We start from the raw sequence: 72,089 nt of genomic DNA, 5'->3' as shown, positions 1-72,089 counted from the left end.
TTTCTAAATTTCTATCCAAAAGGCTTAATCCATTTTTGGGAAAGCTTATTTCACGACCCAATTCTCTTATAGGCCGTGATGGCGCCCAGCGTCGCCGCTAGGCAAGCCAATAATGAACTAACCACGTGATTTCCCTTTTTAATAGATTTCCAAGTAATTAAACTTTCCTTAATTTAACGGATTAGAAAACAATAGGTTTTAAATAAATAACACGAAAGCAACTAAGTGCAATCATAACCATAGAAATAATCCAAAACTACAAGTCTACTAGTGTGTGCCAAGACTTGGTGTCACAAGTGTATGAACAACTAGTAGAATATACAAAACTCTAACTATTGTTTGGACATAAAATAGACAGAACATAATGACAAAAGAGAGACTCTAGAGGTTGCGGAACGGCTCAGGAAGCAGCTCGCCACTAGGCCTCGGGATATCTAGGATGCGCAACGGTAGATATTAAAGTGATTATCATACCCCAATTGAAAGATTCCTAAAATTCATTCCCCGGACCCACGTGCCCAAATTTCAGAAAATTTTGAAGAAAGTTATTACCCATAACCTTATGAACTCAAATATATAATTTTTACTTAATTCCATAGCCATTTTCGTGATTAAATCTCATTTTTATCAAAACCTAGATTTTTCATCTAAACCCATGATTCTCATAATTTTACATGTTAAAATCTACCCAAAACCTATGTTTTAAACAAATATTGTGTATAAATTACTTACCTCAAAGTGCTAAGTGAAAACCCCTCTCAAGAAGCTCCAAAATCGTCCAAAAAGTGAGAGAATTGGGCTAGAAATGGCTCAAGTCCCGTAATAAATGAAGCTTTCTGCCTCCAGGACTTTCGCATCTGCAGTCAGTGGGCCGCATCTGTAGTACCGCATCTGTGGAGTTCCTCAGGCCCATCGATGGCCTCTTCTGCAGATGGGATCCCGCTTTTATGATTCCGCTTCTGCGGAGAGCGTGTCGCTCCTGCAGATTCCCCAATCGCACATGCGCCTTCGCAGGTGCGCACAATCACCCGCATATGCGGTCCATGGCCAAACGCTCCTAAGACGCTTCTGCGGCCAAAATCACGCACCTACGGGCATACCAAAATTGGTGCACCAACAACCCTTTTGAGTCTTAACTCAATCTGCGCATCGTCTGAATGGCATCCGGGCCCCTCTGAGGCCCTATCCAAACATACGAACAAGTTTGAAATTATAAAACGGACTCGCTCGCACCCTCGGAATGCGGAAAGCAACATTAAAACTAAGAATCGTAACCCAAAACCAAAAGGATCAACTTATGAACTTCAAATTCTTCCAACTTACTCCAAACGCGCCGAAACATACTTAAATTACTCGGAATGACATCAAGTTTTATGTGCAAGTCTTAAATCACCATACAAAACTATTTCTATTCTCAGAATCCCAATTGGACCTCGATAACACCAAATCCTACTTCAAACCAAATTTAAAGAACTTTAAAACTTTCAAGATGTCAACTGCAAATATTAAGCGCTGAAACGCTCCCGGTTCATCTAAAACCCAATCCTAACATACGCCCAAGTCCAAAATAATCATACGAACCTATTGGGACCGTCAAATCCCGATTCCGAGATCGTTTACTAAAAATGTTGACCAAAGTCAAACTTAGCCTTTTTTGCCAACCTTAACGAACCAAGTGTTCTGATTTCAACCTGAACCCTTCCAAATCCCGAACTAACCATCCCCACAAGTTATAAAATAGTAAAGTCACATACATGGAGTCTTATTTAGGGAAACGGGGATCTAAAAGGCAAAACGACTGATCGGGTCATTACAATTTATCTCTGAAAATCATAGTGGTTTTGTCAAAGGAAGGTTAATTACTGAAAATATCCTTCTTCTCAAGAAATTATTCAAGGCATCAATCATAAGAATAGAGGGGGTAACATGATCATAAAATTGGACATGGCTAAGGCTTACGACAGAATGTCATGGAACTTTCTCATTGTTGTTATGAGAAAATTTGGTTTCTCCGAAGAGTTGCTAGATATCATTTGGCGACTCATGTAAGATATTTGGTATTCTATTATTATTAATGGAACAAGAAAAGGCCTCTTTACTTCTGCTCAAGGGCTCAAACAAGGGGATCCTTTATCACCTTCTCTATTTATCATTGGATCTGAGGTCTTAACTAGACTTCTTAATAAACTGAATCATAATGAGAACTTTACTCCCTTCAGTATGGACATGAATGACCCCATTATAAATCATTTAGCTTATGCTGATGATATTGTGATATTCAGTAGAGGCAACAACAAGTCCATCAAACTCATCTAAAATCCGGTGAGGAGATATGAAAAAGCTTTTGAACATAAGATTAACAAAGACAAGAGCTTCTTTATTACTGCCCCTAATACATCTCCCGGTAGAATTAATAGAATGAGGCAAGCTTCTGGTTATATGGATACGAACTTTCCCTTCAATTATCTAGGATGTCCAATTTTTACCGGCATGAAAAAGACCAGCCATTTTGATGGTATGTTGGCTAAAGTTGTGAAGAAGTTGAACGGATGGAAGAGCAAAATTCTTTCTTATGGTGGTAAAATGGTTTTAATTAAAAATGTTCTACAATCTATGCCCACTTACATTCTTTAAGCTATGAACCCTCCTAAAGGAACATTTTATCTGATGGAAAAATATTTTGCTAACTTTCTTTGGGATTCCTCTAAAGGAAAAAATAAGTACCACTGGGTAGCCTAGAGTAAGCTTTGTTTACCTAAGGATAAAGGTGGTGTAGACATAAGGAGAATGGAAGATTTATCTGACACTCTAAGCCTCAAGAGATGGCGGAGGTTTAGAACACAACCATTATTATGGTCCAGTTTCCTCAGGAGTAAATATTGTAAAAGATCTTATCTGGTGGCTAAAGTTGCTGTCACGACCCAATTTCGCCTATAGGTCATGATGGCGCCCAACACTACAACTAGGCAAGTGAACTAGTGATTTAAACACATGTTCAACTCTTTAAAAATTAACCGAGAAATTAAACTCTTCTTACTTGCAAGAATTAAGACAATATGAAAAGATCTAGTAAATTAAAATAATCAAGTAAAAAAATATTTAAATCCAAAAATTCTACTAGTGTGTGCCAAGACCTGGTGTCACAAGTGTATGAGCATCAAGTAGATTATACAAAAATTTTAAATACTGTCTGAAATGAAATAGACATAATAAAATTTCAAGAAGAGGCACTAGTTGCTGCAGAACGGCTCAGAAAGACAGATCACCACTAAGCATCTGGATAATGTGGGTGCGCACCGATAGGTCCAACTATAGCACCTGTCTCAAGTCCTGAACAAAAGGTGCATCAAGTGTAGCATGAGTGCGTAAACAACATGTACCCAGTAAGTATCAAGCCTAATCTCGAAAAGGTAGTGACGAGAGGTCGACTTTGACACTCACTAAGGGTCAATAATAATAAATAAAATAGAAATAGAAATATTTAAATCAACATGATTTATAGAATTAACAATAATTTTTTTTAACCAACAGAAATAATTAAATTCCTTCAAATGCGACAATTTCCAATCTATTAATTAACTTCACAAACTATAAATAAAATATCAACGTATCGTGTAATTATTATTATTAGGCACGATTTATGCCGAGGTCGTACGACATACCATATTTACTAAATTCTGATAACAATTCGGCCCTCAAATCCTCAAATTTATCCAAGAGGGTTTTCAAACTTTTCTAACTTAATTTACCAATTAATTGATAAAAGCAGTTATTGATTCGGATAATTTAACCAATATTGAGTTAAGAACACTTACCCCATTGTTTTCTCTGAAAATCTCCCAAACATCGCCTCAATCCAAGCTCCAAATCGATAAAAATAGAAAATGGGACAAAGTCCCATTTTCAGAACTTAAACTCTCTCCCTAGTCATTTGCTCTACGCGATCGCGGACTTGTCCACGCGATCACGATGAAATATTCTCCCACTGCCTAAATTAACCCTACGCGATCGCGAAGCTCGAACTCACAGGCCTACGCGATAGCGAACTCATCCATGTAATCGCGAAGCACAAATGCGTGACCACCACTTCTGATCTACTTACTCTACGCGAACGCGACCTTCTTCACGTGTTCGTGAATAACAAACTCCCACAGCTATGCGATCGCGGCCCTCTTCACGCGATCGCGAAGAACAAAATCATTACTGCCTCAAACAAGTCTACGTGATTGCATAGAACAAAGTCACCTCTGCCCCAAATTAGCTTGCGCGATCACGGATGAACTTATGCGATCGCGTATAAGGAAACTAGAAGAAAAATACCAGCAGCTATGAGTTATCTCCCAAAGGCCAAAAATGATCTGTTAGCCATCCGAAACTCACCCGAGTCCCTCGGGACCTGAACAAAATACACCAACAAGTCCTAAAATATCATACGAACTTAGTCAAAACCTCAAAGCACATCAAATAATGCTAAAACCACGAATCATACTCCAATTCAAGCTTAATGAAATTTAAAATTTCTAACTTCCACATTCGATGCCGAAACCTATCAAATCAAGTCCGATTGATCTCAAATTTTGCACACCAGTCATAAATGACATAACGTGGCTATGAAAATTTTCAAAAATGGGTTCCGACTCCGATATCAAAAAGTTAACTCCCCCGTCAAACTTCCAAACTTAAATTCCTATTTTAGCCATTTCAAGCCTAATTTAACTATGAACTTTCAAATAAAATTTCGAACACGCTCCTAAGTCCAACATCACCATACAGAGATGTTGGAATCATCAAAATTCTATTCTGGGGTCATTTTCTAAAAATGTTGACTGAAGTCAAACTTAGCATTTTAAGACCAACTTAAGGAACCAAGTGTTTCGATTTCAACCTGAACACTTCCAAATTCCGAACCAACTATCCTCGTAAGTCATAAATTAATAAAAACATATACTGAAAGTTTTTATTTAGGAAAACTGGGTTCTAAAAGTCAAAATGACTGGTTGGGTCATTACAGTTGCAACCTCTACTGATTCACACGCTTGGAAGAGCCTTATAAAAATCAAGATCAAAGCTCAACCTGGCATTCACTGGAAGATTCAATCAAGCAACTCCAGCTTCTGGTGGGACAATTGGACAGGTAAAGGGGCCTTGGCTAAAATATACCAAGGCCCAGGTAAGTCTGCTAGGCTCACTGTTGATTACTTCATTGCCAATAATGATTGGGATTAGGTGAAGCTTAATAATGTGGTTTTTAATCAAACAACTCAATTCATTGCTGATATTTCCATTAGAAATCAAAGCAACCCTGATTTCCCTATCTAGAATGCTTCATATGATGGTTTTTTCTCTAACAATTCTGCTTGGCATTCTGTTAGAAATCATAGACAAAAAAAACTCTCTTCTCAAATATTTGGCATAATAGAGTTCCTTTTAAGATTTTCTTTTTAAATTGGAGACTCATTAATAAAAGACTTCCTTTTAACGATGTGATTAACAGGGTTGACACTAATATTATGCTTAGCTGTTTTTGTTGTCGGGTTGCAAAAAATGAGACTATGCAACATGTATTTATCGAAGGTGAGGCAACACAACATAGATGGGTTGTCATGGGCAATCCTCTTGGCATCCAACACTATATGCAACCAATAATTGCAGTCTTTAAGAAATGATAGGATAGGAAGCCTTCCAATATGGACGGTCCATAAAACAATGTTGCAAATCACTCCTCCTATGATTTACTGGGAATTATGAAAACAAAGGTGTGCTTGTAGATATGGAGATCAAAAAATATTCGATACAATAGGATGGTGTATCAATGCATCTGGAATATCAAGGTTATAATTTCAAAATCATTTCCCAGCTTGGAATCTATCAACCAGTGGCCTATCATTTGTGATACTGTTGAAAGGTTAAAACCTTTACAAAGTTGGAGGCAAGTTGTTTGGAATAAACCATTAAAACCTTTACAAAGTTGGAGGCAAGTTGTTTGGAATAAACCACAAGAAGGATGTGTAAAAGTTAACACTGATGGTAGTTTCTCCGGGGATAACGACAACGCTGGAATTGGTGGCATAGTTAGGGATAATAATGGGGATTTTATCATGGCATTTTCTATCTCTATCAAATGCAAAAGCAATAATATGGCAGAAGCTTTGGCAGCGGAGTTTGGAGTGAAATGGTGTAACCAACAAGGCTATACTAATTTCAGTTTGGAACTTGACTCCAAGGTGATAGCCAACTTGCTACAAGATAGCCATTACACCAATATGAAGTTCAAACAAGTCATAGACGGTATCGATACCTGTTCAACCTTGGTTCTCGATCAATATCCCTCTTGATTCTGTCAACAGGCCTGATAGGATAAACGGACCCGGAAAGAGCCCCCAGCTGGTCGTATTCGACTCTAATCTTCGATTTATACCGATTATGTACATCGGCCCAGGTAACAGCTGGGTATTCAATCAAGTTCTGCTTCAATTGCTGTGAAGCCACTAAGCTTCGTACATTTAGTCCTTGAGTGAAAGCTTGAACGGCCCAATCATTGGCGACCAGTGGTAGATACATTCGTTACATTTGGAACCGAGATACAAATTCTCTCAGCTTCTCGTTATCTTTCTGCCTTACCTTAAAGAGGTCCAACTTCCTAGTCTCGGCCTTAATGGCTCCGGCGTGTGCCTTTACAAAGGAATCTGCAAGCATAGCAAAAGAATCAATAGAGTTAGGTGGTAAATTGTGGTACCATATCATAGCTCCTTTTGACAGGGTCTCCCCGAATTTCTTCAGTAACACGGATTCGATCTCATCATCCTCTAGATCATTCCCTTTAATTGCACATGTGTAAGAGGTGACTTGCTTGTTTAGGTCGGTCGTCCCATTGTACATAGGAATCTTGGGCATACGGAATTTCTTAGGGATCAGTTTGGGAGCCGCTCGGGGAGAAAGGTTTCTGTACGAACTTTTTGGAATCCAAACCCTTCTATATTGGTGGTGCCCCCGGAATTTGATCAACCCTGGAGCTATAAGTTTCCACCTTCTTGTCGTTTGCTTCGATCTTCTTTTCCCTCGACTCAACTCGTTTTGTTAGTTCCTCAAGCATATTTATGATTGCGGGATCGGCCCCTATTCATTCCCGTTCGATTTCCTTGACACAAATTCGACCCTATGAACAACTTCCTGGGATGGCTCGGGCTCGATCCTGCTTGGTGCATGATTCTGGTTTTGGAGATGGGCTATCGCGGCTTGTTGAGCCTGTAACATCTCTAAGATCACCCGAAGGCCGATTCCGCCCTCTTCGCTGCCATGTGTGCTCTGAGCGGCCGATCGAACATCCCTACGGATGCTACTCTCGGGATCGACGGCCAAATTTGCATTGATGGCTACATGCGAGCTGACGTCAATTGGATCTACAGCCGAAACTCCATCGAGGCCAACTGGAGGTACGCCGTTCCCTAGTGCTATGTTGTCATTCTTGTCATGGTGACCGAAGTCATTGTCCACATGTACGAGTGCTGCTTGAGAGTTCGACATTTTAATCCTGGAATCAAAGATACTTACAAGAACAAGTGTAAAATAGTGTATGTTACGAAAGTTAGTACCAGACAATCACTATTATCCTTAGATCCACGATGGGCACCAAACTGTTTACCCTAAAAATAGATAACAATTGAATTTATACGCGATTTTAAGGATACGTGATATCTCTATTTTAAAAGGCGTTTCTGGGGAGAGCCCCGGGGCGATGGTCTGGGGCGAAAGTCTCAAGAGGCGTACGCCCCACAATTTGGGGCGTACTCCCGGGCGTTCGGGGCACAATTTTTTAGTAAGGAGTAAGCCCAAAGACTTTTTCAAATTAAAACAAATTTTGTTGAATTAGTCCTTCATATAATACCCAAATTCTCAAAAGTCAGTTTGGTAATTACTCAAAAGGTCTAAAAAGGAATTTAAAAGTATTAAATTTAACAGTAAAGATCTGTTTTATTGATTTAAGCCCTAATTCATGATTTTTTCAATATTTTATCTTGTCCGCTAGTCTGCTAATATCTCCCAAAAGTAACAAATATTTAATTTTTCTTACAAATACAAAGAAAACTACATTCTTCTTCATAGCAGCAAATTCAAAATTCAAATTGCAGGTTAATCATCCTTTTTGTTCCTCCATATAGAAAACTTTATTCTTTGACTCAAATTATTTGTGCTTGTAAGTAACGTATAATAGATTGTTTTGATTAGTTTTTTGTGGGGATGAAGCATACATATATATAGTTTTCTTCAATATTTATGCAATTTTACCTGTTTATAAATATTTACTGTCATTATATTATTTTATAAAATATTAAAAAATAAATACCTATGGGGCTTACGCCCCGCTGAGGCATATGTAAAACGCATCGCCTTACGCCCACGCCTTTTAAAACACTGCGTGATATAACTTGGCACAAATTAAGAAAATATATTAGTATTGGGATTAACTGTAAAAGAGATAAATGCAAACCAAACGAATCGAATAGCCTTGGCCCTCGAGTCTGATCACCCTTGAACCAAGAGAAGTTTCAACTGATATAAGAATAGAGTAGCGAGATAATGAAAGCTGGAAAAAAGACAGTGTATTGCTTTGTATTGCGTAAATGTGATATGTTTTACAAATGATCAGATCCCCTTTATATATTAGGGGAATCCTACTCTGGGTACAATTCTAAATGAAGTAAGAAATCTTATGATTGGCTAATTAATCGGCCTATCCTTGATACATGTCGAGATCTCCGCCGTGATCTACACTCGGTCGCGGACATTTCGTCTTTCTGTTATCTAACTCGGCAAGTTTCCTTCGATCTCGATTTTATTTGGTCCCGGAGGCTCGAGCTTTGGCGGTGTAACCTCGGATCTCGATTCGGTATGGGTTCGAGGTCGGACCTTAATCTATCATATTCCAGTCTCGATCAGTTCACGCAAGGGGAGGGCTCGGTTTTACCGTATACAATACCATTATTCTAAGATTTGGTGAGTGTGGATTTGGTTACTAGTCTGATCCGCATGTTATAAACATTTGATTTAACATAATATGCATTTAAAAAATAAACTGTTTTTTTTTTCCTTTTATCTTCCTAGCTATTTGAAACGATTTAATACATTGTTAATTAAGGCGGGATATTGTTAATTAAGACGGGATATAAAAAGAATTAAAACCCAGTGTGTGGCGTATCACGAAAAGGACCAAGTTACCACCATTTTCTGAAGTCACGTAAAGAATCTTCAACAGAAAATGCACCTCCCAATATATTGTAATTGTTTCATGGTGAATTTCTATTGTTCATCGTTGAAAATACATTGTTTTACGAGTAATCATCAATTGCTTAGATTAAATAATAGGCTGCCTGGGAAGAGGGAGCTTCCTAGATAACAAAACTAAAAATAAAAGGGGAAATACTATGCGGATTATAAAAATATATAAGGGATAATATACTTAATTCAAAAAAAATTATAACTTGGGGTGTTCAATTTATGGTTTTTGGTTGTGGTGTATAAAGAAAACCGATAAATCGTATCAAACCGATAATCTGAGTTAAATCGGGAAAAAAAATCCGATTGTGGTTTGTTATTGGGAAAAAAACCCGACCATAATTGGTTTGGTTTGATTTTAACTAAAAAAAAGTCAAACCGAAACCAAACCAACCCGAGTACATTTATACAATTTTAAAAAATATTTATTGTAAAGTAATTTAAATATTTTTTAATTTTTTTTTACAGTTTTATCTTTTAACGTATTATTTCAAGTTTGGACTTAACATTCTTGAATGTTAAATAAATTTTATAGCCCATAAATGTAGCTCAAACAAAGTTCGAATCAATACTAATGCTAACAAAAGAAATTCAATTCAATACTAGGAATGATGATAGTGTTGGATATCTATTTTTTTGTTTTACTTTGGTTTATAGTGAAAATGCATAATTTAGTTTATCTTTTTCTTTAGTGCTTAGTTATGTAATTAATAGTACTTATTAACTATACTTATTTTAGCACGACCTATATAGTATTTTAGATTATGTTAAGTTTTATTATGGCTTATTAATTAGAATATTTGCTTTATGAAATTTTATTATCTTTGTTATTGAATATTTTAGTATGATGCTATGACTTATCTCATGTTATTGTATTATTTTGTTGGAAAATACATTATATAATTGTATCTTACTAGGACTAAAGATATATTTGGAGCACAAGTTATATATTTTGTGCTATGATGACTTTACCGAAACCGAAAAACTCGAAAAAAATCGAGATTAAAAAACTCAACTTTGTTAGTTTGGTTTGATTTGGTTTAGTTTATAGATTCAAAAATCTGACATCATTGATTTGGTAATCGAAAAATTCAAACCAATCATATCTATGTACGCCCCTAATTTTTGGCTTGCTGTAACATGTTTTGGCTTAACACTGATTGCCCTTTTAGTGTTTAGTAAACATCAAAATAAGCCAAAAATATTTGAAAGTTAGGTAAAAGCTAACCCAAACATCCTCATTATCTTCCGTAGGACTTATATTTTAGGATATGTATCATTCTTTTAATACTAATATTTTTGGGAGATGAAGATTTCTTACTAAACTGAGTATTGTTTTTCCTTAGAATAAAGGTATATTCATGATGATTAGATTATCGAAAAAATAATAAATTTTATTTTCCTCCTTTACCCCCTTAACCTTTTAGTGTAGAAAAGCAATACCCTCTTACCTTATGAATAGGAAAAAGAACTCTCTTTGACCAAAAAATTAAGGGATTTTTTGGTTCCTATATAATATTTGAAATTTATTTACCAAAATTATTCTAATTTTGTATATTACCCGTCCTAAACAATGATTACTTATAAATTATATACATTCCACATCAAAAGACTCTCAATCCATTATTAATGCTTTAAATTAGGGGATTTAGTTATACCATTTTCCTTTTTTTCCCTCAATTTCCCTATTCTCTGACCCAAAATTTTGCATTCCTTTTAATTGCACGTTCCCTATTCAACTCCAACTAATCTTCGTCACGTTTCCCTATCCTCTATTTCCATAGTTGGCATATCAACTATTCCTTTTAATTGCAGAATTATTTTGCATTTCTAAGTTGCGAACATGGTTTTCCTTAAGGAATATAAATTATTTCTTTCATTGCAGAATCCTTGCTTTTCTTAATTGACTTATCTTCTTTTTCACCTAGTTCATCCCAGAAATTCGGAACAGATTTGTGCTATCCGCCATGTCCTTTTTCAAAGCTTCTGTAAATATTTTCAACTTTTGAAAAGTTAATTCCGGCTTCACCAAGCTCTGTTTTGATTGGAATTTTAGAGAGGAAGAAGCACATACCACAAACAGGACATATATATCAATGATCTCGAGATTAGTTGGAGTTGAAGTGTAAGTAGAATAGAGAAATGATAAAATTGTATGGTACAACAATATGCAAATTAAAAACTAAATTTTGTAAAAATTTAATACAAATTTGATACATCTACAACATCATAATAAGCTAAAAATAAATTTTATACAATTAATTATATAATATACAACTTATTTATAACTTATCTACAATTTTCATACATACTAAAAATAAATTTCATACAACTAATTATACAGTATACACTTATTTACAACTTTCATACATTATTTCTACCCAGTTAAATACAACTACAATATCATACAACTCAAATATAATTTTTATATAATATTTCTTTTGTATATTTTGTATCTGATTTGTATATATTTTGTGCGTGGTGTGTGCTTCTTCCTCTCTAAAATTCCAATCAAAACTTACTCTCTTAATATAATTTTGATACATATCAATAACTTTATGTAAAAAGATAGTATTGATAACTTAAATACAAATTTTATGCAACGATTCATATATCATACAACTATTTTTCAACTTTCATACAACATTCAAATAAAAAAATATATATAACTACAACATAATACAATTATACTATAATTTTGTAAGTATATTGTATGTCATGTCTTCTTCTTCTTCTTCTTCTTCTTCTTCTTCTTCTTCTTCTTCTTCTTCTTCTTCTTCTTCAATCTGAAATTCAGCTAAAATTAAGTCTCACGTTCATCAAAACCCAATCCAAATAAATAATAATTTTTAAAAACCCAAAATCGATTTCAAAGCTTTTTAATACCTGTCAATGGTGGAGAGCCAAGCACCTTAAAAATTTATTAATTGATAATTCAAATTTGAACACCAATTGTGCAACATGAAAGAAAATTGTTAAGTTAAAACGATTGAAATTCATTGATGAATTTCATTAAAACTATATACAACAAGAAAGCATAAAAAAACAGAGACCACCAAATGAAGAAAAATTGGGGGGGAAAATAGAGAAGGAGAGTAAAGAGACGAAGAGAGAGAGAGAGAGAGAGAGAGAGAGAGGAGAGAGAGAGAGAGAGAGAGAGAGAGAGAGAGAGGGACAAAGACAGAGACAGAGACAGAGAGAGAAAAAGAGAGCAAGTATAAAGGGATAAGAAAATATTTTATATTTCTTATTTAATTCCTAATATAAACGGATACTCATTTAAAACTTATTTGTATATAATTGATAAATTGTATATGACAATGTAATTAAATTGAAACTTGAGTAGGGAGGGTAATAAGATTTTAAATAGAGTATAGGAAGGTAAAAATCCCAAAAATTATAACGATCCAACTTGTCATTTTAAAAATTTACGCCTCGTTCAGTGACTTAAGGTCTCGAGCAACTTCGTAATAAGTATTGACCTGTGGGTGTGGTCGAGTTTGATTTTCGAAAGATTCCAAATTTAATTAAAAGAACAATTCTCATAATTTAAGGCTTACGTTGGAAAAGTTGACAAGATATTGACTTATATGTAAACGACCTCAAATTCAAATTCTGATAATTTCAATATCTTCGTATAGTGATTTTGGAATTAGGAGCGTGGCCGAAAAATTATTTGGAGGTCTGTAGTGGAATTAGGCTTGAAATGGCGAAAGTCAAATTTTTGGGAAGTTTGACCGGGGGATTGACTTTTTGATATCGGGATCGAAATTTAATTCTGAAAATTTTAATAGGTCCGTTATATCATTTATGATTTATGTGCAAAATTTGAGATCAATCGGACTTGATTTGATAGGTCCCGATGTAGTTTGTAGAAATTATAAGTTTTAAAGTTCATTAGGTTTGAATTGGGGTATGATTCATGATTTTAGCATTATTTGATGTGATTTGAGGTTTCGACTAAGTCCGTATTATATTTTAGGACATTTTGATATATTTGGTTGAGGTTCCGAGAGCCTCGTGTGAGTTTCGGATAGTTAATAGATCAATTTTTGGACTTGTTGTTTTGCTGAAACTTTCTGGTGCTCAGGTCTGGTTTTCTTCTACGCGATCGCATGAGAAGGTCCGCGATCACTTAGGCTTAAGTGGGCAGTGGAGATTTTACTCTATGCGATCGCGTGTAGGGAACCGCGATCGCGTAGCTTAAGAACATTGTGCATCGCGAACGCGTGGGCTAGGCCGTTTTCACGAAGAGGAATGAGGCAGAAGGCTGGGCCACGCGTTTGCTCTATGCGATCGCGTGTGGCTGTCCGCAATTGCGTAAGGATGGGGATCATGTGCTTCACGATCGCATAGGGTCCTTTCTGGGCAGCTTGCAATTTCACTTCGCGATCGTGAGACTTTGTCTGCGATCGCATAGAAGAAATCACTAGGCAGAATGTTTAAATTCTGAAAATGGGACTTCGTTCCATTTTCCATTTTTGACATAATGCAGCTCGGGAAGAGGCAATTTTTGGGAGATTTTCAGAGAAAACAACGGAGTAAGTGTTCTTAACTCAATATTGGTTAAATTACCCGAATCCATGGTTGTTTTTAATATTTAATGGGTGAATTAAGTCGGAAAGATTAGAAAACCCTTTTGGTTTAATTTGAAGATTTAAGGGTCGAATTGATGTCGGAATTAAGTAAAATTGGTATGGCTAGACTCGTGGTTGAATGGGCTTTCGAATTTTATAATTTTTGTCGGGTTCTGAGACGTGGGTCCCACGGGCGATTTTTGAGCTAATTTCGGATTTTTATTAGAAAATTAGTACTTTCTTACAGAATTAATTCCAATAAATTTTATTGACTGAATCGAATTATTTGTGGCTAGATTCGAGTTGTTTGGAGGTCAATTCAAGCAAGAAGGCGGTTATGGAATATTGGCATAACTTCAAAAAGGTAAGTATCTTGCCTAACCTTGAGTGGGGGAATTAACCCTTAGGCATTGAGTCTTATGTAAAAATTGTGTAATTGAAACCATGTGCGTGAGGTGACGAGTACGTACTTGGTTTATATGTGCAAATTATATTAGTTGAAATTCGTAGACGCCCTTAAATATTAAATTAGAAAATTGTTGTAACTTATTAAATCCCTTAATTGTCAGGCCTCATTCCTTGTTTGCCGAGGTTGTTTTTATATGATAATTTGGTGTGATTGCCACTTGACTTTTATGTGAACTCTGTGTTTGTTTGAGTTGCCATTTTTATGAAAAATACTTTCATTATTGATTTTACCTACAGATAATTTAAATGAAAAATTTAGTTAATAAGATGAATAAATCTATTATTTCTTGAAGTTGTGATTTAAAAGAGGTGTTGTTCCTTGATGAATTACTTTCGGTTCATGTTGTTAGAAATTTGGTATTGAGTTATAAAGGCCGTAAATCATACTGAGTCAAAGTGTTAAATTGTGAAATATTATTTTGTTGAGTTGTTCACTCCCGAATATTTGTTAAGATTTTTGTGCACATTATGGTCGAGCCATGGACTCCTTATTGTGAAAAATAATATATTGTTGATTCCTGTGGCAAGTTGTAATATTTGAGCACTTGATGTGCAATTTATGATATGTTGTAATAATTGAGCATTTGAGGTGCAATTTGTGATATGTTTTGGTATTTGAGCACTTGATGTGCAATTTATAATATGTTGTGATATTTGAGCACTTGAGGTGCAAGTTATGGTGTGCTGTGATAATTGGGCACTTGAGGTGCGAATTGTGATATTGATACGCATGCGGTGGTATAAGGTCTGGGTGTTGAAACGCATGCGATGAGATGAGGGGGGCTTGATATGCGTGGCTAGTAGAGAAACTACTAGAAGCCATGTGGTGTGATAAGGGTGGCTAAAACGCGAGATGCTATTTCGAAAAAAATAATTTCTTTAAAAAATTAAATGTGAAGGCTCCCGCCGTGATATAAGGAAATGAGATATTGAGAATTTATTTATGATTTAGGACTACGAGGCGGTACCTCGGGAGTGCCCTATTGATATTTCTTTATTTATGTTCTTGTCTTTGGGTAATTTTGTTTCATTAAATAAGTAAATTCTTGTCTTCTTCCGTGGTATACTAGTTGACTTTATTATTATATGTGTTGTGCTCCTAGTTATATTATGTTGATTTTGGCTTTTTACCACGTGACTCTTAAGAAGTATATTTCTGGTTTTACTTACTGATTTTTGATGATTGAGTTGATTTAAATAAAAAAAATTATTATGTTTTAAATTAAATAGTTTTACATCTAAATCAGTAATTATCTGATGCTTTAATTTAAGTACAATGTTATTTTCTTCTCCCAAATAATTTCTAAAATAAATTCATTTCTTTGTTGATTTCTTACTTGATTTAAAAATTATAAACTTACTTTATTGAAAATAAATTGATCATGCGGATCTTATATACTTTTATTATTGATACGTGAGTTGTCCGTGTGGTTGTGATATAAATATGGGCACGAGGTGCCGTGAAAAATATGAAAGTGGACTGAGACCCGTAATATTTATGATTGTGAAATGAGGTGTCACATGATGACTTTTACTTGAAAAATATATTTATTTGAAAGAAGTATATTCGCAAGATATTTATCTTAAAGAATAATATGTGAAGGACTTGATTAATTGATTGTACCTGTGTTCCTTATTCGTCTGAGCAATAATTATAATGTTGTTGTTGCCTTGATGTTATATCACTAGTTGATTTTGTTGTTATCATTGATAGTTATTTTCCAGTACTATTGTATATTGCTATATTGCACAGGTTAGTTGACTAGTGAGTGTCTTGATTGTACTTCGTTACTACTCCACTGAGGTTAGTCTTAATACTTACTGGGTACCGACTGTGGTATACTCATACAATACTTCTGCACATTTTTGTGCAGAGCCAGGTAATGTGGAGTCAGTTGACTGCTCGCCAGCAGTACGGATTTTGCTGTGGAGACTCAAGGTAAACCCGTTGTTGCATTTGCACGCTTTAGAGTCACCTTCTGATATTGTACTTGCACTGTTTTATCTCTATTTCAAAATATTTGTATTTGTAGATTTTCTAATAATTCAGTAGAACTTATGACTTGTACTACTTGTTTTGGGAATTATAAATTTTATGGATGTTTTCATTTCAAAGATTGTTAGATATTATTAAATTATCGTTGTTGTTAAATAAATGTTAGGCTTACCTAGTCCCTAAGATTAGGTGCCATCGCGATACCCAACGGAGGAAAAATTGGGTCGTGACAAAAATTAACCAACAAAATGAAAGAACCATCCCCAGAATTTACAAAAAGCCATAACTATCCCGGGAGGGAAAACTTTTAGGATTACAGGTGTGTTTGGTATGAAAGAAAATATTTTCCTAGTTTGGTTGGTGAGTAAAACACTTTTTCCAGAAAATATTTTCTAGTGTTTGGTTAGAGAGTATAAATATAATTAGGAAAATAATTTTTTATATTACTCTCTTCAATCCGACTTTCCCAAAATTTTCATGTGTTCCTGTACTCCCCCCTCCCCCGGACTCTTCTTCTTTAAGAATGTAACTATACTTTTCAAAATTCACACAAACCCAAATGAATTAATGTGTTGTTTTATTTTTTCACACAAGAAAATTTTAAAATTTAAGCTCGATAACTAAAAAGAAAAATACTTTATTTCGTTGAAAAAGAAAATATTCTTTCTGCAACATGAAAGGAAATTACTCATTTTGTTGAATAAAAGAAAATAGTTTTTCTACATTATGAAATTTGTTGAAATGAAAGAAAATATTTTTTTCTACATCATGAAAAGAAAGTATTCGTTTTGTTAAAATGAAAGAAAATATTTCTTTTGCATCAAAAAAATAAAATACTTAATTTGTTGAAATAAAAAAAAATACTTTTTCTACATCATGATTTCATGAATGTACGTGTTTTGTTGAAATAAAAGTATTTACTACATCATGACAGAAGCATCTTTTAAAAAAAAAAAAAATCCGTAAGTAATTTTATGTTAAGTTTTAGTTGAAGGAATGCTTTCATTTTGCTGGTTGACTAGAATTAATGTGTTTTAAATTGAAAATCTTGGTGCCATTGGAAATAAGAAGAGAGACTTCAGCAAGTATTATAAGTTGGAAATCTTACAGAAATGTCCGAAATAATCCCAACTTACCAACTTCTGGCCATTAATCATAAATTTATCAAAACTAATCAAACACATATAAAAATTGAAAACCCAAATAAATAAGGTTCTTTCTCTCCAAGAATCACACACAAAAATCTCCTTCCATTAAATAATAGACGGAAAGGAAAATTCATGGATGAGCTAGCAAATAAGGTGATGAAATACAAGAAAATATATATACAAAATTCCAACACATCTAAGCAAAAAAGGACATTTTTCAATGGGTATGGTTAAAATTCATTGAAAACAACAACAACAACAACAACAACAACAACAACAACAACAACATACCCAGTATTATCCCACACCGTAGGGTCTGAAGAGGGTAGTGTGTACGCAGACCTTACCCCTACCTTGAGGAGGTTGGAGGAAGGTTGGAGGAAGGTTAGAGGAAAGTTAGATGAGTCAATATACAAAATTGGAGGAAGGTTGGAGGTGATTTGGACTGATTTGGTATCAAAATTCGTAGTTAAAGTTGAGTTAAAAAATTCTTCTACGACACATGTATCGAACATATATCATACATATATTTCACACACATGTATACATGAATATACACGTGATACACATTTGATACAAATATGATACAAAATGTAATACATATATTATTTTTTCATGTTCATCTTCTATTTCGAATTTTCAATTCAAACCACCTCAAAACTCCACCAAATCATCCCAAAATTAAGATTCAAGTTCTTTAAGATGTACTCAATCTATTCTAATAACACACACTCAAAAGAAAGCAAATATTTGACCTTTTATTTTGTTACACATAGCTAATTGGCTATATTGGTAATATTTGACTAATATTAGTAATATTTTATGAATTGACCAATTTTTGTAATAAGCTACTTATAAATGGACATATCTGATAATTTTTCTTATAAGTTTAAAGAGATAGTAAGACAATAATGAAAATTAGCAGTCTCTCCAGTTTAAATGGACATATCTTTTGACAAGAGTGAGTTGCTCTAGTGGTGAGCACCCTCCACTTTCAATCAAGAGGTTTGTGAGTTCGAGTCACCCCAAGAGCAAGGTGGGGAGTTCTCGGAAGGAGGAAGCCGAGGGTCTATCGGAAACAGCCTCTCTATCCTAAAATATGGGTAAGGTCTGCGTACACATTACCCTTTATACTGGGCTGTTGTTGTTGTAGCAGTCTCTCCAATATAATTTCAAGGATGAGAGTTTTTCCAATTGTTATAGCCCGTCTAATTTTATCTAACATATAAATAAATATTCACATGAAAATGAAATTACTCATCAGGAACGCGTTTTGATTATTGAACAAAAAAAATTAATTATAATATTAATCCCAAAATACCTTCACGGAAATTTTCTCTCTGCAATTGCTGCTTAGAGATTGTCATGGCAAGAATCTGTTATTCATTAATCCAAAATAAGCCACATAGAAACGGTGGCCCAGAAAAAAAGGCTATTTCTGGCAAGTCGCTGTATTGGTCCAAACCTGGTTTGGCATCATTTTCAAACTTTTGACGAAAGTAATACGTAAGTATTTTCTTTTTTCCAAAAGCTTTGACGGAAATAAAAAGCTAACACCATTTGAGTTGACTCGGCGCTTCAAAGTACCTTCCAAGTGTTTTCATGTAAAGACTAAAGGAGTATCCTCCTTCTTCTTCTTCACCAAATTTCTGCAATAATTGCCACTGCTCTCTCTCTGTAAGCAATTCTGAAGCTTTTTCTTTGTTACTTTTGCTGTCAAATCCTCTTCTTCTCTAGGTAGTCTCAATTATGACTTCTTGTTTTCTGCTGGATGGCTATATATCTGAATTCTTCACAATTTGCATATATGATGCCACAAATTGTAAATTAGGAGGATTTTGGTAGTAACTAGCTAGCTAGCGTTTTGGATTCATTCACTTGTTCCTTCCTTTATGTTTACTTTGCTAATTCGACTGGGATTAGTTGACTTACAAAATCTATTGAATCTAAGAACTAGCTGTGCTCTATTATGTCTTGATTTTGTCAATGGCATATATCATCTGTGAAAGTTCACGAGAAACTCCGGTTTCTTGACTATTTTATGGTGTTTGTTGAAATTCAATAACAATGGCAAAAATAGACGAGCAGTACCAATAATAGTGACAAGTATAATGGTTGGTGATTTAACCTTACTACATACAGCATTTTCTACTGTTTATCACAATTACTCACCAAATATAGGAAGATATTAGATGCCAGAAAAAACTGATTTTTGTAAGTTATGATTATGCTCTCTCTATCTGATGGAATCTTGAGCGTTTTAGAACTATTGCCATTGATGCATCTAGCACTGTGAGGGAGTGTATCAGCTATCAATGCATAAATCATAAAGTTTGGGGTACAGCCCCGATACAATCATAACAATCCATAAAACAGATACAATCTAAGTTAGTCCATAGAGCGAGCAGAGTTCAATGCAAAATGACGATACTAGTAAAAGCAAAACACAGCTCAAGGGCTCCCAGCATCCCACGGATTAAAAAGTGTGGCTCACCAAGATAGCCATCTCAAAGCCAACAATGCTTCTGCTCTCACGCGGCGTTTCAACACCTGGATCTGTAGATGTAGAGGAGTGTTTCTATCGACTCAACAATTGATAAGTACATCCAAATTTAAGAGACAAGTTAAAGACTTCAGAAACTAACAATTGATACACAATCGCAGCATACAATTAAGTATATGGAAATATATATCACGTAGCTCCATCTATGCACATTAACCATTTCCGTATTCAAAATACACTAAGGTTACAAGCATTACTTACTTCTAACCTCTTTATTAGCCCAAACCTTGATAAACATCACTTTACTATGCAACAATGGCTATGCTAGAAAAAATAATCACAAATACTTGGTAAAGAAAAATAATCACAAATTGGCTAACTCATCAATAATCTAGCATCGCAATGCTTAAAATAGGGTTAGAAATACACTCCAAATCTGCAGTAGTCAAACTCCATTAATGTAATAAACCTATGTGAGATAACTCTTTCTAAGAATATAACTGATTTCTTACCTTGAATTCTTATGAGTAATTTTCCATCTTCTTGTGCCGAGGGTCTATCGGAAAAAGCCTCTCTACTCCTCCGGAGTAGGGGTAAGGTCTGCGTACATACTACCCTCCCCAGACCCCACTTGTGGAATTTCACTGGGTTGTTGTTGTTGTTGTTTATTCTTATGGAGAATCTTGATGGGATGTTAACCCCTTCGACCCCTCTCCTCAATTCGATGAGCTAGAGCTTATTTTATTGTTGCTTCTTCAACAAAAGCAATTCTCTTTCCTGTGGACCTTCCTCCATTAGAATCAAGGGCATCGGGTCTAGCTCCACTCTCTCCCTTTACTACTTAGCTGCCGCTCTGTGGTTTTTCTTGGATAAGGTAAAGTTTTATTAATGAAGGTAACAAGATGGTACAATTACACCAGACCAAAAACACTTACAGCTCTGTGGGTTAGTATCTTAACCTTTCCAACCGCTGTTGGAAAGCCGTGTCCAGAGACAAATCCTATTTTGGATAGTGTGAGTTAAACGTATTTTTCCCATCCTTAGGTCGTGCTAACATTGAGAAAATAGATGGGCTTTGTGGTTTATATAGTAGAGGGTTAGGAGACACTCGAAATGGTCAAGTACCTTCCTCCGGACGCTTTTGATGTGACGCATCAAGCTTTTCATAGAGTTTCTTGGCCAAAGTAGCCTCTGACGCATTGCATCAACATTTTCCATTGTGCCGTGTCAGGGGTTATCCCTCAGTGGTGTTCACCTTCATTGAAATGATCATAACTTTGTGCAGGAAAGTCCTAACGATGAATGGTTTGAACCGTTGGAAACTAGACTTCGAGGGTTACACGTTTTCTTCTTAAATTATTATCAATTCTTTATAGATTAAGACTTGTGCATCCTTCATGTTAAGGCATGTTTCACTTGTTAGCATAGGTACAAGCTTCCAACTCCTCTTGTTTCCAAAGTACTCTTAGCTTAATACAAATAACACCAACACATCAAGCACACATACTTTCTAATGCTGTATATATATAGTCAAGAATGGACGGAGTGTTACATAGGGACTCACACATTTTTCAAGATTAAATTTTAAACTAATTCATGTGCCTTGCATCATTTTTCCTTTTTCATGCTCTTTTTCAGCTGGGTATCAGTCAGCAGTCATTTTACTTGATTTCATATTTTTATCTTCTTAAAAGCCAAAGAAGAATGGAGACACATGTGGTAAGACTCATTTTTACAACTGTAATCATGAGTCTTGGATGCCTAGTACAATCAGATGCCTCTACACATCGGTATAAAAGTGGAGAGGAAGTCCCTCTCTATGCAAACAAGGTTGGCCCATTTTTTAATCCCAGGTAGATGCTTTAAACATTTCCATCACTATGTGTTTTTTTTCTTTTGACTTATGTCTTTCAAGAAATATCATCCATACTTCAGTTTGTATCAGGTAAATATAATTTCATTAATTGGTTTAGTTCACTTGCTAAAACAATCACTTCATCAGCACTTCCGCATCACGTAAAAACAAGGAAATTCCTGTCCCCTTCCCCAAAAATTCCACCATCCACCTAGTTTCTATTTGAAGGCACTTTCTTGATTGCACAATAAATATTAATTGATCTGGCTCCTACAATTGTTTTCTAATCGATTTTGTTAGTATAATATTTACTTTCTGCTTGAGGTGGATGGTTGACTCGAGCAGATTTTGAGTCTATTTTCTACCTGATTATAAATCTGCTAAAACCCTTGGAACTGGTCAGTGATAAAAAACGAGCACACTATAGTTTAATGAATCAGATTCTCTCTTTGTGAAAATCAGGCGGTCATCAAAGGCCTTAGACAAATGAAATATTTCTCTAATGTTTCTTACTGTTAATATTATTCATTTTTCCTATTGCAGTGAAACTTATGCTTATTTCGATCTTCCATTTTGTCGACCAGGTTTTCTTTTTCACTTTTGTTAAGTCCTTGATTGCCTATTATGCTGAATAAGAATCCTCTATTCTTATCGCACATCACAATTTTTTCTTTCGTTCCTTTCTTTTGTTTTTGTCAATCTTCTCTTAAGGTTTTCTAGTTAATCTTATTTGTTACCTATTGTTCTGAAACATTGGCAGATAATATGGAAAAGAAGAAAGAATCTTTGGGTGAATTGTTGAATGGAGATCGCCTTACATTTGCTCCATATAAGCTGGAGTTTTTAGCGGACAAAAAAGATGCCAAAGTTGTATGTAAGAAAAGGTTGACAAAGGAGGAAGTTGCACAATTCAGAACCGCTGTTGCACTGGATTACTACATCCAGATGTACTATGATGACTTGCCAATATGGGCCTTCATCGGGAAGATCGATAAGGAGGGAAGCTATGACCCTAATGAGTTCAAATATCACATTTATACGATGTTTCACTTTGAAATATTTTACCACAAGGACCGTGTTATTGAAATTAACCTTCGAGCCGATCCGTATGTTACAGCTAATGTAACAAATGATGAGGAAGTTGATGTAGAATTCCTGTACACAGTGATGTGGAAGGCAACTAACATCCCATTTGAAAAGAGAATGGACAAATACAAGATGTCTTCTTCTCTGCCCCATCACTTAGAAATTCACTGGTTCTCAATTATGAACTCATGTGTGACAATTTTCATCGTGATGTCATGTCTGGGAACAATTTACATGCGGGTCCTGAGGAGAGATATTTATAAGTAAGAAGATGTATCCTCCGTATTCTTTCACTATGATATAGTTTGATCTTAGTATCAGACTAAAAATACTCCTTTTTGCTCAATCTTGTGAAGGCTTGCGCAGGATGAGGAATTCACTGATAACCAAGAAGAAACTGGGTGGAAAAGCCTCCATGGTGATGTCTTCCGGTACCCAAAGTGCACCTATTTGCTTTCTTCAGCGCTTGGTTGTGGAACACAGCTGTTGGCAGTGTCAGTAATTTCTGAGATCATCTTGTTTTAAGTAGAAGCAGTATGAACTATTTGTGAAAATTATGTTCATTAGAGATTCTTTCTTGATCATGTTTCTGCAGAGTGGTGGCCATTCTAAGTTTAGGCGTGCTTGGTGTTTTTCAACCGTATGATCGAGGAGTTTTGCCCACTGCTTTGATCATAATATATGCAATAACTTCTGCAGTTGCTGGATTTTCCGCTGTATCTTTTTATCATCAGCTCGAAGGAAGCAACTGGGTATGAACTGCAGGATTGTGCCTACTTTAACTCTTCACTCAAATTGCGCGCTTAATAGAAGATTGTACATATAACCTTATTATCTTGTTTTTGGCATGGCAGCTAAGAACTCTATTGCTGACGGGAGGAATATTCTCTTGCCCCTTGTTCCTAACCTTTTTCTTCCTTAATACTGTTGCCATCAAATATGGATCAACTGCAGCACTTCCTTTGGGCACGATTGTGGTTATACTTCTCCTCTGGGTTTTGCTAGCGTTACCTTCACTTCTGTTAGGTGCATTATCTGGGAAGAGAATAAAGTCTGAGTTTCAAGCTCCTTGTCACACCACAAAGTGTCCTCGTGAGGTTCCACCACAGCGTTGGTACAGGAGTATCATAATGCAAATGGCATTGGCAGGAATTTTGCCTTCTGCTGTCATCTATATTGAGCTGTATTACATATTTGCAAGTGTTTGGGGTCACAGGATATACACAATATATAGCATTCTTTTTGTTGTATTTATCCTTCTCCTGATTACAACTGCCCTTGTCTCTGTTGCTATGACGTACTTCCAACTTGCCGCAGAAGATCATGAATGGTGGTGGAGGTACAGCCTTTCTCATCTGACTACTATGATGCTTTTCTTCTTGAATATTGCCTTCTTTTCATAAGGTGTAAATATCATGATCTCCTAATCCATAGCAGATTGATTTGCTTATGAAAAAGGAACTGATGGGAGGATTTCCACATCTTTGTCTCCCTGAAGTTTCTGCGTCTTCCTTTAGTTTGTTCTATTTCTATATTTGCGGTTTATGATCGTACACTGTCAGTGCTCTTTAATACCGTATGTGCAAATTCATAGTTCTAAGATAATTTTCTTCTTTATTCACATAGAAGCTCATTTGGTAAGGATCGAAAACTTTGCTTGAAAGGCTTCGTTTCGAGTCTTTTGTCAACACTCAGCAGTTCTCTTGGTGGGTGATCCATAAATCTGATATAAGTTCTCATTTAGGCTGTGGCATGCCACGACACTGGACTGCTGGTAATCTCCCCTCAAAACTTTTTCTGATAACCGAGAAACTCCCGAAGGTCGGTGGTGCACGGTTTGAAACTCGATGCATAGTGGCGTTTGTCTGTGGCAGGGTCCAAACCAATGACGTGCACCTCACTCAAGCATCACGTGTTGCGCTCTTACTACTAGACCAAAGCCCTGGGCCCCTCACTTAAACTTTTAATTACTAAAAAAGAATAAAAACTTGAAGAGACTCATGCTATTTTTTCTGTTATTGTATGGGCTCTTTAAAGCTGAGTACAGCTGATGTGATACTTAAAAAAAGTTTCAGGATTTTAGACCGATCATCAGCATGAATCTAATTTTCTGTTGAATAGTCATTTCTTCTTGCATATGAGTCTTTGGGGCTCATCCATCTGACTGTTGGATGAATGGTTGTCATTGATCTAATACTAAGGGGCTGCAGCCTGATAGTGCTATAGGAACATCGTAGGATGAGTTTCTCACGTGAAAGAGGGCTTGAGCTTAGGAGTGCTTAAAATATGTTCCTCTTCTTTCTCTCCCCTAAATTTTGTTTGCAGTGCTACTGCCCATGCAGTATGCACTAAAATTTTAATTTCTAATTTCTGTTTAAGGTCTCCATTCTAGTCCTTGTCTCTTGAAACAAAGGCAATAGCGAGCATTTGTCAGAATTTTAAGTGCCATAGTAGCGTAGGATTTAGTTTAGTTTGTGATTATTTCCAGCCTTACATCAAGAGGAGAGTTCCCTAATCTTCATTTGCTTGTATTTTTTTCCAAAATATAGCTACCGAGGTTTGAACCTCCAACCTCTCTTAGAGAATTGAGGGGCTTGACCAGCGTATGAGAAGCTCTTTGTCTTCATTTACTTCTTTACATTCTGAAGACTGTGAGTAGATTTTTCTAAGTAATCGAATATTGAATCCGCCCTGAATCTCTACCTTTCTGCTACCAGTTGTACAAGAGGTGCCGGAATCTTGGCCTACCTTATAGTGGTTATTGAGGATATCTAATTTGACCATCTTAGCGATTTAGCTTATTGGAGAGGGTCGACCTTGACCATCATATATTCTTTTATTCCTTTAACTACAAATTCAACTTGTCATTGGCTATTACTACTCTTTTTCCCTTTCCTCTCCCATGAGGTCTCTGCTATACACCACTGGGTCTAGGTATTCTGTTGAAGATTCTCCTGTTTATCATAAATTATTCCCGTAAGATGAAAGAAAAAGTGAGGGGTAAGAAAAAAGAAGGTAAAGATATAAGCACCTAGAGTGTTGCCTTAACTTTGCACTATAATAACTCCCTTCCAGTTCCATGAGGACAGCAATGCACTGAATAGTTTTGGTCTGTAGGCTGTACTTATCTTCATAGCTAGCATTTTCCAATGTAGAATTATCTTTGGACTTTGCTAGAGCATTGTCTTAGTCACCTAAAAATGCTTGAATGTCAGTAGTTAACGCTAATTGTTATGCATTTTGAAATACTTTGCTATGCCTTTAATGGCTGACTTATTGCTCACTTGAAACAGGTCTTTTCTTTGTGGTGGATCAACTGGCTTGTACTTATTTGGTTATTCCTTCTACTATTACTTTTCGCGGTCAGACATGAGTGGTTTCATGCAAACCTCATTCTTCTTCGGGTATATGGCTTGCGTTAGCTATGGCGTCTTTCTCATGCTAGGCACTATCGGTTTTCGTGCCTGTTTGCTATTTGTCCGTCTCCTGTATGGCAGTATCAAATGCGAATAGCTGGTTGCTTTCAAGAACATCCTTTGCTTGTTTGGAGAAAATATTCATGCCATATCTTTCGTAGCTAACAGTTCAGTTGGATTTCGAAGTCAAGAATCAAAATTTTTAATGTCATTACATTCTGGGATGTCGGCAAAGTTTAATAGGCTGTTCTGATTTAAGGACACAATGTACTTTAAATGTGAGAACAATAAGATGTTCTTATTCAAAGTTTAGCTCAATGAGGGCAACATAGTTTGTTTTACTCCTTGAACTGGGGCCTTTACTAGTTGCTAGCGTATAGTTTAGTACCCTTGTGTTGCCAGCATTCCCAATTTAGCATGGAGTTAATGGCATGTACTGATGGCTAAATATTCAGTTTGTTTACAGTTAATCTTTTTATAACAAATTCTTCGGTTCGGTGGTAGATTTCAAAGAGTCAGTTAACCGACAAAACAAAGTTTTGACATATTGCAGCACAGGTAAATTACATTTGTGCTTTATATTACTACTATCACCACAATTCCTGTAACACTTTCACTTTCTTGTTCTCTTTCTTTCGTTCCATTGCAGAAAAATTGATAGCCAAAGTTGAGGAAGAGATAAGTAACTTGAGGGATGTAAACAAAGATATGTCTCAACAAGTGGAGGATGCAGAGTAATAGGTTAAGCATTCAACAACGATGGCTTAATATAGGGGAGGCAATTTAATCCCAAACCCATTCAATCCGCCCAAGGTTGGGCGGCTCATTGACTCACCCATTGTTGAATTCAGTGCATCTTGACCTGACCCAACCCATCTATGCCCATCTAAAGTTGGCTGATTTTTAGCCAAAATTTATCCATAAGCAACTTTGTTAAAATATATTTAAAATAATTCTTTTTTGTTTGATATGTTATATATGATCGTAACAAAAGAAAAAAAAAAAAGAAGTCTTTATTTGGTAATTAAACAATTCATAAGAAAACAACACACATTAACTAAAGCTTGATAAGAGTTGGGCGAGTTGGGTTATGGTCCAAATTTTAGCTCATCTTTGACCCAACCCATCTCAATCCAAATAACTTTTGGACGGGTCATTGGCTTACTCATTTATTGACTCAACCGAATTTGACCTATCCAAAATCAGCTCTACCCGCCCATTTGACACCCATATGTCACGCCCTTAGTCGTTAACTAAGTACACGTGCGGCACTTGACAACTCGCTCACGATCTTGCACAACTTGCTCACGTTCTTGCTATGCCAAGCCAGTCTTACTATACTCAAGATCGCTAAGAGAATGGTAGAAAAAACATAAGATAATTGTTAAAGGAAGCTTTTTATTAGAGAGAACTTGAATTGTTTTCTTGGTTGTTGAGTTACAAATGAATGCCCCCTATTTATACTAATCACCTAAGGGCTAGTGTATAAATAATAATTGTTTCACAAGTCCTTCCATATTTACAAATAAGTACACCCTTTAGAATTTTCTACTTGACTAGAACATTCCAAGGCTTTCCAAAATAGTCTTCCTACCAAGTCCATAAATATCTAGAGCTTTCCCAAGAAAATTCTCCATAGTTCTAGAATATTTCACAATGAGCTAGTCCCTAACTTATGTAACCCTTCCATATGGCAAAAATATATGCCAAGTGGCACCTACGTGACATGATGATGTGGCGGGCCATGACATTCTCCCCCACCCAATTTTGTGCCACCCTCGGCACAAAGCATCGGCACGTACGTGTGCACCTCGCCTTGGCATCGCCAGAGATCTTTGTCCATTAGCCATGATGCTCTATAGAGTAGATTGCCTTCCCATGTCACAAGGTACTGGTCACCTTTCTTTTTGCCCCGTTTGTACTTTGGACGGCTAGCAATGATGACCTCGATCCTCCGCCCATCGGATGCCTCTCCTTGCTCTTGGCCTGAATCTCCTCATGACTCAACCAAGTCTAGCAGCTTCTGAAGCATCGGGTCCATGCTTCCACTCCCTATTTGGCTGCTCTCCGTGGTCACGGCCTTGCTAGAAAACTTAACCCCTCTTCTTGGTGCATCGTCCAAGTCTGATAGCGTGCCATCACTTTGTAACTCGCCATCCTCTTCAACTATTTCCGCCTAACTTTTCTTGCTGCTATCATGCTCCATTTGTATGGTGCCAAGATAGGCTTTGGATTCCCTTACTTTCGGCTTAGATTCTAAGCGCATCCCCCCAATACCGGCGGTCCCTCCTATGTCACCCTTGTGTGCTTGAGCAAAGTTCCCGATCATTGCTGCAAGACTCCAGATCTGGGCATTCACTTGCCCGATGTGATCCTATACAGAAGTAACACCCTCCCTTAGGCACGTACTCGCCACCTTTTCCGATCCCTTGCCCTTTCTCTTGGACCCCAGTCCATTATGGGATGGCCCTTTGCCATTACCCTTGTATACCTCGGCTATGCCTTTCTCGTTGTCCTTGTCATGATCTCCCCTACCTCTCTCAGCGTTGTCTTCTTTGGACTTGCCAGGCTCAATCTTGAAGTCAACGAGCGACTCAGCTACCCCTATGGCCTCGTCCATGTTGGCTACCTGATGTCTTCTTAACTCCTGCTTTACCCAATTTTGCAACCCATCCATGAAGTAGAAGAGGAATCTTCCTCGGACAATGGCATGATTTGCAGCATTAAGGTAGTGAACTCGCACACATACTCCAGAATTGTGGTTGTATGTCGGAGCTCCCTTAGCTTCCGCCTAGTCTCATACACCACATTCATCGGGTAGAATTATTTTTCAACTCCTTCTCGAACTGCTCCCACGTCTTAATTTTGCATAGCCTTTTTTCCCATGTTAGCACATTTTCGACGCTACCCTAGCGCGACAATTTCGGTCAAGTACATTGAGGCGTTGCGTACCTTAACAACGTCGTCATCCTCCTTGACTATCTCAAAGTACTTGTCCATCCTAAGTAAGCCGTCCACCTCGTGTGCGTCCCGTGCACCGCCATACTCCTTTTGCTTAAGGACCTTCACATTTGCCCTTTTTGCAAGTACCACGCCCTTGGTAATCCCGACCATGGTTCCCTACAAAGCTTCCTTCTGGCAATCTCTTGTATTTTTTTCTAACATTCTCTTAGTCATAACCTTTGCTATGATACCACGTTGTCACGCCCTTAGTCGTTAACTAAGTACACGTGCGGCACTTGACAACTCGCTCACGATCTTGCACAACTTGCTCACGTTCTTGCTCTGCCAAGTCAGCCTTACCACACTCAAGATCGCTAAGAGAATGGTAGAAAGAACACAAGAGAATTGTTAAATGAAGCTTTGTATTAGAGATAACTTGAATTGTTTTCTTGGTTGTTGAGTTATAAATGAATGTCCCATATTTGTACTAATCACCTAGGGGCTAGTGTGTAAATAATAATTATTCCACAAGTCCTTCCATATTTACAAATAAGTATACCCTCTAGAATGTTTTATATGACTAAGACATTCCAAGGCTTTCCAAAAGAGTCTTCCTACCAAGTCCATAAGTATCTAGAGCTTTCCCAAGAAAATTCTCCATAGTTCTAGAATATTCCACCATGAGCTAGTCCCTAACTTATGTAACCCTTCCATATGGCAAAAATATATGCCAAGTAGCACCTACGTGGCATGATAATATGGCGGTCTATGACACCTAACTCAATACTTGCCTAAGGGTTGAAATCCAAGATTATCACAACTCAATCCAAAAAAGAACGACGCAAGATGTTAGCAGGAAACTGTCTTTTGGAACTTTTCTAGAGAAGAAGAAGCAATCAACAATGGCTTCATCCAAATTTAACGGCATTTCTTAAAATACATTGAGTGGTTGCTGGACTAGCAACCAAAACTTTGCGAAAGATTAATGCTGAGACCTTTTCTTTAGTCTGAAAAATAAGTCCAATCTAACAACCTCACCGGGAGCACTGTCGATACAAGAATAAGGTCAACAAGGTCTAGGTGATCAACCTAACTGCAAGTATTATATATTTAATTGTTCAAGTTGTCTTATCGTAGTGTCGCACGAATCGACTCAATCATGCTAATATAGCATATTTACCCCACTTGCGGGACTTATTCTACAAACCTTGGCTTAGCTTTGGAATGTATTCCTACGCCGGCACATATAGTTCCATGGTATCGAATTCAACATTCGAACCAATATCGGTGATCTCCACTAACGGTGTTCAACGGGACGAGACGTCCCGGCCCGGCCCAACCTGTCAGATTTAAATGGGATGGGGTTTAGGGGGAAAGGGATAGGGGATGGGACGGGACTACCATTTGGTCCCAATGGCCCGGCCTAGTCCGGATAAGGACCGGTCTTGGCCCGACAGCACGTCAGTTATATTTTTTTTTCTTTTTAAAATCTAACCGATTTCCAACGGCTTCTTTCTTTCAAAAAGAGTCTTTGGCAACGGCCAAAACGGCCATTTCCCCCCTATCCTAAACTTTTAATTTAATCTTCAAGTTTATTTAATTATATTTTGGTCCTAATTTTAACTATAAATACCCTCCATCCTTATATTTTTTTTCAATCCTATCATTCTCTCGCTAATCTCTAACATTTTATCTCTTCTTCTCTATTTTCTCATAATCATCTACGTTTCAAATATTTGGGCAAATTTTGGGAGAAAGTTTTAAACTTTAAATTAATTCGTCAAGTATCTAAAGTAATTATCTAGATAATTTTATCAACTTTTAATATTTAATCACTGTGTCATCGTTCTCTCTCTTAATTTTTGTATTTAATTTTTGCTTATAATTTTGTTGGTTAATTTTTGTGTCTAATTTTCTTGTTTTAGTTATGGCTCCCAAAAATATATTAGGCACAATCAACCCATTTAAAAAAAGTATGGTGCTAATACTAATTCTTGTAGTAATCCTAATCCTCTTCCTAAAGTTAGAAAATATATAGAGGATATGACTCATGTTGATGAAACATTCATTAACCAACCCTCCGGATTTTATGATATTAATCCAAAAGAACCACTAGATCATGAAACTTTATAAAGACAACTTGGCAATGATTTTAATTTTAATGAGGAAGAAGAAAAAGATAAAGAAGAAAATGAGGAAGTTGATTTAGATAAAATACCCACTAGTCCTGTATCAGAAGCTCCAACTCAGACTCAATCTCGATCTGGAGCGGGACCTCACTTGTACCTCCTATTAGGGGTAAGATGAAGGCAGAACGTCGGAGAATATCACTTGTATAATTTTTTTTGATTTCGTTAAAGAAGCTTTATTGCTACTTGTAAAAAATATAAAACACAATTTTGCAAATGGGATGAGTGAAAAATTCGGTGGGACGGGGAATTTAAGCAGACACTTGAATACTAAACACAAAGTTTTATGGATAAAAACTCAAGTAGTTATCGAAAAAATACTAGATCCTAGCGCCGGTTTTGGCGCTCCTACTAAATTCGTTGAGGGTTCTAACTATCTCCAACAACAATTTAACTCTATACTGGTGGTACACTACGTCTCTATAACAAAGAAAGAGATCGCAAAAAGTTAGCAAAAATGGTCGTTATCTATGGCTTACTTTTTACTTTTTCTTCTCACCCTGCTTTTGTGCTTTATATACAAAAAACTTATAGTTTTGCTTTTTAAGGTTTTCCTAAAATATGAGTTAGAAATGATATTTTTAAATTTCAAAGTGACTATCTTCAGTATATACATTATGTATTTTATCACTTTGACCGTAAAATGTCTATCACTTCTGATATAGGTCATATTCCTAATGAAAATAATTATTTAACTGTTACATGCCATTGTGTTGATCATACCCGGAACATGAAAAATATATTGCAGGTTATAAATTTGTTGATTCAAAACACACTGGAGCATATATTGCGTCTACCGATTTAGAAATTCTTCAATTTTGTGGTCTTAAAAGTTTTAACTATCACATTAGATAATGCTTCTGCTAATACCAATACAACAAATATCTTAAAAGCTAGAATTTGCCCACTTAATGACTCAATTTTCTATGTTAGACGTGCATGCTATATTCTTAACTTGGTTGTAAAAGATGGTATTAATTTATTTTCTGATTCTTGTGCTAAATTACAATATATTTGTGCCTATATTTTTTCGTGCTAACAAAGAGAGTAGAATTCATGAATTTAAAGATTGATGTGTATATGATGAACTTCCATTTAAAAAAGTTCCAAAAGATGTTTGTACTAGGTGAAATTCTACTTACGAAATGCTAAAAGTTGCTTATGTCTATCGGTTGCCTATACAAATGGCTATTAACGCACATAATGCTAACCCTGCCGATCAAATTATTGAGTTTGATTGGGATAAAATTCGTGAGCTTACAAATTTTTTAGAAAAATATCTAGGGATCTTTACACAAATAGCCATTAAAATTGACTGTTTATTTTTCTAGCAAGTATACATATATTATACAATAACTATACACGATTATACACATATTATATATGGATTATACATATATTATATATCAGCCGGCTAATTTAAGTTTAAGCATATGGGTATGCAGCTATTTAAGTTAATTCATAACCCAAATAGTCATCCACCTAATCTCTCAAATTAAATATAGCTGGTGGATGTATAATATATGTATACTTCACGTGTAATATATGTATAACTGTGTATAATCAATGTATAATATATATATAAAGCGGCTAGAAAAAATAAACATTAAATCTGGACAGCTATTTGTACATGTATAATCAATGCATAACCTATGTATACCGGTTAGAAAAAGTAAATATTGAATCTGGCCGGCTATTTATAAATAGACGACCATATTCAATGTTTACTTTTTCTAGTACATAAATTATACTTGATTATATATATTTATACATATATTACACATGAATTATACATATATTATACGAAAAAGGGTCTGATCTGTCCCTCTACTATAATCAATAGTTTAAATAAGCCCTCAGTTATACTATTAGAGTAACAAAGCCCCTGCCGTTATACTATTAAACACAAATACCCTTATTTTAACAGATGGACCACGTGGCAACACCAAAATCATTCGGTTAAATATAGTATAGATCCGACCCAACCCATTACCCAACCCGACCCTAAAATACTAGACCCTTCACCCTTATTAGTGTGTGAACCCTAATATGTTCACTCATAACTGCATATGTCCCTCCCTCTCTTCCATAACTCAAATGCTATAACTTCTCATTCAAATTTCTTTGTTCTTCTTCGACCAACACATCTGATAGTCTTAGTTCGATGTCTAGTTCTAGTGTTACATCGAGAAAGAGGTGCTACTGTGGGGAGATTGCGAATAATTTCACTTCGACGACTACAAACAACCCCGGAAGGAGATTTTACAAATGTGTTAAACCTAAAGTAAGTGTGAATTTCGTTGGTGATTCATTACTCGTCGATGCATTTAAAGTTTTATTTTTTCTGCTCTTTAACATAGTTATTGATTGTATTTGTAAGAACGAGTCATGTGGATATTGAGAATGGCAAGACGAATCCCTCCCGAACAAAGCGTTGACAGTAATCAATGATTTCAATCTAAATTAGATGCTGCCAATGTCAAAATTAGGACGCTGAATATGTTGTTGGATGTGTGCAAGCTTGAAAGAGACAAATTGATGGAAAAGTTGATGTTTTGGAGGCTATAAATGATGTTGAAGTGAATAAAGCAAGGGAGATGGAAGTGAAAGTTATTCACATGAAGATGTTCATTATGGTTGTATTTGCACTGTTAGTCGGATGTGTTGTGGCATTGTTGATGAAATGAATTTTTCATTTTATGTAGTGCAGTAGGGTTTTGATGAAGTTAACTATTGTAAAATCCAGATTTTCATGAATGGAAAAAGTTGGTCATCTTGGTTGTAATCCAAATTTTCATGAATGCATTTTGTGTAGTGCACTATGGCATTTTGTGTAGTGCAGTATACCTTTCATTTTCGAATTTATTGTGTTGGTCAGCTTGGTTGTAATCACTAAATATAGTTTTTCATATGGCATGTTAATGCCCAATTTAACAGAATAGAATAATGTGGATTTTAACAGAAAAAACTGGGCAGTTATGGCTCTAATGCTAAAAAATTGGGCAATTCACTAACAGTAAAAATCTGGGCATCACTTTAATGCAGTAAATTCATTTTACATATCACCAATGCAGTAAAATCTGGATAGTTATCACCAATGCAGTAATTACATATCAGAAATACTGTCAATGCAGTAATTACATATCACCAAAAATAGTAAAGTTAGTAGGTGAAACTGATGATTGGATGTCTAACTATAATCCCAAAAACTAACACAACCAAAATCATACTATGACATCCAATTCAGTTACCAATACCGATATTAACAGAATATTAAACAGGAGACTGTGATTAAGTTTGCAGTAATTACATCCCAAAATAAACACAAAACTACATAAAAACAACTTGATCATTTTCCTTTTCTTATCTGCAGCTTCCCAATCTTCTGTTGCCTTTGTTTTTCTAACTGATTTGAAGTTGTAGCTGCTTTACCCTTCCACATCAAGCATGCTGGTGAATATGGAAGATCTGTGGGCTCACTAACACCAGTGTGATCACCAGTAAAGTTGATTGATCTTGTCCCAGCTGGTAAGTTTACTTGCTGCCTCAGTTGAAGTCTTATCTTGACTTCTGATATCACCATTGGCCTAACCACAACATTTTCATCATGTTCCATCTCTGAGAAATTTGGAACCATACTTGATTGACCATTTTCCTGACTTGATTGAGTCATTTGTGGTGCTGAACAATGTATTTCATCTTCTGTTTCAGAATCTAACAAAGTTCTTGTCCTTTTCAAAGGTTATTTTCCCTTGCTTAGCTGATTTCCCTTTGGTTGCTATTAAAAAACAAAGTTAGAAAACATAAATAGGTACAAGTTCAACATATATGCAAATTGTAGATTACCTGAGCACAAGTTCTTGCATTATGGTTTGGTTGTCCACATTTGTCACAAGTCATGACTCTACCTTTTCTGGACTGTGACCACACTCCTTGCCTTTTAACTGCCTCATCCTTCTGCCTATCCCTCTTAACTTTTGGCCAGCCAGCCAACTTCACCAACTCTGGGGGTTCCATTGCTTGTGATGGGTCAATTTTCCAAAATTTTTCTCCTCTAACAGGTTGAAGCTTATATCTATAAGTAAGTAAAAATGCCTCCTTAATGTACCACCAGTGCATCTCTGTCAAAGGGTCACCCCTGTTGTGAAGTATAACTCTAATAGCATGAGGGCATGGGATTCCTGTAAGGTCCCATGCCCTACAGGTGCACTTCTTTATGCTTAAGTTGACACAATGCTTGTCAGACCCTTCACTAACTTTATATCCTCCTTCTCCATTGGAATTAACTTTACACATTTGAGTAATCTCCATGAATTCATTGTATAGTTCTAGGCTCTTTGGACTAAACTCATTACTCCATGTACTAGCTTCAACTTCATGTTTTGTTATCATGTTCATAACTTTGAGTCTAATATCTTCCAACATCTTAATGATTGGCTTTTGCCTTGCTTCCAAAATCCATGAATTAAATGATTCAGTCAAATTGTTATCAACTGACTGATTCTTGCAAAATGTATCTAGATAAGCTCTACACCAAGACTGTGGTGGGTACTTCAATAAACTTTTTGTTGCATCCTTGTTCAACTCTCCTAGCTTGCTTAGTTGGTCTTTGAAGTCTTCTTCATAAGTGCACCATGAACATCACCAAAGCAGTTTTTTGCTTTCTCCAGTATTGTATGTCTTGCACCAGTTAGCCTCGATATGTCTAACACAAACCCTATGATGTGCTTGTGGTAGAACAGTTTTAATTGCCTCAATTAATCCCTATAACAAATTCAGAAAACATGCAGAAAGAAAAAATTCAGAAACAAAAACTGGACAGAAGCAGATGACAACAGAAAGAATAAAAATTCAGAAACAAAAACTGGATAGAAGTACCTTTTGCATGTCTGACATAGAGGTGATTCCTTCTCATTCCTTAAGGTCTAGAGATCCCTGAAGTAATTGTAGGAACCAGTTCCAAGAATGCTTTGTCTCCTTATCAACAACTGCTCATGCCAAAGGATAAAAATGATTTTGTGCATCCTGTCCAACAGCAACTAGCAATTGACCCTTCGCTTTCCCTTTTAAAAATATGCCATCTACACCAATAAATGGTCTTAACCCTAACTTGAAACCCATCTTCATAGCTTTGAAACAAACATACATCCTCAAGAATCTTCTTTTCCCATTTTCAAGTGCATTTTTTGAAATGTTAATCAGTACATCACTGCCTGGATTACTCTCCTCAATTCAATGGCATAAGCATCAAGTTTGTTGTACTCATCTGCAAAACTCCCATCTAAGGTCTCCAATATTATTCTTTTTGCCCTCTTGCACTTCTCATGACTCACATTTAACTCAAAAATCTTTTTCAAATCAAGTACCATCTCCCTTACCTTATACTTAGGATTATCCTGTAGCTTTCCCTTAAAGTAATATGTAATAGTATTGAAATCAACTGTACTATTATCATATGCAGTGCCATAATTATGTTATGACTCTAATGTCTTTATAGTAACCCTTGCATTACCATCTTTGGATATTAAACAAACAAAGGGATAACCCACAATGCATCTATACCTAACCCTCATTGGTTCACTCTTCCTCAATTTTAAGACTTTCTTGTTGGCTAGAGCATACAACTTCATTAACTTCCTAGCTTCTGGTATGTCCTTAAAGGCCATGCCTTTATATATCTCCTTGTAATCATTCAGATTCTCAGTTATGTCTTTTTTTTGTGTGTTTTGAGTAAATGTAATTCTTCAGAATCATATCCTTCAGAATCACATCCCTCAGAATCAGAACTAGAGTCAGATCCTAATTCACTCAAGCTATAGTCAGTACCAGCCTCATCCAAACAAGGATATGATTTACTATAATCAACAATACCGGGAATACACTCAATATGGGGGTCACATTCATCCACAACATATAGGTTCACTACATTATATTCATTAGAAAGCAAGGATATCAACTGTCTAATCCCCACATCCCCTTGAACCTTATACAATTTACTAGAAGGTCCAGCAACTATAAGTTGTTGAACCCCTACAAACCCTAGCTCAACTATGAATTCAGATTCTATATCTATATAAGAAATCAAGTCTGAATCATACCCTGACAAAGTGTGCAGTTTATTCTTTGTGTACACAACTTTAGGATGTGTAACCCATTCACCTTCATAATTGAATATTAAATCAACTAAGACCATCTCCAATAATCTAGTAAATATAGCAAATAACAATGGTTAGCAAACAGTAAAAGAACCAATATAAGCTGAAAGTAAAAATAGAGGAATAAATCTAGGCAGAAAATGACATGTGAGACAGAGAGTCTCATGAATAAAGAAATACAACATGTACAAAAGAATCCATAAAAAGTTCAGTTTATGGGCCACCCCTTCATAAAAAATTGATAAAGAGAGCAAAGATGCACTAAACCAAGGGTCCTACATTTAGGACCACCTTAGCTAATAAACAAATAAAAAGCACTAAATCTTAGTCAACATCACAGAAAACTAACACATTTTCCCAGTAAGACAAAAAACAAATCATAATCCACTTAAGAAACCACCTTTGAGAAAAAACTCTAAACCAGAAGACAATAAATCGACCTTGATATATACCCATACGAATTTATTAGCATAACTAAAGCATGCAACCACTACAAATCGGGACCACCTCAAAACTGAAACATGCAACAACTATAAGAAGACAAACTATAAAGTATATACATAAAAATGAAAGATAAAGCCTAGATATTGTCCAAACCGAAATCCTAGACCACAAAAATAAGAATAATATAACAAGCAATCAGCAAAATCGATCAACAAATACTAAAATCAAGCAAAAGAAAAGACTGACCTTTACACCAAGATCATATGAAATCGACAGTTTGGAGTCACCACTATCGCCGGTCTCTTAGAGCTTCTAGAGAGTGAAAAGAAAGAGGGAAATTGACCAAATGGTCTGTGACAGTCCATATTTTAGAGAAGGGTTGGGTCGGGTTGGGTAATGGGTTAGGTCGGATCTATACTAAATCTAACCGGATGATTTTGGTGCCCATCTATTAAAATAAGGGTATTTGTGTTTAATAGTATAACGCCAGGGGCTTTGTTGCTCTAATAGTATAACAGAGGGCTTATTTAAACTATTGATGATAGTAGAGGGGCATATCAGACCCTTTGTCGTATATTATATATCGGCCGACTATTTTTAATTTTAAGCGATTAGATGGGTGGCTATTTGACTTAATTCTTCAAAATTTTATTATGCTACACTATAATTTCTTGGTGTTATTATCCTGGTCATTCCAATAAGGTGATGCAAGTCACATTTGATCCAGAAAATACAAATAAGTTTGTCAGTGTATCTCTCAGAATTGTGAAGGTTAGGGTTTTTCCCTTATCTTCCTCATTCTCCACTGGGATAAACTTGTTCACAACATTAACATGACATGTTTGAAATGATCGTGCATGTTTTTTTAGATTGGAACCTCGGACTCCACTCAAGTTGACTCAAATTTGGATGGACATGATGGTGGAGTCACTTGTATTGACTATATCAATAAATGGTTCACAAGATCAAACTTTAAAGGTAACTTGTCACATCATATCCCATTGCCTGGGATCAAATTAGACATTGAGTTGAAATCCGAATTAGGTGTTATGTAATATGTGAATACCAAGGAGGTTAACTTTTATATTAGTTCATAGTTGCGTCATCATATGTTATATTTTTTTTTTCTATGTAGTTACAGTTTGCTACTTTATCATGTACTGGTTTGTTATTGGATGTAAGGAGGTAACTGTGATATTACATAACCGTCAAGAGCGACTAATAAAAATAGTGGATTAAAGATAAATTTAATAAGAGGCCTTAAACTTTTTAACTCAATACAAATATAGAAAAAGTTAATGTAGTCTTTCTTTTTCTTTATCTTTTTCTTTTTTACTTTTTGCTTATAGTATAATAGTCTTAAAAGATAAGTCTTTAACTTAAACATAGCAATATTATTATTATATCGTTAATGTTACTTCATGTTAGCCATGTATTTGCAATATATTACCTTGGATGTTGTTGTAATTTTTTTTTACTAATATAAAAATTTAAGTAGTTTAATTCAAAATTCTAAAATATTTTTTCTATTAAAAAGAAGACAATCCCCAAATTTATTTTGACTGAGGCATAGTTATTGTTAAAGAAAAAAAGACATTCTTTCTTTCTTTCTCTTGTGAAGGTTCCGTTTTTTTTTTTATTTTTCTAAAAGTTTCAATATTATCTAAGTAAACAAAATCTTAAAATTCACTATTATAATTTTTTGGAGTCTCAAAATATTGAGGCCTAAAGAAAAGGCTTTAATAGGCTCCCCTTGAGCCACTTCCTTTTCCTTATTTAAAATTCGGATCAAGAAACAATTTTATTCTATTTCAACGGATTGCTTTGTTATCTTACCGGATAGATGGACAACTTTAGTCAAAACAGCTGATCTTCGCGCAGACAAAAGAAGGGAAAGGGAAATGGACAGAAATACGAGGTGCCTGAAGATATTCTTGCAAGGGTCAAAACTCTCGAGGTTAGACATCTAAGCCTTGTATTTTTCAAAATTTTGATCAAGAAAGTGAGTTATTCAATTTCAATTAATAAAATTAGTGTCCTAAAGCCAAATTAATAACAAGCCTTAAACTTTTTAACTGAATACAAATATGAAAAAAGCTAATTTTCTTTTTCCTTTTCACTTTTTCTTTAAGTATAATAGTCTTAAAAGACAAGTGTTTAACTTCACATACTAATATTATAAATTATATCGTTACTGGTACTTCAAGTTAATAAGATATTAGCTATATATTTGCAATATATTACTATTGTTTACCCGAAAAACGGTATAGTTGAATTTGTTCGTGGTTTCTAGATAAGTGAATTAATTTGATCCAAAAAGTAATGAAATAACTGATGAAATATAAAATACTTAGCCTTAGAATGTAGATGAAACAACAGAGCTAATGAGTCCGGAAAGAAGGTTTTCGGGCACAACAATGATGAGATCAAAAGCGAGAGAATAAACTTGTATTAAAATGCTGTATAGAATATAATGTCAGTTAGCCAGAAAATTCATGCCTTACAATGATAATTGAGCTCTCTATTTACAGTTATGTCTAGGGAAAGAAGTCCTATGATCATGCCCTTCTTTAATGTCAATTATGAGGGTCATTGATGAAGATGTAATGTTAGACATAAATACCAAATTTCTTGTAGCATGCCATCATCCTTAATGCTACAAAATATTCTGTATTAAATATTACCGGGCGCAAAATATTTACTACTCCTTTTATGATCATTATCCCTTCCGGTGACAAGCAGAATAGCTATGTTCGGTGGCCATCTCCATCTTGTGTTCTATATGTCCTTCTTTTAAGCGGCCACGTGTCATGTCGTATTTTTCTCTATACAGATAATCCCCCTGCTTTCCGATAGCATAACTTTGTATTACCGGAAAGTTGGTAGAAATACTCTTTCGGCAGAAATTACTATAATTCCTTTTGAAGGCCAGTGATGGTTGATTAGACGCCTGCCTCTCCGCATTTAATGTTCGGACATGCGTCATTCTACGATTCAGCACAACTTTTGTCGATTATCGAGGTAATCATGGCCATGAATTTAGCCGCCAAAATTTTACTTATACGCATCATCCTCCTCTTATATACTTTATAATTTCTCAAACTTCTAACTTGCATCTTTGTTTCTCAATTTTCTCTGATCTTCTTCGAACCAGAAATTTTTCTACCTTCTATTCCAATGGCTTCTTCTTCAAAACGTGCTGTTCTTCAAAGGGCAAGAACAAAACTGAGGATTCTGTTCCTCTAATAGTGGGTTCCATCATCCCAAGAAGGCTTAGTATTTCGAAGGATCTTGAAGAGAAATTTACTACTGCTAACCCTCGTACATGGGCCGTTAGTAGATAACCTTCTTCCATTCGCCTTTCCAGTATTCCTGCTATGAAGGAGGACTGTCATTTCCCTGAGTTAAATATTATTGCTCCTGATTTATCGGAGAGAGTGACCCTTCCCAAAGAAGGTTTTATATATTTCTTCATGTATCCCTTTACTTTGGGTGCGTTTTCTTTTAGCGGAGAGCTTGATTCCGTAATCGCGATGTTTTGCCTTCACTACCAAGTGTGCTTGGCACAGGTAAGTCCTTTAGTGTTAAGGACGATTGCTTGCCTTCGGTGTTTGTACCAAGAAACTGGAGAGGAGCTAACCCTAGCTCATATGATGAATCTCTATTCCCCCAAAATCTCCCGAGAGGGAATGATAAACCTTTTCAAGTGTGACCACCATGCTTTACTACCTAGCATGGATGATGACAACAACCGTGGGTGGATGGAGCGGTTCGTTGCAGTTGCCACCAGTGACATTATTCCAACAACGACTTCATCTTTTCCAGTTGCTTGGAACCGCTCTCGTAAGTTCCCTTTAATAAATGTTTTCCTACTAAATATTCTTTCATGTTCATATGGATCCTTCAACCTTCGTTTATTACAGCAACTCGATGGATCCCACTGGTGATAGAAGGCTTGGTCCGGTGGGTTCAGAAGATCTTGGACATCACAACGCCCGAAACTCGTTTGTGGAAAGAGATGTCCCTTAAATACGGGTGGAAGGCCAAAATTCATGGTAACTTTAAAGTACCTTGTTTCCATTCATTGTATACGAAGAACTTGGTTTAATTCTTCTGACTTGTTCATGATATTAGGTCTACTTGCGGGCTCAGTTGATGTACCCGAGTAGGATGTTTTGGATGGCCCTGCTGATGCGGCGAGGCTTCTTCAGGAGGCACATACTCGAATAAGAGTCTCCGAGCCTGCTTCAGGCGCAAATGTTTCTTCACGGAATCCCCAGTCAGAGAACAAGCAACCAAAGAGAAGATGATCTTCTGCGATCGGGGAAAAGAATAAGAGGGCAAAGGTTGCTGCCCCCGAGTCATCTCCAGTAGAGATGATGATTGGTCCTCCTTCCGGGCCGGTCATAGACACTATGATGATGATGAAGCTAGTGATGAGAGAGCTTCTTCACATAGAAGGCGACGATCCTTATCATCTCAACAGGATGCTCAACCTGTTGAGACAGTCATACCAACCGAGGATGATGTCTCGGCACTTTGGGGAGAATTTGATTTAGTAGATAATGTCAACTCCCGTTCTCGAGCCCCAATTATTGTGCCCGGTACAGTGAGGCAGAGTACCGGGTCCTTGTCATCTTCGGTTGGCGAGCACCCAACATCCAGTGCTGCTTTTTACGCATCTGTTTCTCATTCTTCTACCCCATCAGCTTCATCCACTTTCTCCAACACCAGCAACTGCTACATCACTTCCATCTTCATCCACTTTTCCACCAGCAACATCATCTCCCTCGGCCGCACCTGACCATGAAGAAGGTATCTCTCCTCCAAAATCCCCAGTTCATGAAAAGTTAGGGCAAAATTATGTTGCCCCTTCTGAAGATCTACAAAGGATGGGGAGTTACCCTTTCGGTATCCACCGGGTGTAACTTAATTTCGAGGCCGGTAGAGCTTGCTAACTATCTGAAGCCTTTGGCTTCAGAGAAGGATTCGGAAAAGATTTAGACACTCTCGGGAAAGTGTCTGTTAAACAATGCTATGCATAACGCTGCAGCGGTACGTTTCTTTCTTCCTCTGTTATTTCCCTTACTTTTGAATGTGTTTGAGTTTTACCTCTTCTTGTTTTGCAGGCCAACTTTCTTGCTTCTGAAGGCCTTCAAAGGTTGATTCAGGAGAAGGAAGGACTTACTTCTGAACGGGATCAACTTTTGTTAGAACGGGACCAAACCATTCTCCGTCTCTCAGAACTAGAAACCAGAGCCGCCAAGGCCAACATTTTGGAAGCTCGTTTGCAGCAAAGCGAGCAAGAAGTGATAACCCTCAGCCAAGAAGTTGGCCCGTTGATGGTTATATTTGATGAAGCCAAGGCTAAATGGGCTGAAGTCTAGGACGCCATTCTTGCTACGACCGAGCGCGAGGCTGTCTCCGCTGAAAGAGTGATTAATTTGGAAGCAGCATTAAACTCCAAAAGTGAAGAGCTTGCTGGTGTGGTGGAGAAACATGCCCAGTTGGAAGAGTAGTACAGGAAAACTATCAATCATAATAGGCTCTATAGTTCAACTGTCTGTGAGCTCGATGTCAGTCTCAAATCTGTTAGGTCCGCCCGGAAAAACCTTTCCGCCGAAATTACTCGACTCAAAGAAGAACTCAAGCGCTGAGTGGCTTCCCTCATTGTTGAAAAAACTTAATCCATGTATAGCATGAGGAGAAAAACTTTGGAAGAGACCAAGACTGGTATCATTGACATTGATGCCGAAATTGCTAAGGCCCGAGAGCTTGAGTTGGCTGCAAAAAAATGGACTCCCGGCGCAGTCTGACGCTTCAGGTTTTTCTTATTCCGGTTTCGAGTTTTCAAAAACTGAAGAGGGATCGTAAGGTGATGATACTGAAGACCAAGCTGGGGAAAATGTTGAGCCATCAGTGGAACCAACTCTCGGGGATGCAGATACTTCTCTTCCTCCTGATTCCGGAGACGATGCAGCTTAGCGTTTTCTATCTTTTTCTATTTTGTACCTTCATCATTCTTACGCGCCCTTGTAAATAAAAACATATTTTTTGCTCAAGTATCGTTTGAGTCTTATTTTCGTTTTGAATATTCATGCAAGTCTTTAACTTTCATACTTGCTTACGTATTTTGCGCATGTTGTTCTATTCGCGCTTTATCATGTGTAACCTCGGATGCTTTTTCTTCGAAGCATTTTGGTTCCAAGAATTATCCCTTTTACATGAGGGTTTCAATAAGTATTTGCGCAAGATTATTTTTGCATCTTTTTCGTATACAGCTTCGGGTGTATTTTTCCCCGATCCATTATGGATTTCGGGCATTGATCCTTCCGGAACCAACCCTTTAACGTGAGGGTATTTATAAGATAGGGCCCTCTTATGTTTATGATGCTCTTGAAGAGGACGTCTCCTATTTATTACGGCACAATCATTTGAAGTACTTGTTTAACTTTCAAATGGTAAAATTAACTCATCGTTCAAACAAGAAACAAGATAAAAACAAAAGGATTTCATTTCATTTAATTCCTTCTATTTTCAAAAGTACATAAGCATTTTTGCTATGCAGAAAAGAGATTGCCATGACTTGTGGCTATAAAGAAATTGCCATGACTTGTGGCTATCTTGTACAACTTATTTCTACGGGGCTGGCTGCACAGTCCCCGGTCCCGATGATGTATTCTGTTCCGGATTTTTGTTCCCCGATTGACGTTGCACTCAATGTTGTCTGGCATTCAGTGTTGTCGTAACCTCATATCATTCCCCCCAGTGTTCGAATGTGAAGAATGTGAATTGGAACACTAGAAGCATTGTATCTTTGAAGATCCCACCAATGAATTGCTAGGTAATCGTTCACTCAGCAACATATCTTGTTTCCCATTAGGAACTCATGCTATCGAGCGAAAGAATACCTAACAATCCTCTAGTGATTTGTGCTCGTGAACGATCGGGTAATCTCTTTTCGGTAGAAAACTTAACTTACCGGTGGGAATTTGCTGTCCAAGCAAAGATTATTTAATCGTCCCCGAGTGAAAACTTGCTTGTTTGCCTTGTTATCAAAGGTCTTATCACCGCTTCGTAGTATGCTTTCTGTCACTGCCTCGTTAAGAACCTTGCCAGAAAAAACCCAATTAGGACAAAAGCTGAACGAAGGGAAAAAGAGTGCAACACATACTTTCTGTTTGACTATTATTCGTTAGAAGTAATATCTTTTGTGGTGAGCTACATTCCAGTTGTTGGGCAACTTGTCTCTATTATGGTTCTCCAACTCGTACAATCCTTTCTTAGTGATAGCTGAAACCCGGTAAGGGCCTTCCCATGTTGGGCCTAACTTGCCCGCGTTGAGTCCTCGGGTGTTTTGAGTTACCTTCCTTAAGACCAAGTCTCCTACTTTGAAATATCAAAGGTTTTCTCTTCGATTATAATATCGCTCCATTCTTTGCTTTTGAGCCGCCATTTTGACATGCGCCAAGTCCCTGTGTTCTTCGAGCAGCTCCAAGTTGATTAGCATTGCTTCGTTGTTCGATCCTCCGTTCGCCTCAAAATACCTTAAGGTTGGTTCCCCCACTTCCACCGGTATCAAAGCTTTTGCGCCGTATACAAAGGAAAAAGGGGTCTCTCCCGTGCTTGACTTGGCCGTTGTTCGTAAGGCCCATAGAACCCCAGGCAATTCTTCAGGCCAGCTGCCTTTTGCTGCTTCCAACCTTTTCTTGATGTTTTGAATAATCACTTTATTTGTTGACTCCACTTGACCATTTGCGCTCGGATTATAAGGTGAAGAGGTAATCCTCTTATCTTCAAGGAACTTTGTAACTTTTGCACCGATAAATTGCGACCCATTGTCGCATGCAATCTCTTTTGGTATTCCAAACCTGCAAATTATATTTTTCAACAGAAAGTCGACCATTTCGCGTTCTCCGATCTTCTGATAACGACCTGCTTCCACCTATTTAGAAAAATAGTCAGTCAAAATTAAAAGAAACCTTACCTTTCCAGGAGCCGGCGGCAGGGATCCGACGATGTCCATCCCCCATTTCATGAACGACCACGGGGACAGAACCGAATGCAAGGGTTCTGTCGGTTGATGTACTAGTGATGCGTAGCATTGGCACTTATCACATTTTTGTACGAAGTATTTCGCATCTTGTTCCATACGAGGCCAGTAATATCCTGCCTGAACTAATTTGAGCACCAAAGAATCTGCACCTGAGTGGTTGCCGCATATCCCTTCGTAGACTTCTCTCATGACATAGTTAGCTTATGATTCTCCTAAGCACCGGGCCAAAGGGCCTTGAAAGGATTTTCTGTACAATTGGCCTTTCTTGAAGCTATAACGTGCAGCTTTGGCGCGCAACGCTCTTGATGCTTTGGGATCTTCGGGCAACTTTCCATACTCGAGATAATCGATTATTTCTTTTCTCCAATCCCAGACCAAAATAGTCGAATTCACCCCATAGTAACCATCTGTGTCCAATGCTGAGTTCATCAGTTGTACTACTGTCCCTGATTCTGATCCTTGGATTTCTGTTGATGAGCCCAAATTTGCCAATGCATCTGCTTCCGCGTTATCTTCCCTCGGGATATGCATTATTGACCACTCCCGGAATCGTGCCAATAGAGTCTGAATCTTTACCACATATTGTTGCATACGTTCCTCTTTGGTATCAAAAATTCCTTAGACCTGATTTACCACCAGCTGCGAATCACATTTGATTTCGATGACTTCGGAGTCAAGCCCCTAGGCCAATTCGAGCCCTGCAATCAAAGCTTCGTACTCTGCTTCATTGTTAGTTAAAGGAATCATTTGGATGTCTTGCCTTAAGGTTTCCCCCGAAGGCATGATTAAGACTATTCAAAGCCCGGACCCTTTTACGTTTGAAGCTCTGTCCGTAAATAAGGTCCAAACCCCCGATGTTGATTCTGACACCATTATTGCCTCCTTGGCTGCTATAGACAATAGTCCCGGACTGAAATCGGCCACGAAATCATCCAAGACTTGCGACTTAATTGCAGTCCTCAATTTATATTCTATATCGAACTCGCTCATTTTGACGGCCCATTTGGCGAATCTACCCAAGAGCTCGGGTTTATAGAGGATATTCCTTAGAGGGAAAGTAGTCACCACAGCTATCGGGTTGCATTGGAAGTAGGGCCTCAGCTTTTGAGCAGCGACTACAAGAGCTAAGGCCATCTTTTCCAAATGTGGGTACCTAGTTTATGCTCCTGTTAAAATTTTACTAACATAATAAATGGGATATTGTGTACATTCGTCCTCCCGGACTAAAACTGCACTTACCGCAACTTCTAAAACAACGAGGTAGACTAGAAATGTTTCATCTTCTTTTGGTTTTGAGAGCAACGGAGGGCTTGACAAATATTTCTTCAACTCCTTCAAGGCTTGCTGACACTCCGGTGTCCATTCGAATTTGTTTTTCTTTTTGAGTAGTGCGAAGAAGCGATGACATTGTTTCGATGAACGGGAAATGAAGCTACTCAAAGTTTCCAATCTCCTTGTGAGACTTTGGACTTCTTTTACGTTAGAAAATTGATCCGGGATGTCCTCTATGGCCTTGATTTTGTCGGGATTTACCTCAATTCCCCTTTGAGAGACTAGGAACCCTAGGAACTTACCCGAATTGACCCCGAAAGCACATTTCTCGGGGTTAAGCTTCATATTATGCTTCCTCAGGATGTCGAATGTTTCTTGCAAATGCTTCAGGTGATCACCTGCGTTCAAAGACTTAACGAGCATATCGTCTATATATACTTCCATAGTTTTTCCTATTTGTTTTTTGAACATCTTATTCACGAGTCGTTGATAAGTGGCTCCGGCATTTTTTAGCTCGAAGGACATCACATTGTAATATTTGTTATAAACAAAGTCTTTTCTTGATCTTCTGGTTCATCTTGATTTGATTGTACCCAGAATAAGCATCGAGGAAACTCGTTAACTTGTTCCCGGTCGTGGCATCAATCATTTGATTAATATTTGGCAATGAGAATGAGTCTTTCGTGCACACCTTATTAAGATCCTTATAATCTACGCACATGCGAAATTTATTATTTTTCTTAGGAACTATTACTACATTGGCTAGCCAATCCGGATATCTTACCTCTCAGATTGAACCTATCTTAAGTAAACGGGTTACCTCTTCTTTGACGAATTTATTCCTTTCTTCGGCAGTAGTGCACTTTTTCTGCCTTACCAGAGGTGTGTTGGGATCCAAGATTAACTTGTGTATGACTATCTCCATCGGGATTCCTGTCATATCCTCGTGCGACCATGCAAAACAATCAGTGTTATTTTTAAGGAATTCAATAAAAGTAGGGTGTAATCCTGTTCCCAAATTGAAATTTTCTTTCTAGGAATTCTCCGAACAACACAACCTGCTCTAGTTCTTCTACCGTAGACTTCGTCGCAACCGTCTCTTCCACTACTTGAAAATATCTTGGTACCTGATATTGTTCCGACTCTTCTGTCCCTGGGTTATCTTCCTCTAGTTCGGGGGCAGGTGCCGGTTCCAGTAATTGCTATGACGCACGTTCCTTTCCTTTGCTTCTGGAAACCGAAATTTCATTCATCTCCCTTGCTGCTGGTTGATCACCCTTTATCTGTTTGATCCCCTCGGGTATCAAAAATGTTAATAATTGGTGATATGTTGAAGGTACGGCTTTCATCTCGTGCAGCCATGGTCTTCCCAAGATGATGTTATACCCCATGTCTCCACCTACCACTTTGAAGAGTGTTGTCTTCATTACTCCCTCAGCGTTCGTGAGCAGCAAAATTTTTCCCCGGGTTGTCATACTTGCGAGGTTAAATCCGGCGAGGAGTTTCGTTGCCAGGATAATGCTTCCGGAGAGTTGAGCTTGCTCCAGTACTCTCCATTGTATGATATTAGCTGAACTTCTTGCATCTACTAAAACACGTTTAATTTTAAAATCTAACACATTTAAAGAAATTACCAGTGCGTCATTATGCGGGAGTAGTAATTCGTCTACATCTTCATCCGTGAATGTGATATCGTCTCCCGGAGCCACTTACTATGGGTTATCAACACTTTTGTCTTCTTCGCTTCCGTAAAGGTGACCCCGTTAATTTCATTCCCTCTGAAGATCATGTTGATCATTTGGTGTGGAGGTTCTTCTCCTGCTTTCGAGGTTTTCGCATCGCCCCTCTTCCGACCATAATTGTTTTTAGCTCGATTACTCAAGAATTCTCTGAGGTGACCATTCTTTAACAGCGTTGCCACTTCTTCCCGGAGGTGTCAGCAGTCCCCAGTCAGATGGCCGTTAGTGCCATGGTATTCACACTATAAATTGGGGTCCCTCTGGCTGGGATCAGATTTTATAGGTCTTGGGAATCGTGCCTCTTTAATACTCCTCATGGCTGACACCAACTCTACGACACTAACATTGAAGTTATATTCTGATAACTTTGGATAAGAAGAATCTCGCTACCCTAAGATTTCTCTATCCTGCAGCGATCTGTAGTTCCGGCCACGATCGGTCCTTCTATCAACGGTGAACCTATCTGTTGTCCGGAAGTTCCTGACACGACCTTCTGTCCGCTCGTAGAGAAAAAACCGTCCCCTCGAAGTACGTCTAGCTGTGTTAATATCATCTTTCATTTTTTCTTTGTTCTTCTCCCATCCTTTGGTTGACGATGGAAATCTAACTTGATCGTCTTTGATCTTTATTTTCGACTCTCACCGATTGTGGACATCCGCCCAAGTCGTCGCTTGGAACTCGAGCAGACTTTCCTTCAACTTCTGGGAAGCGTCCGAGCTTCTAGGATTTAAACCTTTGGTGAATGTTTTAGCTGCCCATTCATCCGGGACTGCCGGTAACAACATCCTTTCCTTTTGGAACCGGGTGACAAACTCTCGTAATAACTTGAATTCTCCCTGCACGATCCTGAATATATCGGCCTTTCGGACATATACCTTCCTGGCACTGACATGAGCCTTGATGAAGTAATCCGCGAGCATCTCAAAGGAATCTATGGAATGCTCGGGCAATAATACATACCACGTTAAAGCTCCCCTTGTGAGAGTCTCACCAAATATTTTCAGCAATATAGACTCAATTTCGTGAGGAGCCAAATCATTTCCTTTTACCGATGTTGTGTAGGTGGTAATATGCTCCTGTGGATCTGAAGTTCAGTCATACTTCGGCACTTCGGGCATTTTGAACCGCTTCGGGATCAATTCCGGGGCTGCACTCGGCTTATACGGTAACTGAATATACTTCTTTAAGTTTGGGCCCTTTAATACTGGTGGCGTGCTCGGGATTTGATCCATGCAGGCGTTTACTTCTTCATGAACCGCAAGAGTTCATCCTTGAATGGATCTTTCTCGTTGTTGAGGCCGGATCTACTCCCCCCAGCCCCATCGGAGCCAACTTCGCCCCTAGGAGTGTTATTATCAACTCTCTGCGTCGTCTGATTTGCGGGGATATCAGGAGGAACTGGATCTTGCCTGTTTGCATTATTTGAGGCACCCGATAGCGCCTGCTTCAGTTCTGTCATAACCTGATCCTGCCGCGTGAGATGGCCTAGAATGACTGCATGTTGCTCTTGCAGGACCCTTATTGCATCCGCCACATGCCCCTCATCAGCATCATTAGGAGTTGCCTCCCGAACCTATCGAGGGTACCGCCTATCACGTTTCGATGTGGCGACGTTCCCCTCATTGCGAGTGTCACTGATTAAATCCTCGAAATGAGGTTGTTCCCCTTGAATTTTAGGGTTACGTGTGCCGTTAACAGTGTTATGTGCAATTTCTTTTGTGATTTTTGCTAAGACAAAATAATCAAATAAATTAGTAAAAAAGGAAAGGATTAATTTAACTACACGACTGTCTAGGCCCCACGGTGGGTGCCAAACTGTTTTTCCAAAAAATAGTACTGTTGAATTTGTTCGTGATTTCTAGACAAGTGAATTAATTTGATCCAAAAAGTAATAAAATAACTGATGAAATATAAAATACTTAGCCTTAAAATATAGATGAAACAACTGAGCTAATGAGTCCGGGAAGAAGGTTTCCGGACACAACAATGATGAGATCAAAAGCGAGAGAATAAACTTGTATTAAAATGCTGTATAGAATATAATGTCAGTTAGCCAGAAAATTCGTGCCTTACAATGATAATTGAGCTCTCTATTTACAGTTATGTCTAGGGAAAGAAGTCCTAGGATCATGCCCTTCTTTAATGTCAATTATGAGGGTCATTGATGAAGATGTAACGTTAGACATAAATGCCAAATTCCTTGTAGCATGCCATCATCCTTAATACTGCAAAATATTATGTATTAAATGTTACCGGGCGCAAAGCATTTACTACTCCATTTATGATCTTTATCCCTTCCGGTGACAAGCAGAATAGCTATGTTCGGTGGCCATCTCCATCTTGTATTCTACGTGTCCTTCCTTTAAGCGGCCACGTGTTATGTCGTATTTTTTCCTATATAACTGTGGATGTTGTAATTTTTTATTTTTTTTAATAATATGAAGATTTGAGCAGTTTAATTCAAAATTCTATTGTTAAAAAGAAGACAACCCCCAACTTTATTTTGATCGAAGCGTAGCTATTGCTAAAAAAGACAAGTCCTTCTCTCTCATATAGAGATTTCGTACTTTTTTTCTTTTCTTTTTTTTACAAATTTTAATATTATTTAAGCGTAAAAAATCATAAATTTACTATTATAATTTTTTTGGAGTCTTAAAATTATGAGGCCTAAGGTAAAAGCTTTATTAGCCTCCCCTTGAGTCACCCCTGCCTTTTTTTCCCTTCAAAATTCTAATCAAAAAAGAGTTTTATTCTATTTTAACGGATTGCTTTGTTATCTTATACTCCCTTCGTTTTAATTTATGTGAACCTGTTTGATTGGACAAGGAGTTTAAGAAAAAATAAAGATTTTTGTAATTTGTGGTCCTAAACAATTCAAAAAGGGGTCCAGAGTATTTGTGTAGTTATAAAAGCTTATCATTAATGGTAGAATTATAAGTTTAAGCAAAATTGTTTCCAAATTTAGAAATGGGTCATTCTTTTTGGAACGTACCAAAAAGGAAATAGGTTCACATAAACTGGAACGGAGACAACAACAACAACAACAACAACAACAATCCAGTATAATCCCACTAGTGAGGTTTGGGGAGGATAGTGTGTACGCAGATCTTACCCCTACCCTGGGGTAGAGAGGCTGTTTCCGATAGACCCTCGGCTGCCTCCCTCCAAAAACTCTCCACCTTGCTCTTGGGATGACTCGACTCACAAGCTCTTAATTGAAAGTGAAGGGTATTTACCACTAGAGCAACTCACTCTTATCTAAAACATTTAATCTTTGCGCAGACAAAAGACAAAAGAAGGGGAAAGGGACAGGAGTACGAGGTGCCCGAGGATATTCTTACAAAGGTCAAAACTCTCGAGGTTAGACATCTAAGCCTTTTATTTTTAAAAATTTTGATCAAGAAGTTAAAGTGAGTTATTTTAACACTGGATTGTTTTGTTTATCTTATAGGCTATGTGGAAGAAAGACAAAACAGCTGGTGCCCCAAAGAAAAAAGGGGAAAGAGAAAGGGGAACAAGGTGCCAGAAACTTCTTGAAGCTGAACTTATTTGAAATATGAAGTGAGTGGTCAATGAAAGATAGACAACTTGGTGCAATAGGTTAAATGAAACTAGATGTAGTTTAAATGATTTTCCTAAACTTACGAGGCATTTGACTGTTCAAATCTTGTATTTAACTTTTATGCCATATATACCTATACTATATTGCTTTTTCTTTTTCTTTCTACTATATAGAAGCGTCCTAAAGCATTGGCATTACTGCTTCATTTAGGTATCTATGATTTTGATAGCAAGGGTTAACCTCGAAGGCCTACGTCCATATGCTATATTAATTGAAAATAATTTTTTGGTTGTTCCTTTCTACTTGACTAAGTAGTATTCCACTGATGCTGTCAGCTATGATATACTCAATTTTTTCTTTAGTAGGTTTATCTACAACATCTGGTGGTGCCCTCGTAGACAACAGCTAAAACCAGTCATTTTCTATTAGATTATTGTTTATAATGTTGAAAGATGAATTTACCTTAATCGATCAAACCACTCCATGTGAGTGCAGGTATGTTGATTATATGGATTCTATGATAAGAGTTATCTGATGACACTTGGTATTTACTTACCTTTTGGTTTCATTGAAAAGCTCGAATCTTTAAATATGCGTACGTTTAAAGTTATAAGTTTATGGCAACATCTTGAACTCCTAATTACATCTTTAACTCATTCATGAAAAAGAAGAGAATTCGTTGAGAGGATATTTATGAGGAAGTCAATTGGGTGAGAAAACAGTTTAGTAAATTTAGGCTTTTAAGTTGAAATCAGAATTTCAAATAGGTCAAATTTTAAAGGCGAATAAGTCAGATATCTTTTTTTGTTAGACTACATAGTCTCATATATTCCTATACGAGTTGTGAGGAGCCCGTGCTATATATCCTATGAATGGTGGAAAATTATAATGTTCAAATACTTGCGGTTAAACTGAAATCAGTTTCAGTGTAGCACTCAAAATTGATCAAAATGAACAAGTTGTATTAGTCAAATCAAAGGATTACTACTACAATTACTTCTACACGTCAAAAGTTAACAAGAAAAAACAACATTAATATCGAATAAAATCTACACTTTTACCACCTAATAACAAAACATAACTATGTTGCAGTATTTTAACAATTGATTAAAATCAAAAAGTTTTATTAGTCAGATCAAACGATTACTACTGCAACTATCACGAATGAATTCACTTTTTTTGGTCCCATCTCTTCCCCTCGCGCCCCCTTACTCCAAAGAACGGAGAAAAGCTGGATTCATCACCAATAATTGGTTGGATCTCTATTCACTCCTTCTCAACAAGAACAAATACAAACATCAATATTCGCGGTATTGCTAAGGTATTAATCGACTTTCTTTCCGTCTTCTTTTCTGTCAGGGGTAGATGCCCTACATAATCTCTTTGCCTCTTTGATGGAGAAAATTTCTCTGCACAACATTACTTTCCAAGGTGACCAAGTAGGATACCTGCTAGAAACAGGGGCGGATCCACGGTATAAAATGTGGTTCACGTGAACCCGTGGTACTCGGGTTAAAGTATATATATGATGTACATAATTTGGCAAAACTACATATACATATTTAATGGAACCCAAGGTCAAAAGAGGTGAAGTTGTTCATTGGCTTTGGCGCCTTATTTCCACCAACCTAAGGTCAAGGGATCAAATCCCCCAACCAAAAGTTTTGTTTAATTTTTTTCTTAAATATTTCTTTTCTTTCTATTTCTACTAACGTAACTTTCCTTTTTATTCTTTAAATCACTAAAGCAATCAATTCCCATGAAACTTCCCAGTTTTCACACGCATGAAGTTTACTCGATTTTCTCATCCCGAAATGTTGCACCCGTCTTTTCAGAATCCTAGATCCGCCTCTGGTTAGAAATACTAATTGTTATAACATCAACAACATAATATAAGGTGCTTATGTAAAATATTGAACCAGATGCAAGATACTCACAATCTTTAGAGCGCTGACTTCATGAAGTAGGAATCCAGTTACATTTTGCCTAAGAAAACCAAAAATGAAGAGAATATGTATACAATGGTAGTAGAAAGGGTAGACTTTGTCTCAAAACTCTACTGAATATCAGGAGAAATACTCATATAGAGTAGGGCAAGTTCTGATTCATTTTAGTCAGCAAAGGTTCTTTATATCTGAGAGTTCCAATTTTGGGCCTTTTCTCAACATTATCAGCACAATCTTGTCCACTTATATATGCATCCTAAATAGGAAAAAGCAAAACAACAACAAAAACATACCCACTATTATCCCATACCGTAGGGTCTGGAGAGGGTAGTGTGTACACGTACCTTAACCTATCTTGTGAGGATAGAGAGGTTGTTTCAAATAGACCCTCGGCTCGGGAAAGCATGAGCACCACATTAATGAAAATATAAACAAGAAGAGAGTACCAAAAAGCCATATAAAAGTAGAATAAAAACAACAAGATAGTAAAGTGATCAACAATGAAAGAAAACAACGGTTACTCATAAAAATATATTACCAACAGAAAGCGAAACTGTGTGTCAATACTACTGCTATGAACACTCTAGAGTACCTACTCTACTACCCTAATCCTCGACTTTCATACCTTCTTATCAAGGGTCATGTCCTCGGTCAACTGAAGTTGCGCCATGTCTTGCCTAATCACCTCTCCTGGCCTCTTCTTTGGCCTACCTCTACCTCTCTGTAGGCCCTCCAATGTCAACCTCTCACATCTCCTCACCGGGGCGTCTGTGTTTACCAAACCACCTAAGCCGCTTTTCCAGCATCTTGTCCTCAATAGGGGTCACACCCACCTTGTCGCGAATAACCTCATTTCTTATCCTATCTAACCTAGTGTGCTTGCACATCCATCTCAACATCTTCATCTCTGCTACATTCATCTTCTGGACATGAGCGATCTTGACTGGATAACACTCAGCCCCAAATAACATCGTTAGCCTAACCACCACTCTGTAGAACATACCTTTAAGTTTTGGTGATACCTTCTTGTCACACAAAACACCATAAACGAGTCTCCATTTCATCCATCCCGCCCCAATACGATGTGTGACATAATCTCCCCATCCCCCTGAATAATAGAGCCAAGGTACTTAAAACTTACTCTCCTAGGGATGACCTGTGAGTCCAACCTCACATCTCATTCCCCTACTTGAGTCTCGCTACTGAACTTACACTCCAAGTATTATGTCTTAATCCTGCTCAACTTGAAAACTTTAGACTCCAGGGTCTGCCTCCATACCTCTAATTGCACGTTCACACTGTCTCGCGTCTCGTCAATCAATACAATATCATCTGCAAATAGCATGCACCACGACACCTCCCCTTGCATGTGGCGCGTCAATACGTCTATCGCCAGAGCAAACAAAAAAGGTCCAAGTGCCGAACCCTGATGCAACCCCATCATAACCGAAAAATGGTCTGAGTCCCCACCCACCGTCCTCACTCGGGTCTTTGCTCCATTATACATGTCTTTAATCAACCTAACGTAGGCAACATGTACACCTCTAGCATCCAAACATCTCTACAAAACCTCTCTCGGAACTTTATCGTACGCCTTTTCTAAGTCGATGAACACCATATGCAAGTCCTTCTTTCTCTCCATATACTGCTCCATCAATCTTCTAACAAGGTGGATGGTTTCTGTAGTTGAACGCCCCGGCATAAACCCGAACTGGTTTTCAAAAATAGACACACTCTTCCTCACCCTTTGCTCTACCACTCTCTCCAAACTTTCATAGTATGGCTAAACAGCTTGATACCCCGATAGTTATTGCAATTTTGGATATCACCCTTATTCTTTTATATAGGAACCATCGTTCTCTACCTCCACTCTTCGGGTATCTTATTCGTTCTAATAGTGACATTAAATAACCTAGTGATCCACTCCAAGCCTTCCTTGCCCGCACTCTTCCAAAACTCCATCGGAATTTCATCCAGCCCGGTTGCTTTTCCCCTGCTCATCTTACGCATAGCCCCCTCAACTTCATCAACTCTAATCCGTCTACAATACCCAAAGTTACAATGACTCCCGAAGAGTTCCAAATCACCCAGTACAATGTTCATGTGCCCCTCCTCGTTCGAGAGACTATGGAAGTAGGTCTGTCTCCGTCTTTGATGCACTTCACTTGGTCCAAGTCACGCGCCTACCTTTCTCGCGCCTTGGCGAACCTGAACAACCTCTTTCCCCACCTCGGCCCTTGAGTTCCTCGTACAAACGACTAAAAGTTGTAGTCTTGGCTGCCGTAACTACTAGCTTTGCCTCTTTATTAGCCAACTTATAATGCTCCCTATTCGCCATCTTCTCCTCCTCGTCTAGACTTTTCACTAGCTTCAGATAAGCTGCTTTCTTGGTTTCCACTTTTTCTTGGACATCTCCATTCCACCACCAGTCTCCGTTGTGACCACCAGAATAACCCTTTGAGACCCCTAATACCTCTCTTGCGGCTTCCCTAATGCACTGCGCAGCCGTGGTCTACATAGCGCTTGCGTCCCCACTACTCCTTCATGCCCCCATAGTCAACAGCTTGACCCTTAACTCCTGCGCCTTAGCTTCCGTCAAGGCTCCCCACTTGATCCTATGTTGGCTATACATCGCCATTCTCCTCCTCTTCCTCGTGATCTCAAGATCCATAACCAGGAGCCTATGAAGGGTCGAGAGGTTCTCACTCGGGATGACCTTGCAATCCGTGCAAAAACCTCTATCGGACTTCCTGCAGAGTAAATAATTAATCTGCGTCTCGGTCACCAAACTCCGAAAGGTGACTAAGTACTCCCTCTTCTTCGGGAAACTCGAGTTTGTTATCACCAAATCAAATGCTCCAGTAAAGTCCAACAGAGACGTTCCTCCTCCGTTTCTATCTCCAAAATCAAAGCCACCATGCACATCATCATAGCCCACAGACGTCGCTCCAATGTAGCTATTGAAATATCCTCCTATGAAAAGATGCTCAGTATGCGGGATACCATGCACCATCTCATCCAAATCCTCCCATAAGCGCTTATTGACTTCCTCATCCAAGCCTTTTTGGGGTGCGTACGCACTGATTATGTTCAAATTAAAACCTCCAACAACTACCTTAATAGTCATCAGCCTGTCATTCACCCTCCTAACCTCCACCACTAGTTCACGGAGGTCATTATCAACCAAGATACATACCCCATTCCTGCCCTCACCCTCCCAAAATACCATAGTTTGAACCTGTCCATATCATGCGCCTTATCTCCTACCCAACTAGTCTCTTGTACACAAGCTATATTAATCTTTCTTTTCTCGAGAATCATCGCTAACTCTACAAATTTTCTAGTCAAAATTCTTATGTTCCAAGACCCCACTCTTAGCCTTGTAGCTCTCTTGCCCTCTTATCCCTGCACCCTCTCCCCCGTGCTGACACCCCCGAGGACAAGACCTTACCCTACCATCGTTCACCAAAGCCACTATAATCTAGGAGTCACTACGCAAGCACTACCCCGAAATTAAGCGACAAAAATAAAATGAATTACCTAAATATAATCTACCACTAAAGGTCGCAAAATAGGTGAAGAAAAAGAATAAAGGAACTAACGGGAACTATAATCTACAATAAAGGTCAGAAAAACATGTGAAGAAATAAAATAAAGGAACTAAATGAAACTATATTCTACAACTAAAGAACAGAAAAATAGGTGAAGAAATACAATAAAAGAGCTAAAGTGGGCTATAATCTATAACTAAAGGTCAAAAAGAAAATGTGCAAAACTAGAACAGTAACTACTAGGGGATATATGAAATAAAGATTCAAAATAAAGAAGTAAATAGGTAGCTAACAATATAAATAAGTAGGCAAAGCTATCACTAATGCAATTAATTTGGCAGTGCTATGGCAAATACTAACTAAGGATTCAAGAACAAGATAGGCAGGCAAGGAGATACAATTTTGCTAAAATATCAAGACAAGAGAGGAACAATAGAACCTGAATTGCAGCCCTTGAAGTTAACGAAAATATGGCTGGTGGTGATGGTGCAAGTAGTACACAGAAGATAAACTATGAGAAGGTTGCCTGACAACCAATCAGAAAAGACCAAATAGAGAGGCTCTTGAGCACACGGTGAAATGAACAAAACCCTAGAAAATACGGCTCAAATACAAAGACCTAATGGATTCCACCAACCCAAAAATCAACGCGCTTTGAGGAGATTTCTCAAGAATTTACCACCCACAACTTCAACAAAATTGTCAATTCTGGCAACTTCAACTCCGAATTGTTCCTTAATTTGGATATAATCAGAACCAGATTAGAGCTAAGCAATTGTGTGCATTTGGAGGTTTTAGATTGTGGATTATTGTTGCTGGTGTTCGAAAATGGTGAGAGATAGAGCCAAGAAGGGTATACCAGAAGTAGTAGTTGTTATATAGGTAAATTAAATTTCTTTTATAAACAAGAAATTTTCGATGGTCAGTGGCGCACGGCTCGAACCTCATTAGATAATGTGCTTGTCCCTCTACCCTTTTTCCCTTAAAATTTGAGCTTTTATCTTCGGCAAGATTCGAACCCGTGGCGTACACCATTTGTTGCGCTCTTACTACAAAATCAAAGCCCTCGGGCTATGTTTAGATTTTGTGGATATTGAGAAACAGATTTGCAGATGAAAATGGTATCCGTTATTAGGTATTCCTTAGCTTCTTGGGGATATGGACTATTAGCATTAATACTTTGACTTACCACTCCATATTTCAGGAATACACCATGTAAATACTGTAATTTATGTTTTAGTTCTGTTAGAGTATTATCTTCTTCGCAAGCTACCAATGGATGAATTCCGATAGTAATGCACATACATTTACGCGATACCACTTAGTCACATACGGAGGTCAGGTCACAAAATGCATTATCATATTTTCTCTTTGGAGTAAAATAATGCAGCTTGAAGGTACCATTTGCTTTCACTTTTTTCAAGTGTGTCTTTTAACAATTGTGATTGCCTATCTTCAGCACCATTTAAAGTAACCTAGCAAGAAGAAAAATAAAATTAAAAGTTTACTGTAGAAAGCTCGACAGCAAAAGGCTAACCAACTTACCAGCCTTGTTAAATATAGGCATGATAAAAGCAGTTTTCTTGAAGATCCATTTTTATTTTCTCGAAAACCAAATTCCAATCCAACAAGAAAAAATGAAGCAAGACAAAGAATCAGCTGGGGGAGAGGCTGAAACAGAATCCAGGAAATGAGGTAGCTATGGTACACAATAGGTCATAAGCCATTTCTGCACTCATAATTGTAGCAGTTTACAAACATCTTCATTCTTCTATATTTATCCATTTCGCAAATTCACATTAATGTTCAACGTTGACTAAAAAGTTAATATCCTGAATTTGAATATGAGGGAATTCCTGGCTGTATGTATAATGCCAAGTGAAAATATAAAAGCCAAATAACGTCAAAGAAGACAGTCGAAAGTGCTTATAGAACCCTGCTAACTGCCATGGTAGGAGGCATCACAACCCCCTTTTCATCCGAAATTACTTGTAACATTATCAAATCTAACACAATCCAAAATTTGGCAAAGTTAATATGACTATCAAATATGAGGCGAGCTCAGATTTCAGAAGTTATCTGATATATTGGTGTTGAAACTCTTAACTGTTGTATTGAAAGTATTATTCAATAACCTTATACTAGTTTGACGGATAAGCGACAAAGAAGTTGAAAGTGCATACTATTCACATGACAAGGAATCGCATTTGCAAATACTATCAGTTAGTGGAAACCATATGTCTGTTCGATAATGCAATCAATTAGTGGTCGAGTAAAGATACCAAAGCAACAAAATAGAAAGAAAAAATGCAGTTAATTTATAATTCTCAGAGACACCAATAATGCTAACAGGCACAGAAAGCCAATTAAATAGATAAAAGAAACAAGTGGTTTACCTCATACAATTCTGTATCCACAACTATAATATCTAAGCTTCCATGAGCAAAGTTGAATTGTTTAAGGTAGTGATTCATCCCTCATCTTTTGAGAGCTCGAGTAGAGTACCTACAAGTTGAGGATGGCTGAAGGGAACCCGCAAAGACAATTCATTTCAAATGATGAAATCTAGATCTAAAAGGGGAAAAGTTAGTCCAAGAGAACAAACTATTTATTCATAGAGGAGCATACAATAGAATCTTTGTAGAACTAAAATGGCGAGTAGCCTGCCAAGGAAGGGGTCGATGGAGGTGTAAGATATCATTTCGTCAAATTGTAATTGCCAATTTAAGATGGATACTTTTTTGTCAGATAAAGTTGTGAACATGTATTTCTGTAGTAAGTTAACAAGCCAAACATCTTTTGCACAATAAGAGAAATTAACAAGACATGCCTCCTAATATAAGTTCTTGCATATTTAAACAACTTGGTTCACCAAAAGCTAAATTTCATCTCCTAATACTTTCTATCTTGCTTCTAATATTTTCCATTTGCACTTTGAGAACCAAAGTTTAGAGTGCTCTAAGCCAAAATGAAGGTACAAATATACAAGCACATCATATAAGTGAATGCAATATCATATTCAATCAGTAAAAGACCAAAAAACTAATTCTTGTATGCATGTCTTATTCATTTGCCAAAAAAGTTTGCACTTTCAAGATGGTTCACACCATCTGGAGACAAACTTTAAAGAAACAATTTTGGAAGAAGAACACCTTATGATTAAGCAAACTTTGAAGCGGCCAGAACTAACGAGTACTCGTGCTGGTCAACCCTCCTCATGTTATTCCGTTGTTTTCGACATCCCTGATGAATTCTGCTGTCCAATTTCACTCGACTTGATGAGGGACCCTGTGATAGTAACATCATGTCATACTTATAATCGAAATTCAATCGCTCAATGGATAAATGTGGCTCTCATTCCCAACTATGAACTAAAAAGTCTAATCCATCAATGGTGCCAAGAGAACAACATCCTAACAACAGAACCTACATTATCTCCTTCAGATTCAGAAGGTAGCAGCAGCAGTAAGATTAAGAAATGTGACAAGGCGATTGACTACATTTCTGCTACTAAAGCTTCCACAGATGCTGTGAAAATGACAGCAAAGTTTTTAGTTGGAAAACTGGCAACAGGATCTCCGGATATACAGAGACAGGCAACGTATGAGCTAAGATTGCTCATAAAAACTGGAATGGACAATCGCAGAATCATAGCTGAGTCTGGAGCTATTCCATTTCTGATGACTCTTCTTGGTTCCCGTGATACAAGAATTCGGGAGAATGCAGTCACATTATTCCTCAACCATTCAATACATGAGAATAACAAGATCCTGATTATGTTTGTTGGTGTTATCGATAGCTTAATTGAAATTCTTTAATGTGGGAAAACAATAGAAGCAAGAGAAAATGAAACAACATCAATATTCAGCTTGTCTGTAATCGACGAATACAAAGTAATCATAGGGGCACTTACAAGCATCTCCTTGCAAACTATTCTTCTTTTTCGGTCTCATTGTTAATTTCGTAAGCACATATAAGCATATTAGGAGCTGATAAATCTGCTGCTACGATCACGTCATCTAATGCAGTTACACGACCATACCAATCTTCTATATTTTAAAAGTTAAATTTCTTTCTTCGCAATGACCAGACCAATCTATCATGTGATAATAATTTTCTTCCAGGTAACATATATCCCAATGCTAACCGAAATTAAATAAAATAAATTTGTCGTAGCCTACACAAAGAAAACTCGACCGTTTCAACATTTTAGCAGCCAGAGTCTCAAACCTTTCCAACCTCACCAACTCCCAATTCATTTCCGGCCACCCCCTTTAAGTCAGCATCTATCTCCAACAATTCCGCGACATAGAGTCTATTTCCCTTTTTCCGATGTGCCTGTCTTTATTCTCTTTACTTCTCTTCGTTTATCCAATTTCCCAAACCTTAATCCAAATCAAACTCCGAAGAATCCAATAAAATATGTCAAGCAATTGGTTATCGCTTTTTAAATATTAAAACAAAAAAAATGCACCTCATCCTGAATTCATTTATAGTATCGAATTGCCATGAATCCTATGTCAGCTTTAACTAACAACTTAATTCATATATATTGTTCGTTATATGTCAGTTAATAAGCCAATTAGAGCCATAAATTTATCAAGATGAAACAGAAAGCTAACTAAAAGAACCAAGTCGAACTTGTCATCAGAGTAGCACACAACAACGAACATGACGTTCCAACAAAAGCAAGTATCATCTCTCAACAAAACTCGTAATTTTACATTTCAGCAGCGCCAACACAGAGAACAACAGGAGTAAGATAAATAAATCACCCAGCAACCGTAAAAAGAAAATCAAACTGCGCAAAATAGAGTGAGGAAGAGGATGAGCAGTTTGTGAGTCTAATTGCGTTGGCAACCACGTTTTACAAGACCTAGACTCGTCGCTCTTTGAAGATACATATCCAGCACTGACTCCAATCCTATGAGAATGAACTCAAATCAAATTACATAGCTTTAATTCCAAACTTAAACGGAAAAACAAAGAGGGAACGACAGACACAAGGGAAGATTCAAGAATTGCATACCACGTGTTTGACAAAGCAATGTACACCCCAACACCTGATAGATGCGGCAAATAGCCAATCACAAATGGTCATCTTCTCCAGTATTGCTTTGTTGTGAAGAGATATAGTGGAAGCAACTTCGTCTTGGGTTCAAATCAACCACACCTCTCGAATACCAAAAAAACCCAGGAACAAAATCAACAGCCCACAGTATGCAGTTTTAATTCCAAACTTAGGGAGAAAACGAAGTGAAATTGAGAGATCTATACCTAAAGAATTTAAAGAGAGAAAGAGAGAGACCACGAGGTGAGATGATAAACTGAAGACCGTGTTGGCGCTTACGTGTTGAACAAAAGGGATGTACACCACAACAATTTTGAGCAACTTAGAGGGAAGATTTCCGAAAATAACCCTGAAGCAGGGATGAAAAATTCCAAAAATAACCCTGAAGCAGGACGACGAAGAGCACCTCAACTCCCGCTTCTAAATAAGTAGAATGTTATCAATTGTGAAGCTTCAACAACATTGCTGACCGTTATTTAAGCCATCTCCTATTGGCTACTACCATGTAGCATCCCATTAACTTCTTCTGCGATTTGTTCTCCCTTAGCTGATACATTGACACATCATATGACTTTTAAATTTTGGTGCATGTCTTCTTATAGTTTCGTTATTCAAGGAAGATTTTCTTGGAGATGCAGTTTGATTGTCTGAAATCCAATTTCCCGCCCCCTTTTTTGTTTTCCTGTGCATTTTTAGAAGTGTCAATTTGAGCCCAAACCCATTTAATTAGCGCAACTAGTCCAATCTTGGGCCGATCATTGATCTACTCATTTGTTAAATTCAGCACATCTTGATCCAACTCATCTCAGCTCATCTAAAGTCTGCTGATTTTTAGTCCAAATTGATCCATGAATAACTTTGCTAAAATATCTTTAAAATAATTCTTTTTTATTTGATATGTTATATATGACCATAACAAAAAAAAATAATTTATTTGATAATTAAACAATTCATAAGAAAACAACACACATTAATTAAAACTTGATAAGAGTTGGGCGGGTTAAGCTATGACCCAAAGTTTAGCCCATCTTGACCTATCTCATCTCAGCCCAAGTAATTTTTGTATGGATCACTGACTCGCTGATCGCGCCCAACTCTAGTCCTAAAAAGGATAAGCGATCGCTGCAAATATAATCTGGTCTAAGAGTCGAGAATCGAATCCCACAGAAAACTAAGGTTTAACTACAACTGTTGACTATTACTAAGAAGACAAGTTCGAACAATTCCTAAATTATAAATATTAAGATTCTTATATCTAATTAACTAACAAATTAAAGTAGTAGATTAACAACTAAAGATACAACGGGTTGGAGAAAGGATTAAGGAGGTCTAGAGTTACGATTTTCCCAATTGTCAGAATCCTTCCCGCTACGTCTTCTATTATTTCGCCTAAGTATTCTCTACCGATCGTGAGTAATTTGGGTGTCGTAATTCTCTCTCGTGCAACTACCACAATTTACTAGACATATTCTCTCGAAATACGCTAGATGGCACTAATTCACAGGTCACTACGATCGCACCAAGGTTTCGTTATCTCTAATCACGCTTTTAAACGCTCCGTATTGATCTCTCACATACATTAGGAGTGATGTTGTTCAACAACTACCTAAATATGTATCCTCTCTCAAGCAATACACACTAAATTGGCACAGTCAATTGATGGCCATTCAATCAACAGCAGTAAACACGTAGTTGAACAAATAGAGAAATATAACGGTTCAATTATATAAAAACATAACAAGAATTTATCTTACAAAAGGTTCCATAAAAACACTAGATAACAAATTAGCTATTCATAATAGTATGCAAAACTACAATACTAGAATTCCTAACCAACAATGAAAATAGGAAGAAGAAAGTGAAAAACTCATAGAAGAATTTTCCTCCTTCTTCTAGCCGCCCCCTCTAAAAAATAACTTTAAGAGGTATTTATAAGGTAGGGTTAACGTGTCCATGTCCAAAACTAAGGAGGAAATAAAATTGACTTAGATAGCATTGTCGGCACGAGGCACTGTCTGGGGCACCAATATTTCTGCGCGAGGCACTGTCTGGGGTACCAATATTTCTGCGTGAGGCACTGTCTATGGCGACAATGTTTCTGTGCGAGGCACTATATGGGGCGTCAATGACAGTACCCTGGACAATGCCTTGCACTGTCTATGGCCATGACTTTTCATTGCCTTGCACGTTTTCTTTTATTACTCCATTTTGTAGCTTTGAGGTACCATTTCGTGTAACCTTTCTCCATTTCATGTCCAAGCATTCCTACACGTGAAATAAGCTCTATTAAGCGTAATTATCGCATAAATTAGCATCTAAACAACAAGAAAGTAGGGTAAATAATGTCAAAATATATGAAATTATATCACGACATCATCACCCCACACTTAAATATTGCTCGCCCTCGAGTCAACCAACCAAACACTTCTTCTTCAAAGACACAACAAGCCAAACATTTACAATATACTACACTTATGATCATGGCTGATAGCAACAATTAAGCTCTAGCATATGCTGTCAAAATACACTTCTCGTACTTATGCCCAATTTCAAAACATCTAACATAGGAACAACATGATTATAACAATCCTAGCCTCGAAAACTATCTCAATGTCACAATGCACCCGAGGCTTGAATACTTAATCTAATAGAGAAGTCTAATAATATTACCTATCATTTGTGAAACTATTTGCCCTCACAATAAAATAAAAGAGTAAGCAGTCCTCACATCCAAATCACATGATCGAATATATTTTAAGGGCTCACACATGAAGAAACATCACTCACTCTCTCGAAGAAGTCACATGCAAGCAAAATGTACCATAGGCTTGGCTATTATGTAAGCATCTACTAATGTAGGCTCGATCGGTCCGAAATCAACTAGGACTTATTATGTTTGTAATGTGGGCTAAGGGACGGGTATGATATATTGGTATATAGTGGCTAACCCTAATAAGTACTTTAACACATCATGTATTCAACTTTAAGCGCAAAATTCCTTCAATCCGCTTCAATCATCACAAGATAGCTCACCCCAGAATATTTTTTCTTTTTTCTTTATGCACTGCTTCAGATCACATCCACTAGCAAAAATAAGAAACCTTTATTTATTCATTATTTTTTCCTTCTTCTTCTTTTTTTTACTTTTACCTTGCCGATAGTGGATTTTTATTTAAAGCACAGGTGCACATTTCTTCCTTCTATTAGTTCCACTCAAAAGTTACCCAAGTTTCCTCATTACTTCTTTCTAGCGCTCTCTTTACAATTCAAGTGCTTTAAAATGTATAAGGATCAAAATGATTCAATTAAAAACGAAAGGGAATAGGCATGTAATTTGAATGCCAAAAGAAAAGCTTATAGGCTCAAAAAGGTAACTAGGGATGATTTTATTTGTGATAGACAATAAAACTCAAAAAGATCAAAGAAAGCCTAACATTATTTTTCAAACTGAGCAACACCTAGGATTTCGATTCAATTCACATTCCGGGCAAGTTCTAGACCCAAATGTAATAACATGGACTATGCAAATAACTCACCTCACACATGGCACATGACTCCCTAAGGATGGTTTCATTCGGACTCTCAATCAAATAAATATTCATAAAGCCAAGAGATATATTAAGCATAAAGCACAAAGTGAACACAAGTCAAGCAACGGAGACATAGGAGTTATACCACATGCTATTCATTTTTACCAAGGCATCATCATATATTTAAAATCAAGGGATGGTAAAACACATGCCAGAACCTAAGTATGCAACCATCAAGCAAGTCAAAAGGTGTGAATCATATTATTTCTTCTCCTTTATTTCATACATACTACTCTAAAAATAAAAAAAATAAAAATTATTACCCGGTTCAAGTTACATCCCATGGAAAAGAACCGAGGCACGAAGAAAAACCACGGGGGAATATTACTACCTAGGAAGAATAAAAAGACATATTTTGTATTTTTCTATTTTCTAATTTTTTGTTTAGACTTTAATCCCTCAAGAAAACTGTCTAGGAAATCCATCGTTGGGAAAAGTCCAATTCTTTTTTTTCTAAAAAAAAATTATCAATTAAACTAACACAACTAAAATTGCATAGAAAATACCCAGACAACCCCCCCCCCCCCACACACACACACACACACTCTTAAAATTGTGCATTGTCCTCAATTCACAATATAAATAATAAGAGGGTAAAAGAAACTCACTAGTAGGCCAAAGGCCGAAGCATTAACAGCTCATGGGGTACTCAGACTTCTCAAGGGTATTTTTCTTTGTGCGGGAACCCCACACTTAGTTCTAACCATATGGCTTGTTGTTGCATTCTTCCAACAGATATGCTTCCCATGCTCCTAAAAAATCAAAAATGATACTACAAAAATAATACAATAAGAAAATAATTTTAAAAAACTAAAAATAAAAGAAAGCACTAAAGTTGGATTGCCTCTCAACAAAGCGCCTGATTTAACATCGCGGCACGACGTGAACTACTTTCTGCCTCCACCTCGAGCTTATGATTTGAACTATAGGGGTGGTGAAACAAATCTAATTGGCCCAAGCAACCATTATACTATTCTACACTTCTTGGCTTTTAGATGAGGTATGTAGTCCTATCTTTCTAGCAAGAAAATTTCCAGAATGTAGGCATCTTGTTTCTCATTCCTTGACTCCTCAATCTGCTCGGATTACTCTATTTCCATACCATCATCCAAACACAATGTGAAAAATATTTGGAGTGAGGACCAATGCGCTCAAACACATGAATTTCAGGACTTTCAACATCCTTAACATCAATGTCCTTGGCTGACTCTAGTCTCACGTCTTCAACATCGACATCCTCAAATAGTAGTTGGCTAGGTTGTCGATGTTCTACTCTAACCTCCTCAACATCGACATCCTCAAATAGTAGTTGGCTAGGCTCTTCTTGGCTACTATCCCCAATACTGGCTTGTTGAGCTTTTAAAAGCTTCGACCACTTGACTCACTTGAGCCTCCAAGTTGCGAATAGTTGCATTTTGCCTTTCTATCTGCAGTTATTTCTCTTTATTTTGTTCCAGAAGACACTTTAACATATCATTGATCTCCTTCAGGTCCGCATCCCCGGGATTTTTGTTCCTATTAACTTCACAAGAAAAAGCAGAACCATCATATTAAGGGGTTGGGAGAGGATAAGAAATATAAGCACAACCATGAAAGTGAACATCTTGACCACCACACATTTCATACATAAGATTGAGTTGGTGCACATATTCACCAGCTGAGGTACTTTTTCTAACTCCGTTCGAGGATGAACGTTTGTTTTAGAGGTGGAGAATGTGATGACCCAAAATGTCATCTCTAAATTTAATAAATAATTCTGTGTTCTAAGACCTCGAAAAGCACTAACTATCATTACTCGACTTGCGTGCGCAGTCCGTAAAATTTTTCGAAAAGTTTTTATATGAAAAATAGATTAAAATGTGAATTAGAGCTTTAAAACTCAACTGAGTTGACTTTGGTCAACATTTTTAGCAAACAGACTCGGATCAGTGTTTTGACAGTTTCGGTAGGTTTGTATCGTGATTTGGGACTTGGGTGTATGCCCGGAATCAAATTCCGAGGTCCCTAGCCCGAGATATGGAATTTTGATGAAAAATTAGAGATTTTAAAAGCTTAAGTCAAATAGTGACCGAATGTCGAATTATGTGCAAACGACCCCAAAATAGAATTTTGATGATTCCAACAGCTCCGTATGGTGATTTTGGACTTAGGAGCGTGATCGGAATTTTATTTGGGAGTCCGTAGTGAAATTAGGCTTGAAATGGCTAAAATAGGAATTTAAGTTTGGAAGTTTGACCAGGGAGTTGGCTTTTCGATAATGGGGTCGGAATCTAGTTCTGAAAATTTTCACAGCTCCGTTATGTCATTTATGACTTGTGTGCAAAATGTGAGGTCAATCGGACTTGATTTGATAGGCTTCGTCATCGAATGTAGAAAGGATTAAGGAGGTCTAGAGTTACGATTTTCCCAATTGTCAGAATCCTTCCCGCTACGTCTTCTATTATTTCGCCTAAGTATTCTCTACCGATCGTGAGTAATTTGGATGTCGTAATTCTCTCTCGTGCAACTACCACAATTTACTAGACATATTCTCTCGAAATACGCTAGATGGCACTAATTCACAGGTCACTACGATCGCACCAAGGTTTCGTTATCTCTAATCACGCTTTTAAACGCTCCGTATTGATCTCTCACATACATTAGGAGTGATGTTGTTCAACAACTACCTAAATATGTATCCTCTCTCAAGCAATACACACTAAATTGGCACAGTCAATTGATGGCCATTCAATCAACAGCAGTAAACACGTAGTTGAACAAATAGAGAAATATAACGGTTCAATTATATAAAAACATAACAAGAATTTATCTTACAAAAGGTTCCATAAAAACACTAGATAACAAATTAGCTATTCATAATAGTATGCAAAACTACAATACTAGAATTCCTAACCAACAATGAAAATAGGAAGAAGAAAGTGAAAAACTCATAGAAGAATTTTCCTCCTTCTTCTAGCCGCCCCCTCTAAAAAATAACTTTAAGAGGTATTTATAAGGTAGGGTTAACGTGTCCACGTCCAAAACTAAGGAGGAAATAAAATTGGCTTAGATAGCATTGTCGGCACGAGGCACTGTCTGGGGCACCAATATTTCTGCACAAGGCACTGTCTGGGGTACCAATATTTCTGCGTGAGGCACTGTCTATGGCGACAATGTTTCTGCGCGAGGCACTATATGGGGCGTCAATGACAGTACCCTGGACAATGCCTTGCACTGTCTATGGCCATGACTTTTCATTGCCTTGCACGTTTTCTTTTATTGCTCTATTTTGTAGCTTTGAGGTACCATTTCGTGTAACCTTTCTCCATTTCATGTCCAAGCATTCTTACACGTGAAATAAGCTCTATTAAGCGTAATTATCGCATAAATTAGCATCTAAACAACAAGAAAGTAGGGTAAATAACGTCAAAATATATGGAATTATATCACGACATCATCACCCCACATTTAAATGTTGCTCGCCCTCGAGTCAACCAACCAAACACTCCTTCTTCAAAGACCCAACAAGCCACACATTTACAATATACTATACTTATGACCATGGCTGATAACAACAATTAAGCTCTAGCATATGCTGTCAAAATACACTTCTCGTACTTATGCCCAATTTCAAAACATCTAACATAGGAACAACATGATTATAACAATCCTAGCCTCGAAAACTAACTCAATGTCACAATGCACCCGAGGCTTGAATACTTAATCTAATAGAGAAGTCTAATAATATTACCTATCATTTGTGAAACTATTTGCCCTCACAATAAAACAAAAGAGTAAGCAGTCCTCACATCCAAATCACATGATCGAATATATTTTAAGGGCTCACACATGAAGAAACATCACTCACTCTCTCGAAGAAGTCACATGCAAGCAAAATGTACCATAGGCTTGGCTATTATGTAAGCATCTACTAATGTAGGCTCGATCGGTCCGAAATCAACTAGGACTTATTATGTTTGTAATGTGGGCTAAGGGGCGGGTATGATATATTGGTATATAGTGGCTAACCCTAATAAGTACTTTAACACATTATGTATTCAACTTTAAGCACAAAATTCCTTCAATCCGCTTCAATCATCACAAGATAGCTCACCCCAGAATATTTTTTCTTTTTCTTTATGCACTGCTTCAGATCACATCCACTAGCAAAAATAAGAAACCTTTATTTATTCATTATTCTTTCCTTCTTCTTCTTTTTTTTACTTTTACCTTGCCGATAGTGGATTTTTATTTAAAGCACAGGTGCACATTTCTTCCTTCTATTAGTTCCACTCAAAAGTTACCCAAGTTTCCTCATTACTTCTTTCTAGCGCTCTCTTTACAATTCAAGTGCTTTAAAAGGTATAAGAATCAAAATAATTCAATTAAAAACGAAAGGGAATAGGCATGTAATTTGAATGCCAAAAGAAAAGCTTATAGGCTCAAAAAGATAACTAGGGATGATTTTATTTGTGATAGACAACAAAACTCAAAAAGATCAAAGAAAGCCTAACATTATTTTTCAAACCGAGCAACACCTAGGATTTCGATTCAATTCATATTCCGGGTAAGTTCTAGACCCAAATGTAATAACATGGACTATGCAAATAACTCACCTCACACATGGCACATGACTCCCTAAGGATGGTTTCATTCGGACTCTCAATCAAACAAGTATTCATAAAGCTAAGAGATATATTAAGCATAAAGCACAAAGTGAACACAAGTCAAGCAACGGAGACATAGGAGTTATACCACATATTATTCATTTTTACCAAGGCATCATCATATATTTAAAATTAAGGGATGGTAAAACACATGCCAGAACCTAAGTATGCAACCATCAAGCAAGTCAAAATGTGTGAATCATATTATTTCTTCTCCTTTATTTCATACATACGACACTAAAAATAAAAAAAAATAAAAATTATTACCCGGTTCAAGTTACATCCCATGGAAAAGAACCGAGGCACGAAGAAAAATCACGGGGGATTATTACTACCTAGGAAGAATAAAAAGACATATTTTGTATTTTTCTATTTTCTAATTTTTTGTTTAGACTTTAATCCCTCAAGAAAACTGTCTAGGAAATTCATCGTTGGGAAAAGTCCAATTCTTTTTTTTCTAAAAAAAAATTATCAATTAAACTAACACAACTAAAATTGCATAGAAAATACCCAGACAACCCCCCCCCCCCCCTCACACACACACATAAAATTGTGCATTGTCCTCAATCCACAACATAAATAATAAGAGGGTAAAAGAAACTC

The 72,089-nt window shown here is 37.2% G+C and overlaps 2 protein-coding genes and 1 long non-coding RNA gene across 5 annotated transcripts; 2 read left to right on the top strand and 1 right to left on the bottom strand.

The window, feature by feature from the left end:
- The first annotated feature begins 18,931 nt into the window (after positions 1-18,931).
- On the top strand, positions 18,932-26,827 carry LOC104118485 (transmembrane 9 superfamily member 3-like). Of its 3 annotated transcripts, none has more exons than XM_009629721.4 (8): positions 18,932-19,139; positions 21,604-21,818; positions 22,364-22,404; positions 22,581-23,169; positions 23,263-23,400; positions 23,502-23,658; positions 23,761-24,245; positions 26,200-26,827. In XM_009629721.4, the coding sequence occupies exons 2-8, from the start codon at positions 21,670-21,672 to the stop codon at positions 26,417-26,419; spliced, it is 1,779 nt and encodes a 592-aa protein (XP_009628016.1). In that variant the 5' UTR covers positions 18,932-19,139; positions 21,604-21,669; the 3' UTR covers positions 26,420-26,827. The 3 variants fall into 3 exon arrangements, with proteins under 3 accessions (XP_009628016.1, XP_009628015.1, XP_018633876.1); XM_009629720.4 differs by having other exon boundaries at positions 18,936-19,139; positions 21,660-21,818; XM_018778360.3 differs by lacking the exon at positions 22,364-22,404 and having other exon boundaries at positions 18,936-19,139; positions 21,660-21,818.
- Positions 26,828-35,196: 8,369 nt separating this feature from the next.
- Positions 35,197-37,120, bottom strand: LOC138907954 (uncharacterized). Its single transcript, XM_070198581.1, has 5 exons — positions 36,956-37,120; positions 36,677-36,862; positions 36,167-36,218; positions 35,301-36,070; positions 35,197-35,232 (listed from the first exon to the last, which is right to left on the bottom strand). Exons 1-5 carry the CDS (start codon positions 37,118-37,120, stop codon positions 35,197-35,199), a joined length of 1,209 nt encoding a protein of 402 aa, XP_070054682.1.
- Positions 37,121-39,855: 2,735 nt separating this feature from the next.
- Positions 39,856-52,830, top strand: LOC138908758 (uncharacterized). The gene is made up of 3 exons (XR_011415162.1): positions 39,856-40,010; positions 52,410-52,480; positions 52,572-52,830. It is a non-coding gene; the product is annotated as an uncharacterized lncRNA (long non-coding RNA).
- The last annotated feature ends 19,259 nt before the right edge of the window (positions 52,831-72,089 follow it).

The sequence above is a fragment of the Nicotiana tomentosiformis genome, chromosome 3 (assembly GCF_000390325.3).
Source record: "Nicotiana tomentosiformis chromosome 3, ASM39032v3, whole genome shotgun sequence".
Lineage (NCBI taxonomy): Eukaryota > Viridiplantae > Streptophyta > Magnoliopsida > Solanales > Solanaceae > Nicotiana > Nicotiana tomentosiformis.
The sequence above is the reverse complement of the archived record's forward strand: the minus strand, read 5'-3'. Positions and strand labels throughout refer to the sequence as shown.

Bases quoted from the DNA above. Each gene is read 5' to 3' on its own strand.
- LOC104118485 (XM_009629721.4), top strand. From the start codon at position 21,670: ATGGAGACACATGTGGTAAGACTCATTTTTACAACTGTAATCATGAGT. The intron at 21,819-22,363 runs GTAGATGCTTTA...TTCCTATTGCAG, and splicing joins GGCCCATTTTTTAATCCCAG to TGAAACTTATGCTTATTTCG. The intron at 24,246-26,199 runs GTACAGCCTTTC...CACTTGAAACAG, and splicing joins GATCATGAATGGTGGTGGAG to GTCTTTTCTTTGTGGTGGAT.
- LOC138907954 (XM_070198581.1), bottom strand. From the start codon at position 37,120: ATGGCCTTTAAGGACATACCAGAAGCTAGGAAGTTAATGAAGTTGTAT. The intron at 36,863-36,955 runs GTTACTATAAAG...TATTACTTTAAG, and splicing joins CCAAAGATGGTAATGCAAGG to GGAAAGCTACAGGATAATCC. The intron at 36,219-36,676 runs GTAATCCAGGCA...AATTTGTTATAG, and splicing joins ATGCCATTGAATTGAGGAGA to GGATTAATTGAGGCAATTAA.